This window comes from Euprymna scolopes, chromosome 1, assembly GCF_053919585.1.
Source record: "Euprymna scolopes isolate OS-2025 chromosome 1, ASM5391958v1, whole genome shotgun sequence".
Lineage (NCBI taxonomy): Eukaryota > Metazoa > Mollusca > Cephalopoda > Sepiida > Sepiolidae > Euprymna > Euprymna scolopes.
Genome location: NC_136482.1, coordinates 193043445 through 193104392, shown reverse-complemented (window position 1 = coordinate 193104392; position 60948 = coordinate 193043445). Strand labels below are relative to the sequence as shown.

Genomic DNA, 60948 nt, shown 5'->3' with positions numbered 1-60948 from the left:
TGAAAACTGAACCTGTTATATTAATAGTTCTAAATCTACGAACCCAAAACTCTCATCTGTTTTTTCAACATGACCGTACCACTGGAGTCCACTATTCTACATATATCGCTCTATATGGTACAGATTTAATCTTCCTTTGAGTTTGAGGTCATCTGAATTAAGCCTGTCTTTAAGACTCATTAAACATTCATTGTTTCATTCTCAAATCATTTCTTTTGTGAGATATATGTTGAATAAAGGAATTTCCATTAAAGACTTAATAAAACTACTTGACCGATTTACATAACTTTTGGAATATGACATTTGCATTCCAATTTTTCATTTTTTTTTTCCTTTTTTTATATGAGGGAATTCTGGATAAGAATCATTAAATATAAGATCAACGATGGACAGATAAGTAAAAAAAAAAACATTTGCTTTTAGGGATTTTATTTACATTATGAATTTTTAAAAATTGTTTTTGTTTAAATTTAAATATCTTCACATGTTTGAAACAAAGAAGGTTTGCTTTTAATAATGGTACAATGAATTCAAATTAAATTCAATTCAGACCAATTTCTATATTTTGTACAATTAAAAAGAACATAATTTCGACTTTTTTTACAGTCAATGAAATATACATTTCAGTATGTTTTTTCTTTTATGTCAACAACCAAGTAGGAGTTATCTCCCTTCCAGGATTTATATACAATTATTACAAAGCCTGTAAAGAGACACAAATCAGATTTTGTTTCCCCATAAATTTTGTGCATGGCGGCGATAGAAATTTTCTCAGGAATACAGAACAGGCGGTAAAATCTGCTGCATAAAATTCTGTGTCCATTTTGAAACAAACAATGATTGAGAAATATTTGAAAATGTCCCAGTCTTGATTGCCATTTACGTTTCTTTTACGTAGCACAGGTTAATGTCTTAAATAGTAGTCAATTGCCGTTGAAAAGAGCGCAAATCCTACAGCACCCAACACACCAGCCTGGAGTCCAGCTGAAACAAAAAAAAAAAAAAAATAATTTTAATTTATAAAATAAAAATGGTTTCTTTTTTTTTGAAAACTGTTAGATATGTTTATATTTCAGTAGAAAAATGCAAGCATGAAAAGTAATATGGTTAAGCTTAAACATGGAAAAGTAAAGGACTAGTTGTTAAAACTGGAAAAAGAAAGGACAAGATATTCTAGTAAAAATATAATAAATTTATAACTTAAAATATTGCAGCATGTATAATTGATTACATAGTGTTATAAATTAAATTAAAAAAAAAAAATTCTTAATGCTACAATATTTTAAGTTTAAATTTATATTTTTTTACTAGAATAGCTTGTCCTTTTCTTTTCCAGTCTTAACAACTAGTCCTTTACTTTTCTATGTTTAAGCTTAACCATATTACTTTTCATGCTCACATTTTTTTTTTATTGTAATCCATGATTTTTCCAGGCTTCCAATAAATTCACTTGTTCTTCATTTAATTTCAGTCTTTTTTTTTGCCCCCCCCCCACCCCATAAACACATACGTAATAACAATGTACAGCACTCATCTGCTTTCAATAAAATCCCCCCGATTATCTCCCTTTCATTCTCTTTCATTTGTTACTTCTCTTTTTGCGAGAGTGGTGAATTCGTAGCAACAGTAGTTGCTGAAGCGATATGGTTACTATGGAAATCAGTCATAAAAAACGGTGCTCACCACCTTACATCTTTTTATGATTTCGAACACCAGTAAATTCATAACTTTTGTTTTACTGAACGAAAATTGAAAAAAATTTTTTTCACAATACAGCTGAGAAAGTGATCTATAAACTGTAATAATTGTTTGAAATTTGATCAAAAAATGAGTGAGTGGTGAAGCTTTAAAGCAGTTACAACAGTTCTAAGAGAAACAGATGTGTATCGAATTAACACACACTTGTATGTAACATTTGCTCCAGACAATGTATCAAACCAGTTAATTTGAGTGTGACACCACGTGTCTCCCACTTGATAACTTGCCAACGTCAATGCTGTATGCCATGGATTTTTTTTTTTTTTACCTTCCCTTTTTCTAGTTCTGGCAGTATCATCTTTTACGCATTGGCAGCTGGGTGTGCATGGGTCCAAAAGTAAAAAATTAAAATCAAACAATGGAAAAAAAAGACAAAAACTCCAACACATTTCGCATGTACCAGTTGGACTCAGACTGCATATGTGATCTCATCGCAGGAAACTAACCTTTATATACATTATGTGTCTGTCAATCAGTTGATCAATTCATTTCCTCATCTGCTTTGAACCACGATCTGTGTTACACTGTATTCAAATTCCAAATGTTGTCAATTGTCCAACTAGCAACTAAACTGTCGTTGATCATTGTAGAAAGCTCTAAATAGTTGTAAATGACTCATTGACTATTGCAAACTTTTCTCACACTCTCCGAAACTAATAGACAACCCCCTTAATTGCCTGTGAATCAACTCTAAATATACTAGTGTTGGGATGCTTAATCGGAAAAATCAGAACCTTTCGGGGTATCGAAAATATTTGTATCCATTTTCCGATGCCAAACTGATTCCCTTAATTATATTTTCTTCATTTGATTTTGTTTAAAAAAAAAAAAAAATCTTCCACTGTTGGTAGCAATAATAAAATATTTATTGATTTAAACTTACAATAAAACTAACATCTATAAATTACCTCCTCACAAGTATGTTTAATGTTTGAGAAAATACATTCACATTAAAGATATGCTTTTATGGTAATCGAGATAAAATGACCATTTTTATATATATTTTTGTATATATTTAGAGATTTATAAAGAATTCGAATTGGTAATTGTATCAGAAGGAGAATATAGTATGGAATCTGGGAGAAATATTGGAATCGTCTCGTCAACAGCTAATAGCTACATGTTCTGTCCTTTTGTTACTATCATTGCGACACCATGACCAACAATTCCATGTCAACCTTCGTTTGTCTGTCCTGGTGGACAACTTTCTATATATATGAGAATTAAAGGACAAAAGGAAGCTATAGTTATAAAGCCGCTGAAAGTAAAACCCAGTTGTATAAAATATTTTCAGCATTATTATGACAACTGCATTCACTAAATACAACTTTATTATTGGATTTAAAATGCATTTTACAGTGAATCATTTTTTTAATGGAAATCATTCCAGACAAGGCATGAAACTATTGAATGTAAGAAGCTAAAAAACATAATTCAATTTCGTTTCTGAATTTTTGAGATAAGGATTGGTTATTCATATTAATTTATTCGAAAACTATTATTGTGAATTACTTAAGACCGCTATCCAGTCATAACTGACGGAAAAAGAGTATGTCACCCCTGTGAAGTAAATGAAGGGTTCCGTTTGAAATTCCATTTGAAATCCCAAGTTCGACAAGATACACCAGAAGGTCGGAGGTTAAATCAACTGAAACATTGTGAAAATAACACTCAAGATAAGAGCAATAGTCCGAAGATTCCAACTAATATGAATAATACTTCAAGGTCAAAAATGAGTGTTTTTTTTTTGTATTATTTGGATTCATCAAACTACTGTTCGCATCTTGAGTGTAATTTTTACCACGTTTCCATTGATGTAACCTCTGACCTTCTTCAGGTGTACCTTGTCAAACTCGGGAATGTTCTTGTTGAACTCGGAAATTTAGATGGAATTTCATACAGAACCCTTTATTTACTTTATGGGTGTATGATGCTCTTGTTCCATCAGCCATGACTGGATAGAGGTCCTAAGTAATTCATAATTGTATTTTTCGGTCGCTCACACTGGAAATTGAACCTTCAACCTTCAGGAGAATATCACTCTTACAATTGATTTTTCCAAGTACTCTAACCACTGCGCCACAGGTCCTTGCGAAAAAAGAAAAAAAAAATACAATTGCGAATTACTTACGACCTCTATCTAGTCATGGCTGACAGAACAAGACAGAACAAGAGCATGCTATGCCTGTAAAGTAAATAAAGGGTTCCGTTTGAAATTCTGTCTAAATTCCCAAGTTCAACAGAAACATTCCCGAGTTAAACAGGATACACCTGAAGAAGGTCAGAGGATACATCAACTGAAACGTTATGAAAAATGACACTTAGGATGAGAGCAGTATTTTGAATATTCCAAATAATACAAATATTCAAGGTGAAAAACTAGCCAACAATAACTTATGTGAATAAATTCTGACCCCAGAAAACAGAAATTCTTTCCCCTTGGTCAGAAACACTATTCACAGAATGTGAGGACTAAAGGACAAAGTTGGTGGCATCTAATAGCAGAAGTCTAGTTGACACGTTACATACTTGCAGAAGTGGTGACAGTGTGTAGAGGTTTTCTGCCATTTTTTCTCTCTTCTTTAGTAACAGTTTGGATGTACGTTTGCTTTCTCCTCTATTTTTGTGTCAGCAACTATTATATTATTATTATTATTATTATTATGGATTAATATGTATTATAGTTATGTCATGTTGTAGCATTAACATCAGTACATTTTTTTGGGATTACCATTAGAATGGAAAATATCCAGGGGAAAAATATTTTGATCCAATTAAAATAGAGAAAATTTATTTTGAAAGTTTCTTGGTTATTACAAAATGTATAGAAAAAAACAAAATGTCTTTTTCATTGGAATTTAAAAAAAAAAAAAAAAAAAAAAAGACGTTTATGGTTAAGGTTATTCTTTTTAATTTCAACAAGAAACAATGGAGAAAAATGTTTAAAAAAAAAAAAAAAAAAAAAAATTACTCACCTCGAAGGCCAAGTACACCACCAACAATGGCTCCAGATAAAGTTCCGTTCAACAACTCTGATTTGCCTCGAATCTGAAATAGTATGAAAAATAATATATATAAGTGAAAGTGTCTGTGTGTGTGTCTGTGTACATTTCCCTATGCAATAACTCTCTCAATTTTAAGCCTACAGATTCGAAATTTGGTACACAGGGTACTGAGATTTGGGAAAATCGATGTGATTGGTTTTCGGACAGAAATTTGGCGATTAAGGGGTCAAAGTTCAACGATTTGATTTTTGAGAACTCTACCAAACTCCTCCTACAATTTTGGGTCTAACCATGTGAAATTTTAGATATAGGTTCCTTGATCATGGATCTAACTTAATAACTTTATTTGAGCCCTAAACAATAAATCTTAAGGGGTCATAATAGGGGTCAAAGTTAAAAACATTGACCGTTTTTTTTTGTTTTTTTTCCTTTTGCTCAGCATATACCTCAAAACACCCGGGCAACGCCAGGCACCCATTGCTAGTATATATATAAAAAACTTAAGTGTTAGAAGGCTATCACAATACAAGGAATGGAATGCTGTTGGTGTTAAGGAAGGAAGGAAGACAAAAATAAGTTATATATATATATACACACACACACACACACATATATACAAGGCACTACATGGCGAGTGAAACAGTTGCATTTGCGAGTGATTTTTTAAAGTAGCAACTAGAAATAATGAAAATAATTATATATGTGTGTGTGTGTATACATATTTATTTATATATATATATATATATATATATGACTCATATATGATTGTTTTTGACTTCCTTCCTGAACACAGACAGTATTCCATTCCTTGCATTGTAATAGCCTTCTAACATTTACTTTTATACATAACTCACACAATGCTTCAAGCAAACTACATTTCAGTATATTAGGTTGATGTAAAAATAATGTTTTTATATATATATAGTTGAATGTCAAAATACCGTAGATTTCAAACAACAGATGCCACATACAAATTTCTTATATCTAGCTTATTAGCCACTACCTTACATAACTTTATGAAGACTTTTCTGACACATTCAAGTGTTTGAATAAAATCCTAGATTACATCTGAGGAGCTACAGCACCACTATCGTTGATTGATTGATTGATTGGTTTTACGGCATATCAACCTATGTGGTCATTTAATGCCGGAGTCCTTTTTTTTTTTTTTTTTTTTTTAACTTTTTTTTTATTTGGGGGGGGGGATGACTTTTTCAGCCTTTCCTCCCTTTTTTTATAAAATTGAACTAAGAAATTAAATGTTGTATTTATACATGGATGTGTATATTTGGGTGACTTTAAATTTCCTTAAATTTTCTTATATAAATTTACTTTCCTTAGGTATGCTAGAATATTTGCTGAGTTGACCTTTTCAAAAAAGTCTTCCATATTGCTTTCTGTATAATATAATTTTCTAGTTGGGGCAAGGTCATCACACCCAACTAGGATATGTTTTACTGTGAGTGTCTCCTGGCATGGGATGCACTCTGGCGCCGATTCTCCATTTAGTATATAAGAATGAGTAAAGTTGGTGTGTCCTATGCGCAGCCGAGTCAGTATCACATCTTCTCGGCGTGATCTCTTGATGTCCGGACATCGTTCCTTAAGTTCAGGTTTGATTGAGTATAATTTGTTGCCCTCTTGCTGACTCCACCGCAGTTGCCATTTTTCCTGTATGTATGCTTTTATCTGGGATCTAAGATCAGTATGTGGAATCTTAAAATTGTCAGTTGGAAGGTGAGAAGATCTTTTTGCAGCTGTATCTGCCCTGTCATTGCTTTTGATCCCCACATGGCTGGGGATCCAGACAAGAATAATGTTTTTAGTAGTTGAAAGGATATTGATTTTTTCTATTAATTTTGTTGTTAGTGGGTTTTCTTGTTTTTGATTTTGTATAGATAATAGGACTGATAGAGAATCTGTGAGAATGATGAAGTTTTTGGTGGTTTCCTCTGAAATTATGTTGAGTGCTAGATCGATAGCTATAGTCTCTGCAGTGAATATAGATGCTTCATTTTGAAGATTTCTCTTCATTGTGGTTTCATGGTACGTTGCTGCACATCCAGTGTGATTGTTGCTTTTAGACCCGTCTGTGTAGATAAAGGTGTAGTCTGAATATTGTAATTTTAAATGTTGAAGTTCGTCGTGGTATTCAATAGGGTTTGTGGTAGATTTGGACTTTTTGTTTAGGTTCAGTTTTATTTCTACTTGTTTCATGGTCCATGGGGGTGTTTTAGGTAGTATGAAGTTGTGAATGCTGGAGATTGGAATTTTCGATTCTTCAATGCTTTCCTTCATTCGGAGCCCGAAAGTTTTGATAGTTTTTCTTCTCATGTTAAAGAGTTCTTCATATTTAGGATAGAAGGTACATTGGTATGCAGGGTTGTTTGGGCAAGACTTCAGTTTCAGTAAATATTGAAGGGCTAACTTTTCTCGCCTTAGATCTAGTGGGGGTTCGTGTGCTTCCGTGTATAGACTGTTCACAGGGGAAGTTCTGTATGCTCCTAGGGCCAATCTTAGGCCAGTATGGTGAATAGGGTCTAGGCTTTTTATATATGATGTTCGGGTTGATCCATATATGAAACAACCGTAGTCTAGCTTTGAGCGGACTAGTGCTCTGTAAAGTTTAAGGAGTGTTTCCCTGTCTGCACCCCAATCGGTATGTGCTACCACTCTCAAAAGATTTACAGCTTTGTTACATTTTTTTTCAGATAGTTTATGTGTGGGATGAATGTTAACTTTTTGTCAAATAAAATCCCTAAGAATTTGTACTGGTCAGTAACGGGTATGGGCATTCCTTCCATGGTTAAGACAGGATCATTATGCATGTTCTTTAGTTTGCAGAAATGCATGCATTTCGTTTTTCTTTTGGAGAATCTAAATCCATTCTCTTCCGTCCATCTCATTACTTTGTTTAAGCACAATTGAAGCTTCCTTTCTATTATAGATATATATCTAGATCTACAGCATATTAGGAAGTCCTCCACATATAGGGAGCAATCTACCCCAGGGTTAAGGTTTTTTACAATGTTGTTAATTCGGATACTGAACAGGGTCACTGACAGTATACTCCCTTGAGGTACTCCATTCTCTTGTTCTTTCAAGTCCGAGAGAGCTGTGCCAACCTTTATTCTGAAGCGTCTATTTTTTAAAAAAATTTCAATAAAAATTGGCATTCTGCCTTTTAGTCCAAGCGCCTTCAGATCCCTTGTAACACCGTACTTCCACACAGTATCGTAGGCTTTTTCCATGTCAAAAACACTGCTGTTAAATGTTCCTTCCTTACAAAGGCTTCTCTGATGAAGGTTTCAAGTCTGACTATGTGGTCTATTGAACTTCGGTTTTTCCTGAATCCTGTTTGAAATTCTGTAATAAGATTCTCTGTTTCCAGGAACCAGATTAGTCTTTTGTTTATAATCCTTTCCATGGTCTTACAAATGCAGCTTGTTAGAGCTATTGGCCTGAAATTCAATGGATCTGAGACGTTACTTGATTGGGATTGAATGTTTGAGTTTTCAGATTTGGGGATTGGTATTATTGTGGCCTCTTTCCAGGTCTCGGGTACGTTTCCACTGGACCATATAATATTGAAAATTTCAAGTAGGTATTTCATTGAGGTTTCTGGAAGTTTTTTGAGGATTTCATATGGAATTTCATCGGGCCCTGTAGCTGTGTCATGGGATTTGGTTAGCGATTCTTTTAATTCAGGCAAGGTAAGAAGTTGGTTGTATTTTTCAGTATTTTGTGATTTAAATAGAATTTTCTTTTTCTCTTCCTTTTCTCTAATCTTTTTGAATTTCTCTGTTTGTCTGTCACATGATGAAATTTTTGATAAATTATCTGCCAGGTTATTGGAAATGTCTTTTTGATCGGTGTATATTTTGTTGCCTTTAGAGATGTGGGATATTGGTGTACAACTACACTTTCCTTCTATTTTCCTCATCATGTTCCAAACTGTTTTCGCCTTGGTATTCACATTAATTTTGGATATATAATTTCTCCAAGTTGTTCTTTTGGATTCCTTTATGATTCGTCTGGCTTTTGCTCTGTTGTTTTTGAAGAAATCCAGATTTTCGCTTGTTGGATACTTTTCGAATTTTCTCAAGGCAGCTCGTCGAGCTCTGATGGCTTTTTTGTATTCTTTTGTGAACCAAGGTTTGTTGTGATTGTTGGTTTTGGTTGTTTTCGGTATGGTATTATTTGCTATGTTTGTGAGTGTTTTAATGAAGTAGTTCAAATGGTCATCTTCATCATTCTTTTCGATAATTAATTGGTTTTTGCACTGTTCCTGGAAGTCTTCCCAATTCGCTTTATGTAGGTTCCATTTGGGTGTTTTTTGTTCAGTGCTAGTACTTAGACTTTCCAGGATGATTGGGAAATGATCACTCCCACAGGTGTCATTGTGTACTTTCCAGTCATAGTCCATATATATGGAAGGATCACATAAGGTAAGGTCAATGGCGGTAAAAGTACCTGTTGCTGGATACATATAGGTGTAGTTTTGATTATTAAGGAGGCATAGATTATTTTTATTTATTATGTTTTCTATTTCTTTTCCTTTTTATTTGTTTCTTTACTTCCCCATATTACATTGTGACTGTTGAGATCTCCTAGTAGAAAAAAGGGTTTAGGGAGTTGTTTTATTAATTGAGTTATCTCAGTTTCGTTGATTGTATCTTTTGGAGGGATGTATATTGAGCAAAGTGTTATAGTTCTATGTAGAGTCACTGAAACTGCAATTGCTTGCAAGTTTGTGTTTATATTTATTTGTCTTTGAGGGACTTCATTCTTCACGAGTATTGATGTGCCTCCAGAAGCTCTGTCCGTATCTTTAAAAAACGACCCTGGTGTCTAACTCTGTCCCGTGGGGAGGCATTGTAAATAGGTACAATCACTCCATTCAACAGACATAGATAGGATTGTGAAGTCAGAGAGAATTAGCAGTTTTGGAAAGGGTTGGGGTCAGATTCGTGTAATATCATAAATTCAGAAAAAAATATATTAATTTTTCTACCGTTAATGATCACAAAATCTAATTGGTGGGGGAGGAATCACGTAAAATCATCTCTTTCTAAATGATTTTCACATTTGCACATGCGTGAACCGTTTATATTTTACATATGTTAAATTTATAACTTTGCACCATTATGTTACGTATATAATCATAGCTGAATGGATTAGAGAGTTGGCTCATAGCCCTTACATTTTGTGTTTGAACCCACCTAATGACGGACGTTTTGTTTTTTATTTTTTAACATGTTTTTGAAAACGTTTATTTCGGTAAGCATTTGCATTTAAACATGGTTAAAAGATTTTTTTAAAGTATTTTTTGTTTTGGACTTTGTATTATTTATATGGCTTTTTTATCGACAGTTAATTACATTTAAACAAGTGAAGCATGCATGGTCCCCCGTGAGTGCAAAGTGAATGAGGCATAAAAAAATGACTACGTTCAGCATCCCTAGGTGGGGGTGGGGTGGGGTGGGGGGACTGAAGTTTTCCCGGAAAATCTGCTACCTTTTTACTCCTTTCATGTTTAATGTTTGTGCAAAATTTCAAAAAATTCCAAGGCATATCTCTACTGCCGAAATATCTGATGGAAAGGTGGTCAGTTATTTCTTTTTTTTAAGCGATTACATTTTTGTATTTTTATCCGTTTTTTAAGTTTTTTTCTGTTATGGTGTTAAATTGGTAATAAAAACGAAAAGAATACAGGACTCTTCGAAACAAACACGTACTCATATATATTACAGGCAAGGTGGGTTGAGCAATACCATTCCTCAACTGTTGGGCATTTGCACACGACCTGCTTAGCCACGTACCAATCTCTGACTGCCGGGCACCGGTACTTGATACCGGAAGTGACATCACCAGAAGAAGTGACGTGATGAGATAGTCCATTAATCCCATGGAGGGGCGTCTCCAACATTTTGTTTTTGAAATTGTTACATTTAAGTACAATTACCAAATCCTCCCCCTCCATGTACTCGGATAGGGGTGGGGGTATTTTTCTTATTTCTTTGCTATTTTTTTTTTTTTTCTTTTGTTATAATATTTAAACAGGGTTTTTACGCTCGCTTATTCTTTATTTTCCATTTTGTTTTGATTTAACCCCCCCCCTCACCTAACCTGGGCAACGCCCCCCCCCTAATATATATATATAAATTATGCTTTTTGGCCAAGATCAAAGTGTAGTATCTGTTCTTCAGGTGCGGCACTTCCATTTCTCGTTCTCTTTCAGTGTAGGAGAAATCCTTCACGATTGAGACAATTTTTATTTTTGTACCTTTTCTCCACTTTAAAAAACGACCCTGGTGTCTAACTCTGTCCTATGGGGAGGCATTGTAAATAGGTACAATCACTCCATTCAACAGACATAGATAGGATTGTGAAGTCAGAGAGAATTAGCAGTTTTGGAAAGGGTTGGGGTCAGATTCGTGTAATATACATTCAGAAAAAAATATACTAATTTTTCTACCGTAATGATCACAAAATCTAATTGGTGGGGGAGGAATCACGTAAAATCATCTCTTTCTAAATGATTTTCACATTTTTTTTTTTTTCACTATTTTTTTTTTTTTTTTTTTTTTTACATTATAACTGTGTGATAATTCATTCCTGCCAGCCGTTTCTTTAACAATTAAAATCTACATGTGAATGCTGTTATGCCTATTTGCATTTTAATGCGATGAATTGGCAATATCATAATGTCAATCTGATTTTGGACTAATGGATATAGTCTTCGCTTACAGGCTTAGCTTCCGAGGTCCGCAACCAGCATGGGTCATTTTTTTCTTTCTTTTAATAACATAACTCTACTTTGTTATTTTTAAAATTGAATTATTTTTTTTTGTTTTACTTTTAAGTTTTTTATAAAAAAAAAATTTTTTTTAAATGAGCCCTTCTGCAGTAGGCAGATGGCAGCCATCTTTTTTGGTGCGTTTCACTAAACTGTCGCCAGATGGCGCTTCACAGTCAAAGAACAGGGACAATTTTACTTTAATTCCAAAAATGTTTCGAAAAAAATTCTATGTTGCTTTAATTGGGAAAAAACGTTTCATTTAAAATTATTTGTTGTTGACCCTTCAAAATGTTTCATTTAAATTACTTGTTAAAAAAAAAAAAAAAAAAAACAACAATTTCACTTTATAAAAATCCACTTTCATTACAAAATTCTTTTATTAAAATTATATTTTCTTTCACAAACTTTGAAATGTCTTTACAATTATATATTCATACATTTTTATACAATAAATGTTTTGGTTTTCAAATGCTTTTCTGTTCTGAAAAAAAAAAATTCCTGTTACTTATTCACCGTGTTATTTGACCAAGAAGAAATTAAAATTATCGCCCTCTAACAATGGCCGCCGTCCGCATACTACAGAAGTGCCAAAAAATGAAATTTATAGACAGTAAAGTAACACAGTTGTTGCAAAAACCATGTACAGAAATCTTTCTAGACTGAGGCAGCATTAAGGTAATTTACTTAAACTGGTATAGTCATCAAAAAGTGCTCAATATCCTAAGAATAGCTTATTCTCTTTGGTGAGGAGGTGGTCATGTTCTACTTTTTTTGGGCGATTACATTTTTATGCTTTTAGCTGTTTTAAATTAGGAATACCATATCTATTATTTTTTAAACTGTTTTGGGGGTTATCGACGTTGCCCACGATGGAATTAACATATAATAATGAAAAACTGCTCAATATCCTTAGTATGGCAAACAAAATTTCATGTGGATCCGGGCAACGCCAAGTATCCCTGCTGGTTATTCATATAAATAAAAGTTTGTAGGCAACAATTGATCATGATGCACTGCAGACCACATGTTCACAAATTTGGATCTACATAAGCTCTATCAAAGATAGATATTGAGCATCCTCTCCAATAAATATAGCAACTATATAATGTGGAATAATTCAAATTGACACACCGGTTCCCGTTAATCACAGAAGTTAAGCAATGTTGAGCCTTGTCAGCAGTAAAATGGGTGATCATTTAGGAATTCCAGGTGCAGTATGCTTATCTCGGCATAGTTTCCAGTTGTCCCGAACTTTTCCTTGCAACTGAACTCAAGCAATGCTGATTCAGGAGAGGTAAGGTTGAGGATTGCACAACCCTTGCCTCACAATTACATGCGCAGCTACATTTACAGAGGGTATCTCCTGTCTTTTGAGACTGAATGGAGGTGATGATTATATATATATATATATATATATATATTTTTTTTTTACACAGTGATCACCACTTATCAAGGCCCGGAAGCCACTCAGGGATAAGGGTTATTGCAAGTACATTACGTTAGTGTGGAGATTTGATGAAGTGTTTACTTAAGGGGGCGGTTCATTAGGAATTTGTTAACGTTGGACTTTAACACATCCAAGTTGTAGTCCGGTGGGAAGCAGGCAGAGGGAACAGAGTTCCACAGGCGTGCAGTTCTAAGAAAGAAGCTTTGTTCATGGAATTCGCGTTTTGATTTAGGCACAGATATAGAGTGGGGGAAATTTTTCACAGTGGATTCAGCTAGATGGGTGTTTTTCATGAAAGATTGGCGAGGGAGGATGTACAGTGGGGAAAATAAGTGTTGGACACATCCCATTATTCTTTATTTAACACATTTTTTATGCAGCGAATGACACAAAAATTTAACAAGAAATAGTTACTAATTTAACGATAACAAATAACGTTAGAAATTGGAACCTTTTAATGCATAACAAGAATTATATAATAAAAACGAGAATAGTCGGAAAAAAAGTATTGGACACATTGTTTTAAATTATATTTTATTATTATTTTTTATAAATAATGCTGGAAATTGTTATTTGCATTTTAATTTGTTGACACTATTATACATTTTAGAAGTTTCTCGATTGTTGTAGACCATACTCTACGTCGTTGGAAAGTATTGGAACATGTTAGTTATCAGTAAACCATCACGCGTGAAGGTTCTCAGAATGAGTAAACGTAAAGAACTCTCTTAAGTCGTCTGTGATAAGATTATTGCTGAGCACAAGAATGGAATTGGTTATCGGTGTATATATGCTCAATTCAAAATCCCTGTAAGCACCATAGGGAACCTTATTAGAAAATGGAAGGTGCATGACTCAACCCTGAACTGTCCGCGCACTGGAGATCCTCGCAAGATTTCGGATCAAGCAGTGAGAAAGATTGTACGTAAAGTTCAGCAGCAACTGAGAACTGCATGAGGCGAACTTCAGAAAGATTTGGAAGAAGCAGGGATAGTAGTAACAAAACCAACGATTAGTAATGTACTCCGACGCAACGGTCTTAAATCGCGTACACCTCGAAAGACACCATTACTAAAAAAATGTCATGTTAATGCTCATCTGGAGTTTGCAAGAGACCACTTATTGAAAGCAGATGATTACTGGAAGAATATGATCTGGTCCGATGAGACGAAAGTGGAACTTTTCGGCATTAACTCTGTACGTCAAGTATCGAGAAGAGATGGCACAGCGCACGATCCCAAGAACACCCTACCCACTGTAAAGTTTGGTGGTGAAAATGCCATGCTCTGGGGATGCTTCTCTTCAAATGGTACTGGCCCACTTCATATTATAGATGGAAAGATGAATGCAGCCAAATATCGGGAAATTCTTGAAAATAATCTCTTGCCTGCTTCCAATGTGTTAGGTATGCGACAGGGATGGATCTTTCAACAAGATAATGATCCCAAACATACTGCTAAAATAACCTCCAATTGGTTCGTACAGAACAAAATAGATGTTCTTAAGTGGCCCAGTCAGTCCCCAAACTTAAATCCTATAGAAAATCTACGGAGAGAGCTCAATCATGGTCCACCAGCGAGATCCAGGTAATATTCAGGATTTAAAGAAAGTATGTGTTGAAGAGTGGGCCAAAACATCGCCTGAACGTTGTCACAAATTAGTTTCGTCGAATAGAAAACGTCTCGAAGCTGTAATAGCCAATAAGGGGTTTTCAACTAAATATTAGATGAAATTGTGTTAGTGTGTCCAATACTTTTTTTCCGGCTATTCTCGTTTTTATTATATAATTTTTGTTATACATTAAAAGGTTCCAATTTCTAAAGTTATTTGTTATTGTTAAATTAGTAACTATTTCTTGTTAAATTTTCACATCATTCGCTGCATAAAAAATGTGTTAAATAAAGAATAATGGGATGTGTCCAACACTTATTTTCCCCACTGTATATATAATCATCAGTTTGACACTAGTTGTTGTTAGATCACTGAAGTTAAGCAATGTTAAGCCAGTACCAGATGGGTGACCAATTGAGAATGCTAAGCACTGTATGTACTGTACCAGGACACAGAAATTTCCTGGTTAGTATCTGGGGGTGCATTATAACCACTGGGAGATATGCACCCTCAGTTTTTGTTAAAACATACACACAGGAGAAGGAACACTCTGATATAAAAAAACCTGAGGTCTACTGAACCGACTGACATTAGCAGTTGTACCAAAAAATGTGATTGGTTCTACACAAAGCCTTCACCACTATAAACAAATCATCTGTGTGGATTTCCGAACAACTTAGTTGCTTGAACTTCATATATTGGAATCGACAAGTCAGAGAGTCCATTATATATATATATATTTTTTTTTTTGTATAATATATACAGGAATTTACATTTATATCGGTAGTCGGTACCGACGGTTTCAAGCCCAGTAGTTGAGGACTGCTCTTAATGTCCGCCTCATGCTCTCTTCAGCCGACTCTCATCTCTGAAGAGAGCCTGAGGCGGACATTAAGAGCAGTCCTCAACTACTGGGCTTGAAACCGTCGGTACCGACTACCGATATAAATGTAAATTCCTGTATATATTATACAAAAAATATATTGCTCTTATTTCAAGAAAGGTTTTTTCCTTAATAATAGAGCACTGTATGGGATTTCTTTTTCTACAAAAAAGTACAAGTATATATATATATATATATATATATATATATATATATATATATATATATATATATATACACATACATACTAGCAGGACCAGTGTACTGGCGTTGCTTAATTGAAATATGACACAAAGCCAGAACATATTTGGTAAAGATTAACACGTTTCACTCCCCTCTTCCCTCCCCTTCTTTAAGCAAATACATGCAAACACCCTGACGAAAAACAATTATTTTAGAATTTAGGGTGGGGATTCAATTTAAATGTAAAATAATTCCTCATTGCCAGAGAAAGTTTTTGTTGAAGAAGCCTTGCCACTCAATCTTTGTGTTAGTAGTAAGGTTAAAATTTTTTTTTCTTTGACTTCTAATCTAACAGTGGGACACTCAAATGATTACCCACTTAAGTACTAACCAGGTCCAATGTTGCTTAACTTTGGTTTCCCAATGAAAACCAATGCTTCAACTTCATTTTGTTAGCTAGGTAAAACATTATTTAAAAAGTATTGTCAGCTATTTTTAATACAGTTTAAACAAAGAAATTCCTCCAAATATGTGAAATAAAGAAAATATTTCATCTTCAGAACTGTCGATAATCGTGATTGTCTTAACTGTTACAGCATCTAAATTTATGAAATTTAAAGAACTAAAAAAATAAAAAGAAAGTTAATATATATTTAAATCATAATTATTCATTTATATCCATAGACACTAGTGTTTCATGCTTACGAAATCATCAGTGTAGGGTAACGATTTCTATTGGTCATGAGATTCAAACCCATCCATGAAGATGCCCTTTGCTAAGCCTCTACCTCAGGGCCACCAAATAATTATCACAGCAAGGAAAGGAATTAAGAACTATTAAACGCTGAATTCGGGCGATTGCAATGACAATCTAGAGTGTTCAATGAGCAGAAGTCATGAATATTGCATAGATGCTAGGTTGACTGCCTTAGTTATAATACCTCAGACAGTGCTCATCTTTAAATATTCTTAAAGGGGCTTGATAATTATAATTAAATAATAATTATTCTTTTATACTTATAGACACTAGTGTTTTATGCTTCATTTATGAAAATCAGTGGGAAATAACTCTCATAGCTTAAATAAATAAAGCTTACTTGCATTTTTAAATGCAACTGATGTTAAAATAAATTAAAAATAGCTTTAAAAAATGTGTATGTTTAACTAATTAGCATAACTCTTAGCACCATGAGAGATTTCTTGGCCTTCAGGCCAAGATCAAAGTGTAGTATGGTTGGTTGATTTATGGCACATCAACCCTTTTCAGGTTATTTAATGCTGAATCCAGTGATTTAAGAAAAAAAAAACTAATAGAATATGTTTTTTTTCAAGTCGGTTTCTATAAACCCATAGTTGGGACCCTAACAGGTACTACCACCCCAGGTCAGAGTGGACCTGGGAGCAATGGCAATTAAGGGGTGGCTCCACACTCCCCAAAGCCCGCAAGCTGGGGCCTCACTATCGGATATAGTTTAAGGTCATATCCAGGACCTCAAAGCGTAGTATCTGTTCTGATACTACACTTCAATTTCTTGTTCTCAGTTAGTGGACAAGAAATCCTTCACGACTGAGATCATTTTTAATTTTTGTTCCTTTCCCCACATTAAAAAAACGATCTTGGTGTCTAACTCTGCCCTTGTGGAGAGGCAAAGTAAATAGGAACTGTAATTAGCAGAACAAAATGATTTGAAAAAATAAAAAACAAATAAATGTTACCAAAGACAAAATAAGAAAAACATGCCACAAAATACTGGATGTGTTACATTTTTGTATGATTGGTGACATTTATTAGACGTGTTTCTATCAGTATTTTGTTTAATTTTCGAGCGATCAAAAGACGCTTGTGCAATACCAGGTTTTTTCTTTGTTCTAACAGAACAGAATGATCACCGTTTTGAACAAAAAAAAAACAAAAACGGTATGAATTAAATTAAAGCACAAATAAAAATATACAAGTAACTTTTCTTGCTTTTGGTAACATTTATTTGTTACATATTTGTTATTTTGACGTCTTTTTGTTTTTTCTGTTACTACAATTAAAAATCCCCAAACAAATAACAGAAATGATTAATATACTCATTCATTCCCAGAAAACTGTGTTAAAAACTATAAATTTTTAAAAAATTTACTTCAATAAATCCACTGACAAAAAGAACATCAACTAAATATTAAAAAAATTAAAATAAATAAAAACGGTAATTAGGTATTATGAACTGGTGACAGGAAAGTTTCTCATTCAATCCTGAACAACACCAGGTCTTCCTGCCAGTAATTTAATAATGATCATGGGAATCGTCAATCAAACATGGCTACAAGCGCTAAAACTTAATTAAAATTACATGTTAAAATTTAAAAAAATGAATCACAATTTTATTCCGAAATTAAAAATACAATTTATGGGCGGAAAATAAATTTCTATAAAAAATTTGTGCAAAAACCAATCGGAGTATTTAATGAGATTATTTGATGGTGCAACTACTCTCCAATTGAACCTATAAATTTAGCAGCCAGATAAGATGACGCCGACAACAATGGCTAAAAATATCTTAAATATCTTAAAATGTCTGTTGTCTAAGTTTTGTCACTGGTCATATTTTAAAAGCAAAGAGAAAGATGGATGCTGAAAAGATGAAGCAGGTGAACACACAGACACAAAGTGAGAAGGAGGAGGATGCTGTGGATGGTGATACTTCTATTACTAAGGATGAAAATGATGAATTTTGATGCATTTAAACTATAATCAGGATTTGCATAATTTATTCATGATGAAAGAAATGTATTTATGTGTCTACTGGCTTCTTGGTGAAAACAAAAAAAAAAAAAATTGTACTTTTGTGTCCGTGAAGGTAATTATGCAGAATACAGACAATGCTGAAATAATAATATTATTTAGAAACCTATTCATAACATGGGGAGGAGCTTTTTTAAGTATACTAGACTTTCATCTAAGAAATTAATAAACAAAAACTATCACAAAAATTGAATTTAACTTGAAAATTTTTATGCAAAACGTAGTACAGTCTGTATTCTGCATAAATACCCCCAACCAAAAAAAATGTATTCATGTGTCCATAAACATCTCAGTAAAAATAAATATATATTTCTGTGTCCATGGACATCTCATTAAAAAAAAAAAAAAAAAAAAAAAAAAAAAAAAAAAAAAAAAAAAAAGGATGTATTTATGTCCATAGGCAGTTTGGTAAAAATAAATATGTATTTATGTGTATATGGACAGATTGGTAAAAAAAAAAAAAAAAAAAAAAAAAAAATGTATTTATGTAACTATGAAGCTCCTCAGTAAAAGAACATCATGTGAAAAGAATAAGTAATTTAAACCTTTAAAAGACAAAACTCCAAAAAAACAACAACTATTTCAATCTGCATGCTGTGGGTTGAGCAATTAAATGCTATTTCAAACTGAAGTGTGACGGAACAACGAAAATGCTATTGCCGCAATGGCCTTCACTCTAACCCTTCTCACATTTTGAATCATAGCAACCTATGCACTGCAATTCTAAATAAAATTGCACAAGCCAGGGATTTTCCCTCGGCACCAAAGTCAACAGAGTCTGGTCCATTTTTGAAATTTTGCTAGACTTGTGCAGTTCTAAAAGGTCCAGCCTGCTAGGCTTTACCTTCTCTCTTTGAGAAGGGGTTTATTGCTAATTGCCAGAGAAACCTCTATTGGGGAATGCCAATGGGAATGCACAGGCATTTTTTGGAGGCCAGACTGCTCTTCTTCTAAGGCGCTGGTTTTTCAATTCCCCCATTCTGACCCTTGTGTCATATCATCCTGCCACAGGAGGAAGATATATAAGGCACAAGATCACTAACCAATTGTGATTCCACCATAGAAGGCTGACCACGTGTGGACCTGAAAGTTCAATCAAATGCCCTTTGATGGTTGTTGTATACGCTTGCACCATTCAGGCACAAAGGTAGGGCGGACACAAAGGTAGGGAGGACACAAAGGTAGGGCGAACATAAAGGTAGGGAGGATTCTGCTGTAAATTAATTCTTCCTTTACTTATTAGATTGAGAAGAAAGTTCTTGTGGAATTTTTGATTTGGATTTCAAACAATGTATTTTCATATAAGTTTTTGTTATAATACCTTTACTTTACATACCATTTTAAATAGCATTTTTTGCTCCATCTAATCGTTTAAATTACAATTGTTTTAAAATAATTATGTCTTCATTTCAGAACGTTGAATACAAGATGGAAAAAAAAAAGCAAATTCATACAATTTTCATTAATCAATTCAAGCTAAGCCGAAAAGTTGCTGAAACAGCTCACGATATCAATGAAGCGTTTGGTCCACGAACCACTACTGAATGCACAGCACAATCGTGGTTTAAGAAATTTTGTGGCGACGAGTGTCTTGAAGATGATGAGCATAGAAGTCGGTCATCGGATGCTGACAACAATCAATTAAGAGCCTTAGTCAAAGCCAATCCACGCACAACTGTTTGAGAACTTGCTTCTGAATTAAACATAACATAAACGACGATTTTCAACTACTTGAGAGATTAGAAAAAACAAAAAACTTGATAAATGGACACCTCACGAATTGAACGACAAAAAAAAAAAAAAAAAAAAATGCCATTATTAAGTGTCATCTTCCCTTCTTTTACCCAACAAGAACGATCTGTTTCGCAACCAGGTTGTGACCTATGATAGAAAGTGGGTTCTTTACAACAACCGATGATGCTCAGTTCAGTGGTTAGATCATGACAAAAGAAGGTCATGCTGGTTGTTTGGTCGTCTGCGACCAGTCTCATTCATTACAGTTTTTTGAACGCAGGCAGAACAATTATGGCAGAAGAGTACGATAATGGATAAAATATATCAAAAACTGTGATAACAATACCCAGCATTAGTCAACAGAAAACCTAATTCTTCTCCATGACAATGCCTGATCACATGTTGCTAAACAAACCCTGAGAAGTTGAACAAATTGAGCTGCAAAACTGTCTCATCTGCCATACTCTACAGACCTCTCACCTACTGACTACCACTTTTTCCAGCATCTCGACAACTTTGTACATGAGAAATGCTTTAAAAACCTAAGTGATATCAAAAACGCCTTCAGCCACTTCATCGCCACCTGAATACAAAAAACAAGTGTGTTGATTCTGATAGTGCTTATTTCGATCAATAAATTTTCGTTTGAGCCGAGATAAGGTCATCTAAATTTAAAAGTTAAAAACCGCAAGAACTTTCTTGTCAACCTGATATTTTATACAGATGCTTGGATGTATATAAAATAAACAAAAAAAAAGAAAAAAATTGTATTATTTTTGTTGATTCTTGTCCAGAATTCGCCCTATATCAAAAAATAAAGAAAAATCTATGATGTATGTACCCATGACAAAACAAAAATATCATATTCCAAAAATCATATAAATTGATCAAGTGGTTTTATTTTTATTACGAAAACCATTTTTAAGCGATTAATGGGAATTTGTAGGCATTACAACATAAATTTCACAGGTCTGAATTATTTTATTTTTATTTCAAAATAGCACGCTTCTGTTTTTCATAAAATTTGATTTTTTTTTCATTTAAAAATATAACTACTTAATCAATTTACATGATTTTTGGAATATGATGCTTTCGTTTTGTCATGGGTACATACATCATATAGATTTTTCTTTATTTTTGTTTTTTTTAATATGGGGGAGATTACCAAACTTTCACTCGACTAGCCACAACCAATATCAACAGTCCCCCCCCCCCCCCACTATCTGTGCTTAGATCTAAATGCAGATTCCATAAACAAAGCTTTTTTTCCTAGAACTGCTGGTGGAATACTGCTTCTCGGTTCAAGTATAATATAAACAGGTTCTTAAATAATCCAAATTCTACACCATTAACAATTATTAAACTACCACCTTATATTCATTAACCCTTATCCTCAAATGGTCTTCAGGCCTTGATAAGTGGTGACTCCTTTGTAAAAAAAAACAAAAAAAAAAACGACAGTGCACTGTATCAAAAGTTGATTGCAACCATGGTAAAACGTGAATTACAAATTAAATTCTATCCAAATCCACTCTATTCTCCAGATCTGGCTCTCCAGATTTCTGAAGATTTTTCTTGATTTTTTTTTTTTACAAAGGAGTCGCCACTTATCAAGGCCCAGAAGCCACTTGAGGATAAGAGTTAATGAATGTACAGAAGTCGGTGGGAAAATGTTGTAGTAATCGTTAGTAGTAGAAATTTGGTAAACTGGATTACTTAAGGGGATGGTGCATCAAGAACTTGTTTACATTGGACTTGAAGTCAGTTGGAAAGCAGATAAAACAGAACAGAATTCCACAGGCTTCTAGTTCAAAGAAAGAAGCTTTGTTCATGGAATCTACGTTTAGGTTTAGGCACGGATAAAGAGTGGGGGAAAGTATTGATAGTGGTTTCAGCTAGACGAGTGTTTTTCGTGAAAGTCAGGCCAGGTGGGACCATAGGTTGGAGCTGTTCCAGGAAAAGAGATTTGGCTCAGATGAAGATGCGATATCAAAAATCGAGATGTAATTGAGGCCAAAGACAAACAGCATCGAATTGTTATACAAGCGTTGGAATCAGTGTATCATCTTAGAAGTACAGGGTGGAACGATAAAATTGTTGCCAAAGAAAAGACAACACGACTCCATTTCCGTTTGATGAAAACTAGTTTTCTTTTTTTGTTGCAGACCATCTACTAGTCGGCCAGTTGTGTACAAATCCCAAGAGCGATGGAAGCCTTCTATCATGTCTGAAAGTGACACAATGTTCAATGAGCAAGTTTGAAGATGCACCGCTGTACAAGTTATGACAACAGGACCATTGCCAGCACTCTCAAAACACATCACTGGATTAACACGAATAACAGGGACATGCCCAGGGTGATGAAAAGTTTCCAACCATGGTTATGGTCTTTGGTGTTGTTTCAAGCGAGGATCACATCATGTCATCTCGCATCTTTGAAGTCAGCTTGAAAATCAACACCAAAGTGTACCTGGATGTGTTAAAGAGTGTGGTGGTTTGGTGGTGCAACGAGATGGCCGATGACAGACCCTGAGTGTGGCAGCAGGACTCAGCGCCAACCCACAAGTCCGAAGAGACCCTGGCTTGAGAAGAAATACTATAACTTTGTACCTTTCTCTCACTATCCCTCGTCTCCCCTAATTTGAATCTGCTGGACTACTTCATTTGGTTATACATCAACAGCTTCACCAACATGACCTCTCACAACACCAAAGCCATCCGGCACTTGTGAAAAAAGCATGTTTTCAGTTCCAGACCTGAATTGAGATGATGATTGAGGCTGAAGGTGGTTACATTGAATAGATGTCCGCTCTACAACATAATCAAGTTAACCGAATTCATTTTTTCAATAAAAATTTTAAAATGAAGCTGTAGTGTTGTTTTATTTATCATTCCACCGTGTAGATTTTGTTGACGAATAAAGTTGAATTTTGACTGTTTTATCAGTTAGGCTTGGGACTTATCAAGTGATATGTTATTCCCAGATAAGAAAGGCAGTTTCGTTGATATCCATTTTTAAGGAGATAATGATGATCAAATGATCAATGATGCGGACCGACGATTTGGGTATCCAAGTCCGAATCCAGTTTATTCCACAAAAATTGCTTTCATTTAGAATGTTAGCAATGTTCTCGTGGTCCCTCATATTGTCTTTCTAGAAAGAATTCTGACTACAAAAATATTGGGGAAACCAACACCAACAATAAAATCTTCAGATTTATACGATGATGATGATGATGATGATGCATTCTTTGAAAAGAGAAGGCTCAGGACATCGAGTGATATGTTAGTTTCAGATAAGAAAGGCAGTTTCATTGATATCCATTCTTTGATAAATGAAGAAAACAAAAAAGTCTTAATGGAAAGAAAAAAGATTAAAAAAAGATGAAAAAAGGAAAAAAGAAAAGAAAAAGAAAAGAATGGAAAAAAGAAAAAGAAAAGAATGGGAAAAAAGAAAAAGAAAAGAATGGGAAAAAAGAAAAAGAAAAGAATGGGAAAAAGAAAAAGAAAAGAATGGAAAAAAGAAAAAGAAAAGAATGGGAAAAAAGAAAAAGAAAAGAATGGGAAAAAAGAAAAAGAAAAGAATGGGAAAAAAGAAAAAGAAAAGAATGGGAAAAAGAAAAAGAAAAGAATGGGAAAAAGAAAAGAATGGAAAAAAGAAAAAGAATGGGAAAAAGAAAAAGAAAAGAATGGAAAAAAGAAAAAGAAAAGAATGGAAAAAAGAAAAGGGAAAAGCAAAAGAAAAAAGGAAAGAAAAATTCAAAGCATCAATTTTTTTTTTAATAAACACAAAAGTGTCAATTTTAGCCATTTTAACCTAAAAGGCACTCTTGGGGAGGCAACCAGAGTTTTCCCAGAAAATCCGTCCTATTACTTTTTTTACTCATATCACGTTTAATGTTTGTACAAAATTTTAAAAAATTCTAAGGCGTAATTATTGAGAAAAGTGTGGATAAATGAACGGATAAGGGTGACTTTACAAGTCCACCCTCCTTTTGTCAGGGAACCAAAAAAGAAAAAGGAAAAAAAGAAAAAGGAAAAAAAGAAAAAGGAAAAAAAGAAAAAGGAAAAAAAGAAAAAGAAAAAAAAGAAAAAGAAAAAAAAGAAAAAGAAAAAAAAGAAAAAGGAAAAAAGAAAAAGAAAAAAAGAAAAAGGAAAAAAGAAAAAGGAAAAAAGAAAGAAAGGAAAAAAGAAAGAAAGGAAAAAAAAGTTCTACTTACACTTTCTACCGTGCATTCTGTACCAGCAAACATGGCACCAACTAGAGCAAAGTTTTTCCCATAAGATATTGTCCGAGCTTTCATTTCTTTTAAAACCATTTTTGTTGTGGGAGTCTCCGTTGTCATGGTGGACATTGGATCAATTCCAGCTGTAAATAGGCCGAATGCACCACCAAGGGCAAAACCTTTACGAGGAAAAAAAAAAAAAAAAGAAATTATCACTCGGGGAAACATAATTGTTTTTTCTTGTTTTAAAAGAATGAAAACAGCATCCAACAGAGTTTTCATGTACAATATCACGATTGTTCATTTTCTATCTTTTATTTAATAAACTTTCAGTGCTTCTTTAGAATTGCACTTATTTTGAAAATTAAAAGTAAAGAAAATGCAGAAAAGTCTTAAAGATGTATGTACCTATCAAGGAACAAAAATGGCATATTCCAAAAATCACATAATTTGATCGAGTAGTTATTTTTATTTAAGAAAATCAAATTTAAAGACGTGTTCAACGCGAGAGAAACCAGTCGCCATACTTGATTGAATTTAAGGGCAGACAACTCAATTCAGCTATTTCTTTTCTTCTAAAATACTTAATCACTATAAATCATATAATTCGATTTTCTTAAAAAAAAAAAAATGAATAAAAAAACTTGATCAATTTTTGTGACTTTTTGGAATATAAAATTTTCATTCCATGACAAATACGTACACCATAAATGTTTTTCTTTATTTTTGTTTTCCTAAAACAAGTCTCAATAAACACCAAACCTTTTCTATCTGTAATAATTGGAGATTCATTTTCTGTTAATTCTGATAATCGGTTACAACAATAATTCTATAACACTTCCATAAACAAACTATTTGCAAATAGCTTTTTCACACGTACGCATGCACATTTAACAAAAAAAAAAAAATTTCATTGTATTTTCACACCAAACAAGGCATAGTGCCACTTTGATATAGGGGGCTATCTGGGATATAATTGCAGGGATATTATGTAGGGAGCTGAGCAGCAAGATGTCTATTTACATTACATTTGAACTTCTGCATGGCAGTACAGTCAGGGAAGCAGAAACCCTAATGGGAATTCCAAAGTCTAGCAGTCATAGGGAAAAAACTATTAGAGTAGAAGGTTTTCTTACATCAAGGGATTTCTAATGTTTAGGGGTGGGATTTTGCTGCTTGTTGGGTTTGTCAGGAGTATTTCTGTCAAGGGGGTACAAGGGCTTGTAGTTTGTTGAAACACTTACCATTAAAGTATTTGTAAAACAGGCAGAGTGATGCAACATTTCATCGATGGGACAGCAGTTGAAGCCTATCTGATAGTTTGGGACATATTAGATTGGCGACTCTTTTTTGAACCCAGTCTAAGAGGGAAAGACTAATAGCAGATGCACCAACCCAAATATGGCAACAATATTCCATAAATGGGCAAATGGTGGCTTTGTAAAGGTACAGGATACTTTCAGGCGTAAATAACTTTCTAGCATGGTAGAGAGAGCCTAGCTTCTTTGCAGCAGCCTTGGCAATGCACTCACTGTATCTGTTTCAACTCATGTTCCCCATTTGAACATTAAGCCAAGGAGTTTGAATACTTTCAGGTAATGTATCATTAGCCATAACTATTAGTGGTTGAAAAGGTTTCTTGTAGTTATTAAAGGAGCTTAGTCTTGGCAGCATTGAATGCGTCCATTTTTGTCTCCATTTCACCACAGACAGAAGATCTTCCTCTAGGGTATCCATTATTGCCTTAGATATGTGTTCATTTGTTTCCCCCTTGTGTCTGTTATAAAGCGTGGGGTCGTCAGCAAATATACCCATCTCAGAGACAATTTTATCAGGGAGGTCATTTATTACTATTAAGAATAATAAAGGTCCAAGGATCGACCCTGAGGTACTCCCGCATTTATATCTTATAGTTTTGACATATGACCATCAAGGACAACCTGGATTCCTCTCTTATTTAAGAAGGATTTCATTATGTCAAGTATTCATCAAGTAATACCATAGGATCTGATTTTCATGAGGAGACCATCGTGTTATACTCTGTAAAAGATATATCGAGGGCTACTGCCTTAGCCTCCCCTGCTTTATCCAGTGCATGATATATACATTCAGAGATTACAGTTAGAATATCTGTAGTAGAATGGGCTTGTCTAAACCCATACTGCTGGTCGGCCAGAAGTTTAGCAGCTGTAAGCTGGTGGACTAGAGCTTGATTAATTATAGACTCAAATATTTTGGCGAAAAGAGGGAGGAGGCTTATGGGACAATAATTTAATGGATCAGTCGTTTTGCCAGAATACTTGTAAACATAAGCGGTTTTTCAGCAGTCAGGAAAGCAAGATTCATTAAAGTATTTGTTGAAGAGTTTGGAGAGAACTGAAGCAACCTCGGCGGAGCATTTTTTTTAATAGTACAGTGGGGAGGAGATCAGGTCCACATGCTTTTGGGGTGTCTAGATTTTTTATGATATCATGTACTTGAGAAGGAGTGATTTTTAGATCATCTAGTGTGGTTTCTGTTCGCAGAAAAAAGTCTGGGAGAGAGTGGTTTGCTGGGTCCAAAGTAGAGTTGCAGGCAAACCAACAGGCAAGTAGATTAGCCTTCTCGGTTGCCGTTCAAACAACTTCAAAATTGTTGGATAGTGGAGGAATTGGTGATTGCCCATTATTTACTACACTGTTATAGATTTTACAGAAGTTCCAAGTTCTTAATTTCTGCGCTTCAACGCGTTTTCTGGTGGTTTTGGTATATTATCTCTTAGCTGTGACTATTTCCTTCTTACAATTACTTCTAGCTTCTATAAACTTTTGTCTGTTTGTACTGGATTCATGTCGTATAAATCTGCAGAATGCAGGCTATCTTTGAGCAATGGCAGCTACGAAAGTAGAAATAAACCATTGGGAAGAACGGTGTTTGCTATAGAACTTCCGTGTGGGAACATGTGCTTCAATTGTCGCTTTGAACCATTCAGTAGTCTCATTTGCGCACTGTTCAGCAAGAAGAGAAAAGATATTTCCCCATGAAGCATCTCTGATGTGATCTCTAATGGCATCCCAATCAGCTTTATTGTAGAACCTTGTCGTTTTGAGCAGTGGCTCTTCCACTTCAAGTTGAGAGTTTAGGGTGATGTTCATCATTATCACAGCATGATCAGCATTCCCAAGAGAGCAATTAACATTTGTTACACAATACTCAGGAACTGTGGTCAGAAATAGATCCAGAATTGAGGCTAGCTGATTCTGACAATCTGGGAGACAGGTTGGGAATGTTACTGTCTGTGTCAATGAATGGGATATAGAAAAGTTATGGATGATGCTACCAACTGTGTAGTTAGAGAAGCCAAGCCTGTGGTGGACATTAAAGTCACCAAATACATGTATTTGGGTGCTAGTGTCTAAGGAGAGCACTACATCTATACTGTCAGAGACGTGATTGATTAGAGTATACTCTTGGGTAACTAATGCTTTGTTGTAAAAGCCAAAAGCACATGAAAGTCTGGTCGTCTGATTCTAATTTAGATTCCCTAGCCATGGGGACGGTGTTATAAATATAGACTCCAAGTCCGTGCGTGTGTCTGTCAGAATCCTTACAACAAAGTGGAAGATAACCAGACATGTTAAAGATGTTAGGAGGGATGGAGGAGTGCAAGTTAGCTTCACTTAGCACTAACAGTTTGCTAGGAGAGATGCTTCTACTTCGTCTAAATTCTAAATCCACGTAAATTTGAGCCTCAAAGGAGGAGACGAAATGTTGTTCAAGTATGTGTCTGGTTTGATTGTTATTTTGGACTGAGCTATCATTTTTATAGTTTAAGTTTAGAGCGAGGAATACTAGGCAAAGTAGATATGCATTGCTGCCATCATTCAACACAAGTAACCATCAGCAAATTCTTCATACACAGTAATGTGGCCTTGGGAATGCCCACCGGAGATGAATGCAGAGTCCCTTTTCTTTGCATTACATGGCACTAGAACCATTTCGATATTATACAACTGATGATAGAGCAGTCGCTCTAAGTGCTACGAAGAAGTTAGGGCTCCTGTACTGTCAGTCGGAATACAGCAACCAGACAAACCGGTACTCTCAAATTTGTTTAGGAAAAGGGAATGAAGCAGGTGTGGGGGATGGTGTTGATTACCCTAGTCAGGAAACAAACCCAAGCACTGAGTATCTCTAATGAGACAATCACCAGTACTTTTGCACATCTAAGGCAAACAAAAAATAAAGAGTTTACTTAATATAACTGAAGGTATAAGTTTAAACTATGGCTAATAAATATCTTGTGGATAATCCATGAAGTATAGGTACATATCATAGATAATGCATGTCTATTGATTTTTAAATTTCTGCCTTCTAAGGTTAAGAACCGGAAGATAAATTCCCTTTTTCATGCGACATGCAAAGTGTGATGCATATGTTTTTATAGAAGCTTGGAGAGAAGGGCAATTCGTTTTATTCAGTTGAAACAAAAGAGATGATATAATCTGCAAGAATACCTTACGAGTATCCATCAGGAATTAAGGAATTAATTTAGGATTCAGAATTATAAAGATTTATGTTTGTCATGCAATACAAACACAGTATTTTGGGGGGCAAAGTTATCAGCTCTTTTAAAATCGATATTTAGAAAAGAAACGTTGCAGTTATTTCAGTATTATATATAAGGAACCATACTTAAGCAATGATAACTAAGGAGCTTCAAAAGAGTAAGGAAATATAAGAGCATGGAATAAAAAGTTTAGGTAAATAATTGTACAATGCTTAAGCAGTAAGTAATAAGTAGTAGAACAAAAGAGATGATTTAACCTACAAGAATACTGTATTGATATACGTTAGAATATTGTATTGATATACGTTGGAATACTGTATTGATATACGTTGGAATATTGTATTGATATACATTAGAATACTGTATTGATATACGTTGGAATATTGTATTGATATACATTGGAATACTGTATTGATATACGTTGGAATACTGTATTGATATACGTTGGAATACTGTATTGATATACGTTGGAATACTGTATTGATATACGTTGGAATATTGTATTGATATACGTTGGAATACTGTATTGATATACGTTGGAATATTGTATTGATATACGTTGGAATACTGTATTGATATACATTAGAATATACAGAAATTAGGGTAGGATTCAGGATTGTAAGGATTTATGTTTTGTCATGCAAAACAGACAGGTCATAATTTTGGAGGCAAAGTAAAAAGCTCTTTTAAATCGATATTTAGAAAAGAAATGTTCCTGTTATTTCAGTTTCATACATAAGGAACCATATATTTACAGCAAGTATAGGCTTTATATTTAAGCAATGATAACTTAAAGGCTTCAAAAGAATGAGGAAGTATCAGAAAATTAAGAGCACGAAATAAAAGTTTAGGTAATCAATAACTTTACAATACTTAGTAGCGGCTAGCCTTTCATGAATGTTTTGACTACACATTGCATTCAGCATTATGGGCGGCCATGTTTCGACTTGTTTTCGCTAGCGAGAAATCAAGAGTACAAAATAGGCTTTGTGGCTTAGTGAGGGATGCCCTTTTCTCTTCCCTGCAACCTCTCTCCCACAGGAGAGACGTTGTGAGCCTGTCTTTGTTTTATCGTTACTTCCATGGCAGGTGCTCGTCTGAGCTCCAATCCCTGGTCCCCCCTCCTCCTCGCCAATCTTTCACAAAAAATACCCGTCTAGCTGAAACCACTGTCAAAAATTTTCCCCACTCTTTATCTGTGCCAAAACCAAAACTTCTTTCTTCGAAGTGCACCCCTGTGGGACTCTCTTCCGTTGCCTGTTTCCCACCTGACTACAACCTGGATGTCTTCAAGTCCAACATAAACAAATTCCTGATGAACCGCCCCCTTAAGTAAGATACTTTATCAAATCTCCAATACTAACGTACTGTACACGCAATAACCCTTATCCCCGAGTGGCTTCCAGGCCTTGATAAGTGGTGACCACCTTGTAAAAAAAAAAAAAAAAAGGAAAAATCAATACAAAGCCTTTTCACATGCGCGGTTGCTGGTTTTTCATTTTTTATATCATTGCTTTCCTATGCGATCCTCTCGGGATTGTGATCTTCTGTTAAACTCAAGATAACTCTAGTCATGTATAGAACACAGTTGAAAGACAGTTGTTGGTTTTGCAAAAGTTTTATTCATGTTTGTTCATATGAGGAGAGACCAATTTAATACTGATTACTTCTAAACTTTTTTTTTTCTACTTGCGGATTGAGAAACGCAGATGGCATCATCAGAATGACATTTGTTTACTTTCTCTCTACATTTTCAGAATACGTCAACTCTCTTGCTTCCTGAGTCCGACTGCTCAAAACTTCAATCGAGTCAAACTCCCAACTCTCATCAACTGTGTCCAACTGATAACTGTCCTCATTAGACCGTAGTCAATTGTAGCAAACCCAAGACTGTCTGTGAAAGCTACCCATAAACTAGTTCTAAATATATCTATCCCTCATGTTCGTCACATCTTGACCAACAATTCTATTCAGCTTCCTATTGTGTATGTTTATGAACAAATTCCTATCTACTGTTCTGCCGATAAATCTATTCCCTGTTTCTTTTGTCTGTCGCCTCCACTTCTCAACTCACAGGAACAAGATCTAATCAATAACAAATTATTGTTGATAGTACTTTATTAACAAAAACTGCGCAAACGTTTTTGTATGGGAAAAATCAAAGAACCTAAGAAACTCATACAAATATTTTTACTTGATTTTTTTTTTTTTTTACTTGATATGGATATTAATTGTAGTGTGCTGTAAATATTGAATTTATAACATTTAAAAATTTGGATTATTTCATAACTTGAGGATGGTCAAGTGGTTAACAACACCGACTGAAAAATTAGGTGTGCCAAGTTCAAATCAAGTTTGTTCTACAGAAACACTTATCAACCCAACACTTGACCTTGTGTCTAACTGCTTGAAGAGGAGAAAAAAAAATGAAATATAAAAGAGCATTCTCACAGCAACTTACTTATGCAGAAGAAATTTTTATTTTTGTAAATAATTGTGTCTATACACAAACACTACAAGAAAGGTAATACTTGATAGAAATGAAGAAATATGTCATTCAGTAACTATTGCTAACCCTAAATTCGTGAGGAAATTTATATATATATATATATATATATATATATATATATATATAAACATGCCTGCCGGTTTCTCTCCAATTTCATTTTGAACCCAGTAAACCACTTCCTCCCAGATTTTTCTTTGCGGACAGTAGCCACACTCAACAATCTGAAAATCACCCCTTCTCATATTCATGATATTTTTAAAAAACCTAGATGCTTCAAAGGCCCTGAGATCTCATCCTAACTATTTTATTAAACAAATGCTTTGCTGAGGTCGACCCAGTTCTCTTCAACAAATACCGAATCTTGCCTTCCTGACTGCTAGAAAATGGTTTCTGTGGCATCAGTTTTCAAGAATTCTAGCAAAAGAACTGACTCACTTAATTATCACCCCATTAATCTCCTCCCTCTCTCCGCCCAATCCTTAATCAATCAAGCACTAATTCACCACTTCATAGATGCTAAACTTCTTTCTGAAAGTATGGATTTAGGCAAGCCTATTCTACTACAGATATCCTAACTGTAATCTCTGAACGTATATACCATGCACTGGATAAGACAGGGGAGGCTAGGACTGTAGACAGATATATCTCAGGGTTTTAATAGGGTCTGGCAATATAGTTTTCTTATGAAAATTAAATCATATGGTATTACTGGATGAATACGTAACATAATCGATATAAATGTGGATGTGCACAGGGGTTGATCCTTAAACTGTTATTATTCCTCATCATAAATAACCTGATAAAATTGTCTCCAAGATTAATATATTTGCTGATAACACCACGTTCTATAAAAGACATGAATGGAAAACGAATAAACACATATCTTAGGAAACGGTTGAAAACTTAAAGACCTTCAGTCTGTAGTGGAATGGGGACATGAATGGAGGATAACATTCAATGCTGTCAAGACTAAGCTTCATTTTTTTTTATAATTACAAGAAACCCTCTCAACCACTAATAGCCACAGCTAATGATACATTACCTGAAAATACTCTATTCAAACCTCTCGGCTTAACATTCGCAGGCAGCATAAATAGGAATACATTGAGAACATTGCCAAGGCTGCTGCAAAGAAGGTAGGTTCTCTCTACAGTATAGAAAATTACTTACACCTGAAAGTATCCAGTACATCTGCAAAGCCACCATTTGTTCATGCATGGAGTATTGTTGCCACGTCTGGGCTGGTGTATCTGCTACTAGTTTCTTATTCTTAGACAGGGTTCAAAATAGAGTCGCCAACCTAATAGGTTCTGCACTGTCAGCCAACCTCGAACCTCTGTCCCATTACTGAAATATTGCCTCCCTGTGCCTCATTTACAAGTGGAACTCTAAGAACTTGCACCCCTCAACATAAGAAACAAAACTGTGGAAAATTAAGTTTTAAACAAAACAAATAAAAAGAATAAATAAGAATCGCTTGGAGCATCACCACTTGGATGTAAAGGGCTACTATTTGGGACAATGCTTAGGAAAGATTTACAAGATGTTGGTTTACATTACATTTAAACTTCTGCATATCAGTACAGTCAGGAAAGCAGGTAGCAAGAAGGGAATTCCAAAGTCTAGCTGTTCGAGAAAAGAAACTATTAGAATAGAAAGCTTTTTGGCATTTAGGGACCTCAACAGTGAAAGACTGAGGTTTTGTCGCTAAGCGGGTTTGTCGGGGATATGTACGTCAAGGGGGCACAAGTGCAACGAGTTCATTAGAGCACATTCTATTAAAATACTTGTAAAACAGGCACAGAGATGCAACATTGCGGTGATGGGACAGAGATTGGAGCTTAGTTGACAAAGTGGGACCTATCATATTGCACACTCTTTTTTGGATCCTATCCAAGAGGGAGAGGTTAGTGGTAGATGCACCAGTCCAGATTTGGCAACAATTCTCCATGCATGGGCGAATGGTGGCTTTGTGGAGGTACAGGATACTCTCAGGTGTGAGTAGTTTTCTAGCTCGATAGAGGGAACCCATGTTCTTTGTAGCAGCTTTCGAAGTTCTAAATTTTTAATTTCCGATTAATTGCATTGCATGGTGGGATGTGGGATGAAACTATATCGCTGATTCTAAATAATTTCAAATTATATGTTTACAATTTTTGCTTTGAAAGAAAAGTTAAAAATAAAATTTGCAATATGAGGTCAAGCGATAAAAATAACTTGTGAGATGCAAGCGGAGATATTTTGCGGATTTACAGATGATGGTTGTGTAATAAGCAAAAAGTGTTCTGCAGGTTGGTTGTTTTACGGCATATCAACCCTTTTCAGGTTATTTTATGCCGAATCCAAAGATTTAAGAAAATTTTTTTAATAGAATATATTTGGTGTTTTCAAGTCGGTTACTATTTAACTCATAGTTGGGACCCTAACAGGTACTACCACTCTAGATCAAAGCGGACCTGGGAGCAATGGTAATTAAAGGGTGGCTCCACACTCCCCAAAGCCCGCAAGCTGGGGCCTCACCACTGGATATAGTTTAAGGTCATATCCAGGACCGTTCTGCAGGTTAGTAGGAGATATGCAGTCTGTTGAAAATTGTGGAAGTCTGAAATACCATCAGGAGATGTGCCTCAATAACAAGAGTTGTACATGAGCTGAGGACGTGAGTTCTTTCCCCTCGTGTAAAGGATTGAGAGAAGAAATAGGTTGAAAAATTATATGTGTCTAAAGAAAATAAAACCCACAACAAACAATTCTAGAGGGGCCTAGAACCAATTGGTGACACCTAATTTTGGGACAGTAGATGGCGATTGGAGATGGGCTGTCTCCCCAGTTACCCAACAAAATTGTAGCTGAACTAAAAGACTGAAAAAAAAAAAAAAAATATTTTGCATGCACATAGACTAAGTTGTAGAGAAGGACTGAAAATAAAAAAAAAAATGAAAGAAAAAAACGTTTTGCATACACATGGTTGATGGGTTGCAGTTATAGAGAAGGACTGAAAATAACATTTTTAAAAAGAGGAATTAACTCCTGAAAAAGAATAATGCATGTGTAGACGAATATAAAATCTCTGACTCATGAACTGTTGAAGTTTGCAATTGAACTTTTACTCAGAGTTATACTGGGGTATTTTGTTTCTTTGTTTTTTGGTAGGACTGAGTGGAAATGCTGCGATGGCTACATTTCCCCCCATAAGGATGAGAGGGATGTGACACGATGGTGTCATGATTGCAAGCAGCAAGGTGCATACTGCAGTGGGGAAGGTGTTTGACCAGACGAGATGGGGTGGGGAGTGCAGAGCAACAAGGGACCAACCGCCATGCTGACATTATTAGTTTGCCACAACAAGCCAGATGGCATATCATTTCAAAAATGGAGACAGAATTAAAGTTATCTTCTTGAGATGTTGGAGAGGTTTTGATTTGGGAGAAGTATTGCCGATAAAGACCTCCCAGAGTTTTGACTGAAGAAATCCTGAAAAATTGCCATAGATATCAGTGTGAGCAACTACCCCTCCTTCCGGGAAGGAAAGGGAGTAGAGATCAGTTGAACGGTTGAGACAAAGAGAGGCCATGAGAGGAAGAGAGAAAGGATGTTTTTAACCACCAACCCCTTCCCAGAAAGGAGAGGGAGAGGTGTTGAGTGATTGAGACAAAGACGGGTCCTGAGAAGAAGAAAGAAAGGGTGTTTTTAACTACTCCCACTCTCTGAGAGAGAGAGAGAGAGAGAGAGAGAGAGAGAGAGAGAGTGAGAGTGGTGAGGAAAAGGGGTTGTACTTCAGAAAAAGGATTCTGAAAAGATTCAAGTTTTAGCCAGCAAACTGAATGGCTGGGCTGGTCAAGCGCTCCCGATCTAGAGGCCTCTCAGGGCCTGATGTTATGATGTTAACTAGCCTGTGTTAATGGAAGATTTGTGATTGTCTGGTCAGCCATCATTCTCTGCTTGTAGTCAGTCACCTTATATTAGACAGTGTCGGTTGTGAACTGATGAAATAAATAGTTTGTTATTGTTTATAAACCAGATTTCTGTTTGTTTGTGGCGAAGACTTTTCATTTGCAGCAAGCTGACCAGATCAGCAAAAGGATTAATGAACCCGGAGACCACACAAGACGAGAGACGATTGTATCGAGAGGCGAAGTACCATAGAAAACGATATAGTGAAGACAATCATAGGCCACTTTGTGATGAGACAACTTACGATTGGAAAAAGCACCTGTCATATCAGGTGTCATTCGACGAAGAAAGTTACCGGTCATAAAAGGTAAAATATAATTGAAGAAACATATTTCCATATATATATATATATATAATTGAAGAAACATATTTCCATATATATATATATATATATACTCGGGTTTTTTTTATTCAAAAGTAATGGACTAGTGAATTCAACGAGGTTGTTAGATAGTGCTCAATAAAAAGAGCCGATAATACTTCTTTATTGTTATATAAACATGCTTACATCCCGCTGCTACAAACAGCCACTTGTTTCAATCAAACAACAGATATCATCAGGCAGCGACTTGACTATTCAAATGTTCAATGAATAATCTTCATTCATTGAACATTTGAATAGTCAAGTCGCTGCCTGATGATATCTGTTGTTTGATTGAAACAAGTGGCTGTTTGTAGCAGCGGGATGTAAGCATGTTTATATAACAATAAACAAGTATATATATATATATATATATATATATATATATATATATATATATGACAATTGCAGACTACCATGACCCACCTTTGAAACAAACGTCTAACATAAATCAATCCCAATCTACTTTTTCTTACCTAAGACGCAGCTCATTCCTGATTTAAAAGCACAACTTTCAAACATCCGCTTGATCATGAGTTCTTCTTTTGTCGGCGCAAACTGAGGCAATCCAATAGGGACAAATGGAATTTCCTTATTTTCCCGTCGCCTCAAAACTTCTAGGATGATATTTTGGAATGAATGCATATCCGAAGGGGAAGCAACAGCTGGAATCAATTGGTTTTGCACAGCCCCTTGTGGCGGCGGCTGCTGCTGCTGTTTCAACTGGGTTAATGACTGAGGATCAGGCGGACTGGGCGTGGAAAAGCTGGCCATGGTTTTGGAAAAGAAAGGCGTAAAATCCTGCAAAAAAAATAAATTTTTCTTAATAGATTTATATTAAAATAAAAAAAAATTTAAAAAAACGTGCTTGTGCACTTATTTATTATTTATTAAAATAGTATTTTAAAATAGTATTTTAAAATAGTATTTTAAAATACTATTTTCAATGCTTATGCACTTTTGTTACCATGCTATTTTTTTTTTTAAATAGTATTTTGAACTTGAATTCAAGTTTTACGATATCTTTTTTATTAAATTGTTAAGTGAAAGTAGAGAATAGTCAGAAAACACCCACTCCTCCCCATGTTAAGAATGGCTTGCTAAATAATAACATTATTTCAGCACGGTTCAATAAGTGCATAAGTACAAAAAAAAACAGTTGCTTTATAGCAAACCCTTTTCAGGTTATTTAATGTCAAATTTGGTCATTTTGTTAAAGGGTTTTATGCTTTAAGTTCTTTATATTTCAAGCCAAATTAGAAAAAAAAAAAGCGAAACTGCTTAAAAAGGTTAAATACAGGAAAATTTTCCCCCCAAAATGTGTAGTGGATCTAAAATGGGTGATTGATTTATTAGAAGGTTGCATTAGAAACTAAGCACTAGGTGTTATATTTCTGACACCATGTTGTATACATACATCATTATGTATGTGATTTATATAAGCAAAGTTATATATTTGTGAGTTTGACAATAAAATAAGTTTGTCTTACCGTGCAGATAATTATTTAATATCATGAGTGAGTAGAGATCAGAATGTCCTGTGGAAGAGAGATGAGGAAAGAGATTGACTCCGAGTAGTTTAAAACAAACACCCTTTTATTTCCAGAACGCCATTTTTACCGGAAGCCCCAGAAAATGTCTTTTTATATATATACATACACACATATAACAGGTATGTCAGAAACTGACCATACGAATGCGTGAAAGAATATTGAATAATTCGACCTCTTATCTTTCCAAGCTTATAACTACTTGAAAAATGTAATTCAAACCCTAATTTTTTTTCAATTAAAGGAGCAAAGACAAAATTTTTTTAAAATAACAGGTTTAATGGTACCCATGCAGAGTGATCCATGCGGAAATAACATTATTTAAAAAGCCATTCTTAACATGGGGAGGGGAGGGTGTTTTGTACCTAATCTGTACTTTAACCTTACAATTGAATAAAAAAAAAAACATAAAACTTTAATTAAATGTGGAAATACGATTTTAAAAATAGTGCAGATCACTCTCTGCATTAGTATCGGTTCAATAGCAAATTATGCAATATTTGTTTTTTTGTTTTTTTTAAATCAGTTTTCTTTAAAAAAGATTTGAAGAAAAACGAAATTTAACTTACGTTGATTATAAAAAAAAAATCGATATAAATTCCAAAAAATCACTTACCTAACAAAATTACTAATCAATGTGTAGTTTCATTCTTTATTGTTAAGAATTTATTCATATTTATATTTTAAAATCCATTTATTTTTTTAAATAAAAGAATTTTTTAAACACCTATTTGAAAAAGGCGTCATGACGCAAGAATTTTATGTTTTTATTGAAAAGCGGAAGTAGTTTTTTTTTTTTTTTATTGTTTTGAACTACGGATGGACAGAAGGAAGTAAAAACCACACATTCACGTTAGTCGTCTAGCCTTGTCCGTGAAGAAATATGTGTTCCCATAGTTTAAAAATAGTCAAATTTTACTTATAAGATTTTGCCTTTAAAAAAAAAAAAAAGACACTCGAGGAATTTTTTTTTTCTCAAAGAAATAAATTTTTGATTTATTATATTTTCATTCTTTTTTGTCGAGTGAAATTTTTTTATTTTTAAATATCTAAAAAAAAAAAGAAAACATTTAATGAAATAGAAAAAATTGAGTGCTAATGCAGAGTGATCCGCACTATTTTTTTTAAATCGTATTTTCACGTTTAATTAAAGTTTTATGATATGTGTTTTTATTCAAGTAAAGTACAGAATGGTACAAAACACCCTCCCCTCCCCATGTTAAGAATGTTTTTTTTAAATAATAACGTTATTATTTCAGCACGCACGGATCACTCTCTGTATGAGTACCAAAAATTGTCGTCATCGTCCATTACTTACTGGACAATATAAGTAGAACATAGGCTTCCAAATAAAAAAAAAAAAAAAAAAAAAGTTTAACATTTTGGACTTTACAGGTAAATTTCCAAAATAACACTTTTTTTTTTGTTGCTGTTTTAATTTACAATATATTACCTTCAATTTGTGAGATACAATACTTTGGTACATAAATTAAAATTTTAATAGAAATTTCAAAATGGGTGGGGGTGAATTTAAAAAAAAAAACGTTTGTCTAAAATATTATATTCGGTTTATTGGAAAGCAGCATAAAATTTCGCATTGACCCTGAAAATATCGTAAAAATTTAACTAATAGAAAAATTGATAGATTTTTAAAGTTTAAAAATTGAAAACAAAATTTACTCGTAAAATTCAATTGCCTAAAAAAAAAAAAAAAAAAAATGGCTGCATGAAGGCGCACCGCACCGCACGCACCGCCACCGGCACTTTGTAAACACTTTTTTTTTTTTTTTAATAAAATATATTTCTATTACTTTTTAAACAACTTTAATAGTTTATTTTGGAAGTATATTCCATAAAGAAAATAAAACACTTTTAAAAGAGAAATTACGAGTTTTTTTTTTTTTTTAAATATTTTATTCGCAGTTTCTGATACACCCCTACAAATATTTAAATATTGATTTTTTTTTAGTGTGGGTATTTTTTTACGACCCCCAACCTCCCCATGTTAAGAACGGCTTTCGGAATAAACACCTCCCTCCCAACATCGGTTGGGGCATGTAAAAATTTACCGATTAGTGTCCATTCGATAATAATCAACTGAAAAAAATGACAGAAGACGAAAATAAAAAAAAGTATTGCGGGGTGGGGGCGTACCGCTCGTACACGTGTGCTGGATAAACAAATCCATGAAATATTTTTTAAACAAAATATTAAAATACAAAACGTACAAATCGAATACATCCGAAATCGGGGAAATATAACTAAAAAAAAAACAAAAAAAAAAACGAAATATGTGAAATCTTTCGAAATAAATTTGAAAACAAACAAAAAAAAAAACGTCGATTAAGTGATATATCATTTTTTTTTAAAAATATTTAGCAAAATGCTTTAAATCAATATTATTATTGAATATTCATTTTATGAGGGGGCAACTTCTTTAACCTTTTTATAGCAAGGTTATTGACGATTTCGACGACACGCAAATTGAAAGGAAATATCGTCTATTATGAAAATAAAATGAAATTCGTTCAATATTTCTGACAAAAAATCCTAAGAAGCACCGAACATTCTTTAAATATCTTTATAAGTTAAGCAACAAAATATACTTACGTACTTAAATAGTCTTCCGAAATTGTCATAAGTCTAATATAGAAACCATGCTGGATTTCGTCTTGAAGAACGATTAATGACTAAATGTGGTTTTTCCAAACAAAAGAGAGCGACAAAAGGGAAATAACTCTGATCGAAATTGATTTGATTTGTTTATTTTATTTTTGTTTTTATTTTTTATATATATAAACAAAACATTTGAGTCGAGAGGAGAAGCGGCGCTGTTATTCTCACTCGTTAAGGTATACACAAGAATCGACTGAACGTCAGCATCATCATCATGTTTCGGATGAGGACTGAAACTAAACCCCGCGGGAGGATCACTTCGTATGCCTATTTTGTGAAAACATGCAAAGAGGAACACGAGCGTCAGCATCCAGGTGTAAAACTAGACTTCAAAGAATTCTCCAAGACATGTGCCGCGAAATGGAATAGCATGGTGCCAAATGAGAAACGTCCATTTGAACGAATGTCGGAACAAGACAAGATTCGGTATGAGAACGAAATGGCCAGTTACATTCCCCCACCGGGGGAGAAAAAGCGCAAGTTGAAAAGAATGAGGGACCCGAATGCCCCCAAGAGGGCCCTCTCGGCTTTCTTCTTCTTTTGCAAAACGGAAAGACCTAAGATTCTCGAGATTACCCCGAATCTGAAGGTGTCGGAAGTGGCGACTGAGTTGGGAAGACGTTGGAGGGAGACGGCCAGCGCCGACAAAGCCATGTACGAGGCGAACGCGGTAAAAGACAAAGCCAGGTACGAGCAAGAAATGGCCGTTTTTAGGGGCGAGAAACCGCTGGCACTGTGTACGACAACAACAACAACGACACCTGCGTCTGATGAGGAAGATGAGGGTGAAGATGGAGATGAAGTGGTTCCACCAGCCGCCAAACAAATTGCTCTGGAGCAAAAAGAAGAGAAGAAAGAAGATGTCCAGACGGACGAAGAAGAAGGTGAGGGGGAGAATGGAGGAGAGAAGATCAAAGATAATAATAATGTTGAATTGTCTGATGAGGATGAGGGAGAAGATAACTTTGAAGAATCTGAAAAAGATGAAGATTCTGAATGATTTTTTTTTTTTTAGTTTATAAGTGAAGGAAATAGAATTAAAAGAAAAAAAAAAGCACCGGTAATAAAAAAAAAAAGATTAGAAAAAAAATGGGAAAAAGTTATTTAATTTAATTTTTAAATAAATAAGAAAAAGAAAGAAAAAGTTAAGGATTTTTAAAAAGTAAAAAAAAAAGATAATTTTTAGTAAAAAAAAAAAAAAAATGAAAAAGTGATTATTTATTTGATTTCTATGAAAAAAAATACAGAAACATTTTTCTTTAGAAAGAAAGGTTTTATTTAATTTTATTTACATCATTTTGGTTCATTAATATAGTAGTGGCGTGGCGCGTGGCGCGCCCGCGGTAGAAATTGTTTTCTCCTCTAAATTTTCTTTTATATAAATTAAAAAAGAAACACATTAATAATACTTAACTTTTATAAACTTTAATTCTAGCCGCAAACGGTAATTGTTAAAGATCGCGGCTAGAGCAGAATGCAAAAAAAAACTGGGTTTATGTTATTTAACAAAAAGTTTTAATACCTGTACAGATTTTTTTTTTTTACATTTTGCTCTGGCCGCGATGTTTAACGTTTACCGCACAGATTACTTTCAAATTGATAGTTCAAAGACTTCAAAATCATTTTCGAATGTTAAAGTAATCGAAGGAAATAAGCCCCCTTCCCAATGATTTCTCCGTAATTGTACGAAATTCGAACGTGATTTTGAACCCTTTAAACTGCCAACGCAATTTCTGGCTAAAATTGAAGTTTTTAAGCAACACCAAAGATTTGGATTTGTGAGAGAAAAAAAAACAGTTGCTTTTTTTTTTATCTACATTATTATTTTTATTTATTTATTCAAATTCACACACAAAAAAATGAATTTATTAATTTATTACCTTTTTTGTTCATTTTGTTTTTGTTGTTAAAAATATAAAAATCATGTTTGGATGATTTAAAACAATATTATCTACTCTTTTTGATCGCTGTTGAATTTTTGATTATTGATTTTTTTTTAATCAAAAATATTTAAAATTCAATTTTCAAAATTGATTAGAAAGTTGGTTATTTAAAAAAAAAATCTGCGGTTTTATTTCATTTTAAAATGAAAAAATACAAAATGAATTTCATTTTTTTTTTTTTCTCCATAAAAATCGGCTTTCTTAAATTTGTTCCAAATAATATTTTATTCTCAGAGTAAAACACCGGTTCTCATCCTGAATTCATTATAATCTTTGGTTATCTTTCAGATGCAAGGTTCATTGTTTACTTGCGGTTTTAACGATGTAAGATTCCGTTGTACGGAAGACCAAATCGGCCAAAATGTCTATGATGTTTTTATTGGCGCTTTTCTTCGCATTTTTAATAACATTTTTTTGCACCATTTACTTCTTTTTACAAATAATTTTTTTAATACTGTAATAGTAAAATAAAGATACATTTATTAATTATACGGAAAAAGTATCTCGTAATGTTTTCACACGAGATTTGTTTCCTGTTGATTTCTCTTTTTTTTTAAATATTAAAATTGATTTACTATTTAAAGTGATTTTAACGCCTTTAACATGACTGAGTTTACAATGAAAACCAAATTACCGTTAAAATTAAAATAATCTTTATTAGAAATTTGTAACAAAATAACAAAATTATAAAACTATTAGATTAAAATTGAGAACTTTTAATTAAACAACGTGAACATTTTATAATGAGTGTTTTCATGAAATGTATTTTTAATAATAAAAAAATAATAATCTTTATTAGAAATTTGTAACTGAAGTTAGAAATCAACAGGAAAAAAATCTCGTGTGAAAACATTACGAGATACTTTTTTCGTATAATTAATAAATGTAACTTTATTTTACTATTACAGTATTAAAAAAAATATTTGTAAAAAAAAACTTGTAAATGGTGCAAAAAAATGTTATTAAAAAATACGAAGAAAAGCGCCAATAAAAACATCGTAGACGTATATTATCATTTAAACAGTATATCAATTTAAATATTTAAATTCAGTAAATAAATTTAAATATTTAAATTATGGCCGATTTGGTCTTCCGTACAACGGAATCTTACATCGTTACAACCGCAAGTAAACAAGGAACCTTGCATCTGAAAGATAACCTAATCTTTTTTTAAATATACATAAAAAATATTTATGATTTACTTACCCACCACGGAACGAAAATATCATATTCCAAAAATCATGGAAATTGATCTTTTTTTTTATGCATACTGAAAATATTTTTACGATTTTTAGCGATTAATGGCCGTAGCCATAAGGCTGATTTTAAAATCTCGATAGTTCAAGTTCAGTTGTTTCCCTTTTATTAAATATGGCGGATCAAGACACACCGTTTTCGCTTCTCCTAAAATTTGCTTTTCTAGAAAAGTACTTGATCAATTTATGTGATTTTTGGAATGTGGCATTTTTTTCCGTGACAGGTACGTGTCATCATGCATCTGTATTTGCGAAAAAAAAAAAAATAAATAAATAAATAAAAAACAGACTTAAAATTTTGAAACTGCTGAGAAGTTGAAAATAAGAAATATTTCTTTCCTCTTCAATGGTTTTTTTAAATCGTAACTTTCTTCCATCGACATGAAAATACGGGAACTTGCTCTTAATTTTATAACTTGACTTTTTATTTTAATCAATAATTAAATGGCTATTAAATAAAAATATATTTATATAAATTTACGTTAATTAAAAATAAATTATTTTAATAATAATAATAATAATAATAAAAAGGAAACTAAGATTTATTTTAAAAAAATTAATAGGTCCAATATGTTGAATTTTTGTAACGTTTTAAATAATTTATTTTTACTTAACTTGAATAAATTTATTATTTTAAATATTAAAAAAATACTGTTCACAGTAAATAATTATTAAAAAAACAAAACATTTCTAATACAATTTGATATGTGAAATTAATATGAATTAAAAGAAATAAAATGCAAAAGTTTTTTGGGGATATGAAAATTAAAAGTTCGTTTGATTTATTTTTTGGCTTATTTTATTAGAAAAATAATTTATATGCGAATTTTGTATATATTTTTTCATTAGGAAATGCCCTTTCGTTGGGGATGAATTCGGGTTTGTTTTACAATAGACAGACGTACGAAAGTGTCCAAAAACAAATATATAAAAAAATTAAATGTTACCAAAGGCAAGATAAATTACTCGTCTGTCTAGCTGAATAAATTGTTAATGTTTTTACTTACTTTTAAACGTTTATTCGGTTAAAAACAAATGTTCATGTGAGAACAAGAAAAAATGGCCGCACGTTGACTGTTACATCTTTGAGGCCTCGATAATGGCTCAAAAATAAAAAATTAAAAAAAAATACTGATAGACACTCACCCAATAAATGTTACCATAACATTTGTTGGGTGGGTTTCTAGAACAAACCCATAACTTATAGTCACGTTTTTATATTTATTTCTTTTAGATATTGGAATAAAATTAAGTAAAAAAAAAAAAATAATAATTTTTATTTTTCAATATATAGTCCCATTTAAATCATTTTTATTTTTAAATAAATTATTTTCTTAAAACAATCCGAGGAGTTAACCACAAATATCTCGTGAAGAAATTAATCGAATTGGAGACTAAATTTATTTGATTTATAATAATCGCATAAACGTATTTTGAGGACAAATTATTTTAAAATAAATATTCTTTTTATTTCGGAATTGAAATGAATTTAAATTTTTAAATTATCAGTTTTTTTTTTTTTTTTTTTTTTGTAATTAAAGAGAATCAGATAAAAAAAATGTTCATTCCTTCATTTTGATTCTTAAATAAACATATCTATTCATTCCGACTGATGAATTCTTCGGCCTTCTTTAGACATGTTCTACCTTTCTTGTTGTTGATGGTTATTAGCATAAATTATTTTTTTTGTTGTTCCTTCATTTCCTCCTTTGCAAAATAAAACAATTTGTAACAATTAATGCAACGAAAATATAGCCGCAAAGAATTCAAGTGTTGGTTCTTTAATACGACAGAGACGCGTCAGAAAATAAATTCATGTTTTTCTTTTCGGTTTACTAAAGCTGGTTTAGAAACACTAATGAACCATGTGAATTTTCTTTTTTTACATTTAAATATTATTTATTTATTACATTTAAACTTTAAATATTTTTAATCTGCAATTTCAAATAATTTCTATATTTCGAACGGATGTTTTTATATTTATCGATAATTGATTAGTAGTTATGGCCAAAATGTTAAACTTTTTAGCCCACCTTCAAATAAATTCGTAAAATAAAATGATTCAACATAATTTAGAACAATGGCTGAAAAAAAAAAAACTCATAAAATTTAATTATTTCTCTAAAAAATGAAATCGCGCCATAATGCCATTGCTGTTGACTTAGTTGTTCAATATCGATTAAATAAAGTCTGTCTTGAATTAAACTTCGCCTAAAGAACCAAAAAGTTCAATATTATTGCCATTTATGTTCTAAGAAAAAAACATGGATTCTTGAACGCGCCTCTATCGTATAAAAGAACGTCTTAGAACGAAAATATTATTACTGCTATATGACATAACTAATTTAAAGAATTCCAAGAGCATAGGTGGGAGGTAAAAATTAAATACAAAAACAAATTCAACATCTCCAGTTGCATTGTGAAGATTTTGCAAAGGTCGAACAAGAAGAAGAAAGAAAGAATGTCTCATAGCAGACGCAAACAGCAGCAGCAGCAGCAGCCGGATTTTGAGGGTGATCTTTTAAACCAATGCATTTCACGTGAAAACGTCATTACGCACTTACATGTCATGTCGAAATTAGTATAAATTTAATAAATTACGAAAAATGATCCAATTCAACAATAGGTACTTGTACAGTTTAATCAAGACATTAAAAAAATGAAAACATCGAAAAAAAAAAAAAAGGTTCGAAGTTCTCCGAAAAAAAATTCATGAAGTAGTTTTTTCTTGTTTTTTTTTTGTTTTTTTTTTTTGTTTTTTTTTACAGCGAAAAAAGAATTTGTTATGATACCGAGCAAATGGTTCTATTTTTAGGAAGAAAAGCTAGTATTAAAGATGAGGAGGGAGTGTCGGCGCTTTACATGGAGTTATCTCCCGTGGCGTGTTTAACAAATTCATAATGGCTGACTTCAACGCGCTCTCATGAGAACGTGTTTTTTCCGCTGTAAAAAAAAAAACAAAACAAACTACTCGATCAAATTAAATGAAATTCTTTTTTGGAGATCTTCAGTTCAAAACGGATACGTACAATATAACCTTTTTTTTTTCGATATTTTCATTTTTTAATGTCTTGACTAAACTGTACCAGTACCCAAAATAATTATATATTATTTAAAAAAAAAAAAATTGAGGAGGGGGTCCTTTGGGATGAGGTTTCATAATTTTAGTAAGCGGATGATCATTGTCTGGAGATAGCGGTTTCAAATCCCACCCAAAGCAGGTAAGAGGATTAGTTGGCCAAAACGGGCTGAGACAACAACTATAGAAGGCAGTAATTACTAGGGATACAGTTACAAAACTCAGCATTCCTATCCGTCGCGGAAGAATGCTAAAGGATAAGTTGGTCGAAACGTGACGAAACAACAACTATGAAAATGAGGATAACAGTCCCCAGAAAAATAATCCTAAGTAAAAACAGAATTTATAGAATTATCGATGGTTTTAATGTTGTAGGACCAATTTAGTATGTCAAATTGAATTATCTTCCCTGACTTAAATTAAAGGTTCGCCATTTTTAAACAACGTAATTGTGAAAAAATTTAAGCACATCTATTGGATTATTTTTCATAATTTTTGGAAATATACTAATTTCGACATGACACGTAAGTATGTAATAATGTGTTCACCTGAAATGCGTTGGTTTAAAAGATCTCACAAATGTAAGCATGCACGGTGCACAGCTTCTGATAAAATTTGACAACAAATCAAAAACGGGTATTTTTGAAATGCGTCCATCTAAATTGTGCGTTTAGCGATGAAAATATTATTTCAAATTTAAGTGAGAATATAAAAGACCAAAGAAAATCGAATTTAAAAAATAGGCACTTCTACATTATACGGACGGTGATATTGTTGGGGGGGGGGGCGATAACTCCAATTTCTTCTTCGTCAAATAACACCGCACAAAAAATTAAAAAAAAAATAAAAAAAGATTTTTTTCCGAACACAAAAATATTTGAAAATCAAAACATTTATTGTATAAAAATGAATTAATATATAATTGTAAAAACATTTAGGTAGTGTCCAAGATCAGTGCTCGGAAAAATCAAGCTACTGGGAGTGGATACGGAACGGAACGGAGTCAAGACACGAAAAGCGAAATATTTATTTTAAAAAACACTTCTTGTAAACAAAAAATTACTTTTACAAAAAAATACAAAACAAAAAAAAAAACACTTCTTGTGTCATCAAATGATAAAACAAATATTTTATTTTTTAAAAACTGATTTTTAGTTTAACACTTGTTTTACGACGAAACAAACAAACAAACAAAAAACGGTAAATGTTACCTTACGCTACAAACACAACACCGACCGCTCTAATTTTTTTTTTTTTATTTTGTTTTGTTTTGTTTTAGAGGTATTCGAGGTCGCTGACAACGAATCTGATAATCAAACCCGTCACAAATTTACTGTTTGCATAGTATGAACCCCAGGCCTTGGGACTATTTTGCGCCATATCATCGCCTTCAGTAGTGTTTTCTTACGGTGAAGTGACTTATCACATCGCGCATAGTGAAGTGATTTATCACATTGCGGAGGAATCTTGAGCGGACATTTGAAATAACAAGAAGTTAAAAAAATAAAAAGTGTGGTTCATTGTTTTTGTGAATTACATAGGTTTTAATGCATTTTAATTGCTCTAAAAAAAATCAGTTTTCACGACTGGTTTACAAAAACATTTTTATATTTTTCGTTGGGGTGGGGGTATTCAATTATAGAACTTGTGTAGTGTAACAGGTGCTTCTGCAATTTAATTAACCGTTTTTCCGAAAGTAACGCACCGACATTTACCGACTAGAATACCGTTTAACATTTCACAAAAATTCTGTTTACATTGGGGAGAGGGGGCGGCGCGTTACTTACGGATAAACGGTTAATTAAACTGTAGAAGCACCTGTTAAACTCCACAAGTTCTATAATTGAATACCTCCACCCCAAAAAACAGAAAACGTAAAAATATGTTTTTGTAAACTCGTGAAAACTTTTTAGATCAATTAAAAAGCATAAAAAACTAGGTAACACAAAAAAATTAACAACATTTTTTCCTTTTTTTTAAAACTTTATTTAAAATCTCCGCTCAAGATTCCTCCGCAATGTGATAAGGCCATTCACTACGCGCGTATGCACGTGAACGCATCATGTAAGAAAACACTACTGAAGGCGTAAAATAGTCCCAAGGTTCAGGGGTTCATACTATACAAACGGTAAATTTGCGACGGGTTTGATTATCAGATTCGTTGTCAGCGACCTCGAATACCTCTTACAATCCAAATTAGAGTCGTCGATGTTGGGTTGTAGCGCAAGGTAACATTTACCAAAAAAAAAAAAGAAGAAAAACAATTATTTAATGATATAACTTATATCATGAAATAATTGTTTTTTTTTAAGTCATTTTGTGTGTGTGTGTGTGTGTGTGTGTGTGTGTGTGTGTGATTGATTGATTGATTGATTGATTGATATATAACACAAGAAGTGTTAAAACTAAAGAAATTTTAAAAAATGAATATATGGTTTTGTTTTTCGTGTCATAACTCCGTTCCGTTCTATAAACAACTGTATCCACTTTAGGTAGCTTGATTTTTCCGAGCTCGGATCTTAGACATTACTAACATTTATCGAAAAGTCTGCGTAAGAAAATATAATTTTAATAAAACAATTTTTTAATTAAAGCACCATTGGATTTTTTTCCCCGAAACATTTTTTGAATTGGATATTTTCCCCGAGCAATTTAATAATTTAAATGAATCATTTCTCGAATTTAAAAAGACATGTTTTTTTTTTTGTTTGTTTGCTTGTTTTGTTTTTGTTTTTTGTTTCCTTATTTTTTATTTATTTATTTATTATTATTATTTATTTTTTTTTTTTTTGGTAAATTTTTACATTAGGTCCACCTCCACAATTTTCTTTAAAATGACTTTTACAGGTTTTCGACTATGCTGAATACGAAAATCTCATTTAAATAACTACTTGCCTCTGCAAAATTTAAATGAGATTTTCGTATTCAGCAAAAAAAAAAAAAATCGTTATTTTCAAGAAAATTGTGGAGGTGGACCTAATGTAAAAAAAAAAAAAAATACTTTTTTTTTTTTTTTTTTGAATTAAAGTGAAATTGTCACTGCAACAAAATATACTTTGATTTTTTTATTGCACCTGTTCAAGAGTCAACAAAGTTTTTTGACCGAGAAACGCCATCTGACGGCAGTTTAGTAAAACGCACCAAAAAAATGGCGCCGACCGTGTAATGCAGAAGTGTCAAAAATATATAGCTAAAAAAACAAAACAACTTTTAAGTTAATCCACCCCGAATCGTAAACAAATATTCAGACTATTGTCACAATCGACTCAGTTGAGATATTTTCCTCCCTATTGACTGAGGTATATGCCTCTGCCTCTGGTCCTGTGCAGATCTAAGAGGTCCGCCCTTCCTTTGAGAAGGAGTCAGATTATTGTTAACCACCTGAGACGCTCCTACTGGGAATGCCAACAGGGCTGCACAGGCACTTTTTTCTTTTTTTTTTTTTTTCTTTTTTGCAAATCAGTGCTCTCTTTCTGTAGGGCGCTGGCTTTTTCAAATTCCACTTTTCGACCCTTGTGTCGCATCATCCTGCCGTGGGAAGGGAAGAAAAATGACCTCACCCATTCCCAATATCAATAATTCTAATAATACACTTCATTTTTTTTCTGTCTTCTGTTAATAAAGAGGAAATCCTTCTAGACTGAGGAAATTTAATTTTTTGTTCCAGTAGTGTCCCTTTTGAGTAAGATGGAACCCCCACCCACCTCGCATTAAAACCGACCTTTTGTGTCTAACTCTGGCCTTGCAGAAAGACATTAATATGGAATCACACATTCCCATAAAGCTGAACGGTGTATTTTTTAAAATTTTGTTTTTAATCTTTAGATTACAAAAAAAAAAAGAAAGAAAAAGGAAAAAAAAGAACTTAGGAACTACCTAAAATATTGGTTATGTCCAAAAAATCAGTACGCAAAGTTAAGACGTCAGAAGTAGACTCAATTTATCTAAATATGGAGTGGAAGTCACTAAGCATGAAACGAAAAACGAAACGATATGGAGCTATTTCATGTTTTATGATGAAACAAAAAAAAAAAAAAATGATAAACTTTTATTTTTGACATTTGTATAAATATTTGTTTTAATATTTTAAATATGTTCATGTGGAAATATTTTATTTAAAAAAAGTAATATTTTTTTTTGTTATTACATTTTCACCTCAAACAAAGCACATTGCCACTTTGGTGTAAGGGGCTACTATCAGGGGCATAAGCTACTGAGATACTATGTTGGGAGTTGGGCAGCAAGATGTCGGTTCACGTTACACTTGAACTTCTGCATGTCAGTACAGTTGGGGAAGTAGGGACCCGGAATGGAATTCCAAAGTCTAGCGGTTCTGGGGAAGAAATTACTGGAGTAAAAAGATCTTTTACATCTATGGATCTCTACTGTGTAGGGGTGGGATTTAGCTGCTTGTTGGGTTTGTCGAGGGTATTTACGTCGTGTGGGCACAAGTGTCTGCAGTTCGTCAGAGCATTCACCATTAAAGTACTTGTAGAACAGGCAGAGTGATGCAACATTTCGTCGGTGGGACAGAGGCTGAAGCTTAGATGACATTTCAGGACCTATCAGGTTGGCGACTCTCTTTTGAACCTTGTCTAGGAGCGAGAGACTATTGTAGCAGATGCACCAGCCCAAATATTACAACAATACTCCATACATGGGTGAATGGTGGCCTTATAGAGGTACAGGATATTTTCGGGTGTTAGTAGCTTTCTAGCACGGTAGAGAGAACCTACTTTCTTTGCAGCGGTCCTGGCAATGCTCTCAATGTAATTGTTCCAACTCATGTTTCCTGTGAACGTTAGACCGAGGAGTTTAAAAGAAGTACTTTCAGATAATGAATCTTTAGCCATTGCTATTGGTGGTGGAGAAGGTTTCTTGTAATTATTGAAGGAAACAAGCTTAGTCTTGGCAGCATTGAATGTCACCATCCATTTTTGTCCCCATTCCATTACAGATTGGAGGTCATCCTCTAGTGTTTCTGCCATTTCCTTAGATATGTGTTCATTTGTTTTCTTGTCGTGTCTGTTATAGAGTGTGGTGTCATCAGCATACATACCCATCTCAGAAGCAATTTTGTCGAGGAAGTCATTTATGAATATTAGGAATAATAGAAGTCCAAGGATAGACCCTTGAGGCACTCGTATATCATATTGTTTAGATGTATGACTGTCAAGGACAACCTGAATTTTTCTCTTATCTAAGAAGGATTTAATTATGTTAAGTATTCGTCCAGTGATACCGTATGATCTGATTTTCCTGAGAAGACCTTCATGCCATACCCTGTTAAAAGCCTTAGATATATCTAGAGCTACTGTCCTACCCTCCCCTACTTTGTCTAATGAATGGTATACATAATACATTATTTATGACAAAATTCCATAAAATAAATTATTTTCATATGGTTCTGTATTTCGTTTCATGTTTACTGACTTCCATTCCATATTTAGGTAAAATAAGTCCACTTCTGGCGTCTTAACTTTGCATACTAAACTTTTAAACATAACCTAAATATTTTGGTCATTTTTCAGTATAAATAATAAACCGAAAAAGTGGTCAAAACCCAAATATATAAAAGATAAATGTTACTAAAGGCAAGATAAATTACTCTCTTATATACCTGGAGAATTGGTGTGTGTGTGTGGGGGGGGGTTATTTTAAAGCGCTTATTTACTCTGAAACACTAGTAATGGTGACTGTTACATTAGAATGGGAACAAATAATGGCTGACATTAGACGATCATCTGGAGAGTCTATTTTTGAGTCCCCATATAACCGTCTAATGTCAGACATTTTATTTTCTTGTTCTTAGTTAAAGCTTGGCGCTACTTGGGTGTTAACATAAATAAACGCTTTAAAATAAGTTAAAACACAAAAAAACTTATCCAGGAAGGTAAAAGAGTAACTCAGGTTGCCTTTGGTAACATTTGTTTTTGCTTTTTTTTTTTTTGTAATTTTTTTTTATGACTTTTTCGTTTTGTTGTCTATACTGCCAAATACCTAATATTTCTGTTAATTTTAATCCCCAAACTTTATTTTTCAGCATTTTCCTTTTTCTATGACAAGAAAATGCAAATTTTTCTATTAAAAACGAAATTGTGATTTTTTTAAAAATCTTAATTGTTGTTGATATCTGACTTAAAATAAAATTTGACCCCATTAAAAAATTTGACCCCATTAAAATATTTTTTAAAAATGTGAGTTCATTAAAATAAAATAAATTTTTAATTAAAATTTTAAAAACTTTTTTCCTAATTTCTTGGCCGAAAATATTTACTCAGGAAAAATCATTTTTAAATTTACAAAAAAAAAAATAAATAAATAAAAATAAAACAATAATAATAATAAAAGGCAGATACATCTGATTTATTTTTAAATGTAAAAATATAACTCTTCACCATTGGTTTGTGATTTTTTTATTGTGATTGAATTCTTTTTATATTGTGATTGAAATTTTAATTGGAAAACTCTAAAGTGTTGGCTTCTCATTTTTAACCTTTAACGAATTGGATATTTGTATTTTTAGAGTTGGACAAAAAATTTTCATTGATAGAAATAATTCTGCTTTTCAACCAATTTTATGAAATTTTTAAAATATTTCACTCCATAGTTCTAAAAAGAAAATTGGTGCATATTTAAAATTACACTTAGTTTTAAAAAAAAATACAGAAAAATCTTTATAATGTACGTATTTGTCACAGAACAAAGATGTCATATTCCAAAAATCACATAAATTGATCAATTAGTCTTTTTTTATACATTATTTAATTATTGGAATTCTCTTGAGATGAGTAATTTGTATATTTTATTTTATTTATTTATTTGTGGACTATAGTTGTTGTTTCATGACAACTATAAAGATGAGGATAATAGTCCACAAATAAATAAAATATAGCCTTTTTTCTTAAGAAAATCAAATCTTACCATTTTTAGTGATTTAAAAGTTTTAATTATACAAACAAAATTTCAGTAGTCGAATTCAATTGTAACCCATAAATTTTGGCAAAATGGCTGCTACCTGCCATCTTCCTGCATGCTTATAAAATTTGATTTATTTTACATTGAAATAAAAAAAATTACTTGATTAATTTACATGATTTTTGGAATATGACATCTTCGTTCTGTGACAAGTATGTACATCATAAAGATTTTTGGCACTTGTACAGTTTAATCAAGACATAAAAAAAATGAAAATATCGAAAAAAGGTTATATTGCACGTATCCGTTATGGAACAAAGTTCTCAAAGAAAATTCACTTAATTTCATCAAGTAGTTTTTTTTTACAGCGAAAATAATTTATTATGATACCGAGCGAAAGGTTTGATTTTTAGGAAGAAAAGCTAGTAATTAAGATGGGGAGGGAGTGTCGGCACTTTAACTGGAGTTATCTCCCTGTGGCGTGTTTAACAAATTCCATAATGGCTGACGTCAACGCACTCTCATAAGAACGCTGTAAACGCGCTCTCATAAGAACGCTGTAAACGCGCTCTCATAAGAACGCTGCAAAAAAAACAAAAAAAAACTACTCAATCAAATTAAATTAAAAATTTTTTTTTTTTGGAAGATCTTCAGTTCAAAACGGATATGTACAATATAATCTTTTTTTTCGATATTCTCATTTTTGAATGTCTTGATTAAACTGTACAAGTACCAGATTTTTTTAATATTTTTTTTAACTCTGTGTAATTCTAAAACACACCATTGTATTTTTATCATATTTATGTAAAAATTGAAAAAAAAGGCATGGTGCATATCAAAATTAAAATGAAACTGCAAAATTTTTAAATTAAAAAAATCAAATCAAATCAAATCTAGTTTGCTGAACATTTTAAAGTTGAGCTTCTTGCTTTTTATTGCACCTTTTTTATTGCAATCTTTTGTAAAAAAAATATTCTTGTCATGTACGAATTTGTTTTTGTCAAAATTTTGATAACATTTTAGAAGACAACGGTAATAATGTATTTATGAAGACTTGTTAGTAAAAACGACTCTTGTCCAGCATCTTAGTGATGTCCAGCAACACCCATGACCAAAAGAAAACATCAGGTTCTCCTGTAGCAGATGTCGCCCTGATTCTACTTTCACTTTTTCTCGCCTACATGCACTTATTCCGAATTCATAACAGCGGGCAGACAGTGGGCTTCTTTTTTTTTTTTTTTTACCAAAACGGTCATTAACAATTTTTTAAAAAAATGTTTAACATATTTCAACCTGATATAAATTATTGCACAATAAAAAATAATTAAATTAAAACAAAAATCGTTTTTCTTGTTTCAAATTATTTAATCAAGTAAAAATGGAATTTTTACCTGATTACCAAAAAGTTATTCTCGTAAATTGCCTAACACTTAATAAACTTCTTTTTTTTTCACATGGGGGTCACCACTTATCAAGGCACGGATACCACTCGAGGATAAGGGTTATTGAGTGTGCAGTAGTCAATGGGATAATATTGTAGTAATCATCACCATCATCATCATCATCATCATCATGCAATCCGTCAGTCTTGACGATGACTAGTCGGGGCCTCAGTACTTTATCTTTTGGTGTTGGCATAGTCCTCTTTCTGTGTGAAGCATCCGGTCACAGGCACTGCATATGTGGGTGCCAGAGTTGTGTCGTCTATAGTGTCTCAGCTCTAAGGCTTCTCCAATCTTTCTCTCTATTTCTTTCTTTCCTTTGTGGAGACTGTTCCGCCAGCCACTCGTTTCTTTGACTTGTTCCTCCCAACTCTCGACATTTGATGTTCATTGCCTTCAGGTGCCGCTTTGTTACATCTTTGTAGCGAAGCTTCTGACCTCCTACCTTGCGGGTTCCATTTTCCAGTTCCCCGTAGAAGATCATCTTTGGAATTCGGTTGTCTTCAGTAGTCAATGTGATAATATTGTAGTAATCGTTAGTAATAGAAATTTGGTAAATTGGATTACTTAAAGGGATGGTTCATCAAGAATTTGTTTATATTTGACTTGAAAACAATCAAATTGTAGTCAGCTGGGAAGCAGGCAAACGGGCAAAAATATTGTAAAAAGTGAATTTAACTTGAAAATACTATGCAAAAAAAAAGCTTTTAAATTTAGTAATCAACTAATATAAATTATTGCACAGTAAAAAATAATTAAAACAAATCATTTTTCTTATTTCGAATCAAATGAAAATAACATTTTTTTTACTTGTTTACTAACTTTAAAGTTCGCTGATGTTGGCCCCGTTGCTATGAATTCGGAATAGGAGCACGTGAGCGAGAAAAGCAAAGGTAGAATCAGGAAGACATCTGCTACAGGAGAACTCAACATTGTACACCAAAAAAAAAAAAAAAAAAAAAAAATCACATCGCTTGATAAAGTAGTTTTGTTTTGGTAACACAAGAATAGGTGAACAGAAGTTGACAGCAAATAGTCTTGCCAAAAAATTTGCATCATTCTTGATTATTTTGGGGGTTCTTCTTCATTATAAAAGCGAAATTTGAAAATTGCAAATATTTAATTTCAAATAAAAATAATGATATCTACTTAATGGTTATGTTGCAGTAATGAATATATCTAAAAATTACGAAAAATGATGAGGTAGAAAATTAATTATTAATGAAAATAGTTTGGGAGATAGGAAGAAGAAAAGCAAAAATTGAGTTTTGCAAAAAAAAAAAAAAAAAAAAAAAAAATGAAACCGGAGAGTAGAAACCATAACAAAAAAAAAACAAAAAAAAAAAACAAAAAACAAAAAAAATGAAACCATAACAAAAGGGAGGTAATTATTTTCTGAAAACTACTGAAAATCTTTGAACAATTTAGCAAAACTTAATTTTTGCTCATTCTCTCCAAAGACTGTTTTCATTAATAATTACTTTTCTACCTTGAGAGCTTGTGATCTTCAGTTATTCCAATGATAATAATAACCTTATAGAAGGACATATGATGATTGCAACGTCTTGTTAGACGAGTGCCATTCCCTCAGACACTTAAAATCCATGAGCCCAAAAACTACTTTTTTTCTTTCTTTTTTTTAGTCCTACTAGTGAATTCACACGCTCAAGTAGGCATGACACTGAAGACGGTCATTGAAATCAATTATTACATGTATCCAGCATTTCAAGCCTCAACACATCACAACTTTTCCATCGCAACAGGAACATTTTTATAGACAAATGCCTGAGGGAGTATCTATACACAGATAATGGTTACAAAGTCTTAGCTTTGTACGGCAGCTAAGTCTCTATCTCGGTTCAAAATGTTGAGATCAAGCAAAAAGCAAGAGCAAGACAGCCAGCAACAAGTTAAACTACAGACCGGCTTAATGCGGGTACTGGTCTCCTGCTTTATGGTTTTTTAAATCAGAGATTTGCTTCTCCTAGAAGGGTTGCCTTCATCATGGCTTACGGGAGCCCTCTCCATTCCAACACACACATACATACACACAAACACACATATATAAAGGACATATATACACATACTAACAAGCCTTTCCTTTAGGACATATATACACATACTAACGAACCCTTCCTTTAGGACATCATTCTCCTCTCTTCGGTGTTCATAAAACTTGATAGTAACTATGATACTATCGCCAAGCTCTTCCATTTTGTTATTTCGATGAAGAAAAATTAATTTGATTCATTTTTTTTTTAAATATTGTTTCTCAATTTCTATTGTTTCGGATATTTTTATTTTCGTTTTCCAATCAAATTTAAATATTATTTCTGCTTCTTGCCAACCAATTCTACAAAAAATTTGATTTTGTAAAATATTGACTCATATTTTGTGAAGTGAATACAACTTTTCATTGCTGTAAAAGAAAATAAAATATATTGAAAAAAAAACAAAACATTTTACATTCACCAACCATTGTATTGTTCCTTACGTTAATAATATGGAAATCATTTCTGTTCATATATATATATTTGTATATTTTGGCAGCAAGTCATTATTCAAGCACATCTGATTGAACATGATAGAGCTATTCTTTTTTCCGATTTTTCTGGATATCTTTTCAATTCGCCAAGCGTTTTTTTTTTATTTCAGCTGGCATGTTGTATAGAATGGCGCCCAAAATGCTGATAAAAAGCGCTTGAAAAGAATATGGCCGAACAACAACTTTTGGGCACCATTCTATATAACATGGCAGCTGAAATTAAAAAGACTGCTCGGCAAATGGAAAAACCCCAAAAAAAAAATAACTCTGTTGTGTTCAATCAGACGTGCTTGAATATATATATATATATATATATATATATATATATATATATATATATATATATAAAATATATATATATATATAAAATATATATATAAAAATATATATAAAAATATATATATAAAAATATATATAAAAATATATATATAAAAATAACTCTGTTGTGTTCAATCAGACGTGCTTGAATATATATATATATATATATATATAGGTTTAATGGTTAAAGTTCCTTTTTGGCTAGGATCACCCTGAAAGTATTACCTCAATGTAATATCTAACAGGATATATCACTTGATCTTTAATCTGTGACTTATCTCGCTTATATATATATATATATATATATATATATATATATATACAAAAAAAAAACAGGCTCCTTTGACAGACTATGGAAACCCACGAAGAGGTGCCTGCGTGTGAAATTTTCATGGTAGGAGGTGCGCAATCCCCAACCACACCTCTCCTCTGTCGACATTGTTAAATACCAGTAGCAAATGAAGTGTATGTACGACTGCAAATAAATACCAAGATAAGCGGAAAGCACATACATTGCCTAGAATTCCCAAATAGCCACCCATCTGATACTGGCCAGGCTCAACGTTGCTTAACTTCGGTGATCTGGCGAGAACCGGTGAGTCAACGCGATTACATATATATATATATATATATATTGTATTTTGTGCACAGAAAATTGTTAGATGAGACAAGCCATTGATACCGTCGGTTTCAAGCCCGATAATTAGGACAGTTTTAGATATCCATATCAAGCTCTCTTCAGCCAATACTCAACAAAGATGGAGGAAGTGAGGAAGCATGGCTGTGGAAATCCTTTTACCCGAATACGATGTCCAGCATGTTAAAAATATACCTTTTGTTGTAAAAATCTAATGGATAAACATCTGAAGAAGTTACTGGGGACAGGATATTTTTATGGAAACATAAATCGTAAAATTGCCAACTCATCAATGAAACGGCTGTAATGGGAAGAATCCAGGAAATAAACGAAGGTTATAAAAATGAAAACGTGAGTCTTTGAATTTTCAACAAAATTTTGCACTATATATATATATATATATTTTGCACTATATATATATATATATATATATATATATATATATATATATATATATATATATGGTGAGATGAAAAAGGAATAAACCAAAATCATCAATGTTTCATCTTTAATTCAAAACTTCCTCGGGTTGATCGATTTAAGAAATAAAATAGCAATACAATACTTGTGTTTGTAATGTGAAATGGATGTCTTTGTTCTAGTTCTGAACAAAAAAAAAAAAAAGCTGGTAGCATTTAAAATGCGTATAGCATTTATGGCATGGAGTGAATAAGGTTTTTTTAATGTCATATATCCGTTATAGATTTTAAAAGATATGATGCAAATTCTGTTCTTTTTTGTCGTTAGACTCAGAATGTTGGATACGTATATGAAATGAAACGAGTGTTTCTTTGTTTTTATTTACCAGCAGAGGTTGCCAGGTCGTAAAATATGCTTAAATATATTTTAATTCATGCTGATTTCATATTTATTGTCTCTAATGAATATTATATTGTAATTAACATATATATATAACTAATTTCAAAAATTAAAAAAAAATGACTTTGGTGTCATCAGCTAGAATCGAAACCAAAACATTTAGCGCTCCAGCCACATTCCCTACCTTTTGAGCTATCAACAGATAGATAAGAAAGATTTAAAAGTAAACCACTTCAAGCTATGAATGAATTTGTGCATGCGCAAAAGTAATAGAAATATGTTGGCAAGTTGAAATGAACATTTTGTATTTCGACTTGTTGGCATATTTCTGTATGCGTTCTTCATCCATCTAAGTGGAGATTTTACTCGTTTATAAACCGTCCTTGATGTATGTTTATTATTTTTTGTTAATTTTAGTGTTATGTGACCAGTAGTTTATCGGTTAAATATTTTCACACACCCACACACACACACACACACACACACACACACACACACATGTAGGTTTTTCATCTACTTTCGCAGACACAATCATTTCCGACCACTCAAATCTTCTGACAATCTTTTACTTTTTATTTAAAATATAACTATTTTCATTGAAGACAATGTAAGTTGACAAAACACACACACACGCACACACACACACACACACATATATATATATATATATATATATATATATATATATATATATATATATATATATATACACATATTAGTCTTAATGAAAAATAAATATAAACCATTCCTGAAAGTAAATGATAAATCTGCACGCACACACACACACACACACATTCTGACATTTTCCCAATCTATCCATTTTTATCAATGTAAATGAATTAATAGTTTATCGGTTAAATATTTTCACACACACACACACGCATGCATATACTGTTTTATTTGTACAGATCGACTGATTTCTTTTATTTATTATTTCCTGTGGTGTAATCTAACTTGTGTCTAAATTTAAATTCTGTTTTTTACTGACGAAAGAGATAAATTGCTGCTTAATTCTGTTTGAGTTTACAATGAATGCTGATTCAAGATGTCTTTGTCAAGATTTATTTAAAATGAATTTAATGAGTTTAGCTTGTTTAAAGTTAAAGGAATGATCACACTGCAATGAATGAGAGAATAATGCATTCAGGAAATCATTTTTTTCTTTTAAAAAAATATTGTACTGGTTATTTTTTCAAATTAATTATTCGGTACAATATAATAATCGATAGAGAATTGACTCTATGATAATGAATATGAAATCGCATGAATCAAAATATATTTTAGCATGTTTTATGGCTAAGCAATGCAGGGGGAAGCAACACCTATTTATTAGGTACAATATAATAATCAATAGAGAATTGGCTTTATAAAAAAAATATGAAATCTGCATAGATTCATGCGTAAAGCCCGACGACCTGTCTATATATATATCTATAAATGTGAGAATGTGTATGTGTGTGTGTGTGTGTGTGTGTGTGTGTGAATACACTTCTCAACCTATATACTCAACAAATTGTTGATCTACAGACTTGAAATTGGGTATATAGGATACTCAGAGATGTGAAAAACTTTTTAATCGGTTTTCATCCAGAAAAAAGGGCTGGTAAGGGGTCAAAATTCAAAACTTGGTACTTAGAGGTATTTTTATCTGTTTATCAACTGTTTGACGAATGCGCACGTGTGAATGGGTCACATGACAGATTCCTTATGTTAAGAATAAGTAGGTTTGAAAAGACTTTTTAAAGTTTGTGTCAAGCTGGCCTAATGGTTATTGTACTTGATTCACTGTCTTTAGATTTTGGTTTTGATCTCAGCTCGAATTTTTTTTTTATTTACTTACAAGAAGTAAACTGCTTAGAAAAAACATAACACTTGCATGCATATGTTTATGTTTATTTTGTTTTCTTTTTATTTCACTTATTTAAAGAATTTAACTTTACGTTTTCTGCATT

General features: G+C 33.0%; 2 protein-coding genes across 5 annotated transcripts; one reads left to right on the top strand and one right to left on the bottom strand.

Moving 5' to 3' along the window:
- Window positions 1–412: 412 nt before the first annotated feature.
- Window positions 413–40110, bottom strand: LOC145278716 (mitochondrial import inner membrane translocase subunit Tim22-like). 4 transcript variants are annotated; one of them, XM_080130683.1, is made up of 5 exons: window positions 39978–40110; window positions 36290–36614; window positions 24435–24619; window positions 4734–4806; window positions 413–984 (listed from the first exon to the last, which is right to left on the bottom strand). In XM_080130683.1, exons 2-5 carry the CDS (start codon window positions 36585–36587, stop codon window positions 905–907), a joined length of 636 nt encoding a protein of 211 aa, XP_079986809.1. In that variant the 5' UTR covers window positions 36588–36614; window positions 39978–40110; the 3' UTR covers window positions 413–904. The 4 variants fall into 4 exon arrangements, with proteins under 4 accessions (XP_079986809.1, XP_079986808.1, XP_079986807.1 ...); XM_080130682.1 differs by having other exon boundaries at window positions 39974–40105; XM_080130681.1 differs by lacking the exon at window positions 39978–40110 and adding an exon at window positions 38682–38711.
- Window positions 40111–40253: 143 nt separating this feature from the next.
- On the top strand, window positions 40254–41129 carry LOC145278700 (high mobility group-T protein-like). The gene has a single exon (XM_080130680.1). It carries the CDS (start codon window positions 40254–40256, stop codon window positions 41037–41039), a length of 786 nt encoding a protein of 261 aa, XP_079986806.1. The 3' UTR covers window positions 41040–41129.
- The last annotated feature ends 19819 nt before the right edge of the window (window positions 41130–60948 follow it).

What these genes read in the sequence shown, in the direction of transcription:
- LOC145278700 (XM_080130680.1), top strand. Translation starts at nt 40,254, where the DNA reads ATGTTTCGGATGAGGACTGAAACTAAACCCCGCGGGAGGATCACTTCG.
- LOC145278716 (XM_080130681.1), bottom strand. Translation starts at nt 38,702, where the DNA reads ATGTTCTACTTATATTGTCCA. An exon ending in CAGAATGCACGGTAGAAAGT is followed by an intron (nt 4,807 to 24,434) that starts GTAAGTAGAACT and finishes ATACTATTTCAG; the next exon opens with ATTCGAGGCAAATCAGAGTT. An exon ending in TGGTGTACTTGGCCTTCGAG is followed by an intron (nt 985 to 4,733) that starts GTGAGTAATTTT and finishes TTTTTGTTTCAG; the next exon opens with CTGGACTCCAGGCTGGTGTG.